The sequence below is a fragment of the Trifolium pratense genome, linkage group LG5, assembly GCF_020283565.1.
Source record: "Trifolium pratense cultivar HEN17-A07 linkage group LG5, ARS_RC_1.1, whole genome shotgun sequence".
Taxonomy (NCBI): domain Eukaryota; kingdom Viridiplantae; phylum Streptophyta; class Magnoliopsida; order Fabales; family Fabaceae; genus Trifolium; species Trifolium pratense.
The window spans coordinates 56,862,837-56,927,403 of NC_060063.1; the positions used below are offsets into that span (position 1 = coordinate 56,862,837).

Sequence of the window (64,567 nt, forward strand, 5' to 3'; positions counted from 1 at the left end):
GGCCACGATTTCAGGAATCTCAGTTATGACTGAGTTCAAATTAATAACGGTAATAATTCCGTTTGACTTGACATTAAGCACAAAAAACATGTGCTTTTTTGAACCGGTCACACTTAGTGAAATTTAATTATTAATTAATTTTTTCTTTCACTTCTGAGTATTAAAAATTAAGATATCACCAAGCCCGAACCGAGCCGGACGGACGGCGGTGGCGGCGCGCGTGTGATATTCGACATTGTGTGCGGTCTCCCTTTCATACAAAAGTGGGTACCCCAAGGGCACACCCTTGGTTGCCACTTTGTGGTATATAAACACTACTAAAGGTAGTGACCCATCCAATGTGGGACTTAAATGTGAACTTTTTCAAATTCACACATTTAGTTCTTTCACTTGTGTTTACATCTATGCCAAGTTCATCATACAAGTAGCTAAGTTGCTAACTTGTTCAACAATGTTCCAACAGGGGGTGTTTACCTTCCCAAGTTCAATTGTGTGAACATGGGTGTTTACCTTCCCAAGTTCAATTGTGTGAACATCATGTACAATGTCCAGTGTCGTGGCCCTGTGTTTAGATATTGAGGAATATGATTGGCATGTTTTCTTTGGCTATGATGAGAGTAGACAAGTGTGGAATGAAGTTTGTCTTGAGACTGCCATCAACCTGCGTATTCAGCATGCTAACATTGTGCGGGCTGTATTTTTTTACATTTGCAGAAATGATGTCGCGAGAACAACAACTATGGTTGTGTGGATCTTTTAAAACAATTGGATCTGGAATGGTGTTAAGGAGTTGGCAAAGGAGTTAGCTGCGCGTGCCTTGCATATGGTGGATTTTCTTTTTTTCTTTTTTTGGTTTACAATGAGCTGGGGATCGAACCTAGACCTATAACATATTACTCAAATCTCTCACCACTATGTCAAACTTAGTGGCTTAAGGTGGATTTTCTAACTTGACAAAAAAAAAAAAAAATACAAAGAGAGCCTAGCCCTCCTAGATTAATATTTGGATATTTGAAGAGACCAATATTAAAGAGATCTTATATTTAGATAGACACTCTTATAGATATCGATTTAAAGTTGACCATCTAACTACATTATTATGCTGATTTTTTTACTGTATATATTTTTTTTCAACTTGCCTTGTGGGAATACTCACACATGGATATTAAGTGTAGAGAAGATGTGATGAATTTTGTATTCAAACTTAAACCCATCATATCAATATCCCTTTAGGTATCAACTAAGTTATACTTACAACACAAAGTACAATTTTCTTTGTCCACAAATGCGTAGACATTTTGAACAATTAAGTTATTTGTCCACCTCTTATATTATGACAAAAGCATACATAAACAACGAGAAAAACATGTAATGTCTACAACACTAGCCTACCACATTGTTATATATTAATTTTCCCAATTAAATTTTCAAAAGTCAACATGGTGCAATTTGATCTGATTTCTACCACATTTCCCCTCAGTACACATTTCTCCGCACTTTTCTTTAGATAATTGTTTGGAAGAAATCGTATTAATGTAACTACTTCTGGACATTGTTGGACCTAGAATAAAAAATGGTAGTAAACCATAACATGTGCTCTAAAGATAATGACAAATAAGTTAATATAGAAATATTCATTTTAAAAGTTGTACATATTTTTCAAATTTCAAATTGTTTATCTTTTAATGAAACAATTCTATTTTTGGATATTTGTACCTATTTTTGAATATCTTAACATGCACCTTTAGAGCACACGCCACTCATAAAATATATTTTATATGGTTTATTAAGCATGCTGCTTCCATTCATCAATCATCATCATCTTGGTAACTTAGGTAGTGACATCAAATGACATGAAGCAGGCATTAATAATCATATTTATATGCGATTAATATACTTATTATGTACTGTATATGATATAACAAGTGAAATTACGCAAGGTGGAGAAATTAGGATCAAGATTTACCGCAGTTGTAAATCACAAAGTTACACGCTGTTTTAGATCTCATCCGTCCATTTCAGATCGGTCGGTTCATATTGAATCTATACAAAATCAGTCCAAATCAATCTGAACCATTCAGATTAGATCAAACGGTCCTTATTTAACACAGCGTGAAACTGTGTGAAAAGTTTACTGCATGAAATCCTGTTCCGAGAAATTGGATATGATTTGGTTTGTTGAGTATGACACATGCAATATTTGAATGAATTATCAAGAAATGCAATACATAGGATTGGGGATCTTGAAAGTACGATTGCCCAAACAGTCTCCTTGTAGATCAGTCCACTGGTCTCCTACATTTCCCCATATTCTATATCCTTCCTCTTCAATCTCCCTCCTAATAGATGACTTGTATTTCACTGCACTTTGTCCTTTGTATTTCAAATTCCTGCCAAAATCAACTTCATTAATTAGTACTAAGACTTTACGTATTTAATTAGCTGGTTTGGTTAAGTAAGACTTTTTCAATCGATTATGCATAATCCCAAACCAGGACAAAAACAAGTAAATTAAGAGGAAGCTTTCAAAATATTTGTATTACATATTTACACGGACATTAATAATACATTGACTTAGACATTACACTTACATACGCAAGCAAACCAAGCAGGCCAATTTTGGCTTTGTTATGTCATCAGCAGCGTGACATTCTAGACTTTTAGTTCAACCTCCATAAGTTAATTTAGTCTCACTATTTTTTATACAAAAAAATTTAAGGCGAAGGAATGATGCTTCAGTCCAAGGCAGAGAAAACTTTATGGCTCAAATAACGCTTACAAAGATAATACATTTACTTCCCTCTAAAGACATTAGCGGGGCTCGAAACTGGGACCGCTCAGATTCCAGACCGGTCTTTTTACTACTAGACCAAGTCTTTGGAATTCGATACTACCTCAATATACTAGTATTAATTAAATAAATATATACGAAAAAGTTAAGTAAATAAAATTATGTATTTAGTCCCAAAAATAACTAGGTGAAGATAATACTAAATCACTCATTATCAGATTAAGCAATGAGAAATGTATAGTACATCCGAAAAAAATATGAAGTAGTCCGTCCAATATAATAAGAATAATATATATCCTACTAGAAAATGTGTAAATCTACTGTAAAAAAAAAAAAAGAAAATGTGTAAATCTTTCTCCTCGTGACAAGACAACATTGCGTTGTTGGAGTTGGAGGAACTTTCCTGTATCCACTAGCCGTTTATTTTATAAAATAGAAAATGCAGACACGAGATACCAATGCTTTTGACAATGGTTTTTTTGTCCTGTTTGTAATTTAACTTAATCCTATCATATACTTCCAACCAACCGGCCAAGTCTTTGCTTGCGTGCTTTCGATAAAGACTTTAATTGTTGTGCATCGTTAGTATAAATTTTTTTTATACATACATCTAATGACGCGTTGTCACATCATTTAATAATTGTCACATATCATGTGTTTTTAATGACCATACATGATATGTCGGTATATTATTGGACGCATGTGTAATAATATGCCCTCTCTCCTGTCTTTAATTAATATAAGAAACAACTATTTTTTTTTTTTATAATGAGCTGGGGATCGAACCCAAGACCTATAACGTACTACCAAAATTCCTCATTAAATACATAGTTTTCGAATGAACCTAAAAAGTTATTTGTATCTGATAAGGATGTATCAATTTATATTTTAATGAAACAAAAAAACAAGTATATTATCACTCATTCATTTGTATAAGTAATAATTCAATGCTTATTTAATAATGTTAACTCCAAAATAAAAGTGTGTATAGTATAGATTAGCAATTGTGCTTCATCTCTGTTCTCAGTGTTATGTGTGATTCTCAATTTGGGCCAAAATAATAGTAGTATTGATATGATAAAATTTAGGAATTTAAGGTTATATGCATGTTGTCTGTCTAGTAGTTGAAAATGAATTTGACCCGTCGACATATTAGAAGATATTTGAGACATATACGATTGGAACAGTGGTGGCTTCTACGAAGTTACTTACGCAGCATAACATGTAAAGATAAACACTAATTGGTTTTCACACCAACGATTACGCAAGCTACCTGTTTTGTCCAATGTCTTCTTCAGTGACAGACAGATTATAACAACGTCTTATTATGACTGTAAAGGGGCAGGGTAGTTAGTTTATAACATACGACTAGCTATCCAAAATAGATTGCATATAGTTTTTTCGCACAGTTTTTAAGCTGTTTTATATAAAAACCATCCAATCTAAAATATACCGATGAGATTGTTTTAAGTCATTTTATGATAGAACTAATCTGCACCGTTCTTTCGACATGTGATTAACGGCTCAAATTTAAAACCGTGTGAAAACTGTGTCAAACCGACAAACACAACTATAGCAAATCTTAATTTGTCACTATCTGCCTGCCTAATGAGGCTAGCTTACGTCACAAAAATCCATAAAACTTTTCTTTCTAGCTTATGTCACAAGTACTATTTTTCTGTTAACATGTTCCTTGTTTAAATTTTTTTTATAAAGTTTTGTAAAAATGATGAAAGATAATTTAGTAAAAAAAAAAAAGCTAATTACCTCAAAATAAGGCGTTGGTAGCCGATGAATCCTTGGCTATGCAAGTTGTCCATAGTGATTTTGGCAAGTGTTTCTTCGTATCTACCCGTTAGTAAGAACACTTTAAAACCTTTCTTTATCAAAGTTTTAAATAATCTTAGTATCACAGGATTTGCAGGGCACATTCCCTTGTTGATCCATTCCTTGAACACAGGCGAATCAAATGGGTCGCATCTGTAAACATATATATATATATATAATATGTGAGTGAAAAGATCATGATGAATAAGATAGGCAGAGCAGAGCAGAACAGAACAGAGCATAAACATACATACATACCCAAATCGCTTATCTTTGTAATAAGGAATGTTAGAGATACAAGTATCATCCACGTCCAAAATCCACGCATCTTGATCATGATTATGAGTAGTAGCATCAAGTTGAATCTTAGATGCATACAACAGAATTTCATCCACAATCATATTCAGGTCATGCTCGTATTGTCCACCAGTCATGTATTTCTCAACATGCTTGTAGCAACGAAGTGGGACAGTTTTCCAACCCACATTGTTGTTTGTCTCCACCGCCAGCCTCCAGCTCAACCCGTACCTCTCATCGTCATTGTCATCATCATCATCATCATCAATCTCCGAAGATGAATCTAATTCCGATCTCATCTTCATCATCTGCAGCTTCTGAGGATGGAGCCTTTGTTTCTGCCCCTGCAGCCTCAACACCAGATTGCCCAATAATCCCAACAGAACCATTAATCCTGCTAGTACTCTTTGCACAATCTTTATCTTTAGCATCATCTTACACTTATTTATAAAATATATTATAAATTATATGCAAAGAGGAATATAAGGAACAGATTTAACCAAATAAAATAAAACAAAACAGAATATTATTATTATTATTATATGGAATTGGAAAAATGTGTGAGACAATGGCATTAGTAGCTATCTATCCGCACGACACGAGAGAAGAATAATATAAGAAGAAGAATAATCTGTCGAGAAGAAAAGGTTTGGTATTGCTTGCTTTTCTTACATCGAAGGATGGATGGATGGATGATGCAAGAGCACCCACTGCCTTTTAATCACATTTTTTTGGGAAACTTCTTCGAAATTTTAAGGAAACCCTCTTTTCATTTCCTCTCTTATCCAATATATTTGAATATTATTAAGAGCACACCTTTTTTTTTTTATTAAATACATTTCAAATTTTTTATATAGCCCCCATATTTTTTTCTTTTTAAATTTTAAGGAAACTGTATATTAGTTTCGTGACTCGATCTTATTCGTAGATAATAATATATTAACAACCTACAAAACTATTATAAAAGGGTTAATTATAATTAATTGGACAAAATTTGCGTTAACTTTAAAAATTTTTTTTTTGTCATGTAGCATAGTGCCATAGGGGCTAGAAATTTCACATTTTAAGGTAGATAAGTGACATGACCGAAGTTCGAATCTCGTTCCTCTGTATATATAATGCAATGTTCTATTAATTGAGCTGAGTTCACCGGACAATTCTTTTTATTATTAAACGCAATAAAAATTTGGTTAAATGAATATCGTAAAAATTAATTTTTTAATTATCAAAATCGTAACTAAAATAAAATGATTGAGACTGATGAAAAATTAGGTTAGAACAACAAATTTCCATTTCTGATCACAGATAACAGGATTTCGAAAAACAATTTTCAAAATCACTTTAGAAAATGTTTTTCAAAGTAATTTCAGATTTTGCATTCCGAAATATTTGAATTTTTTTAATATAGAATCCGAAATAATTAAATTTTTGGAAAACGTTTTTCAAAATGTGTTTTCTATTGTGAATGTTTTTATGTTTTTGAACCATTCAAGGCTCTGTTTGGCAAAAATAACGGTTAATTGATAAACTATCTTATAGCTTATAACTGATGGCTGATAGCCTATAGCTGATGACTGATAAGTAGAGGTGAGAATAAGCTAGACCGAGCTAGGCTTTGCCAAGCCTGAGCATGGCCTGTCAAAAATTTGAAGGCTTGAGCCTGACCTGTGGCCTATCATAGGTTTATCTTTTAGGCCTGAGTCTGACCTCTTGAAAGCCTAATATGGCATGTTAGCCTGTTTAAAAGCCTATTTCACATGAACATATTTAAATAAATAATTATATTTATTTTTAAATATACTTATGAACTAATAAATCAATGTCCTTTTGATATTTAACATGATATGTTAGAGACTTTGACTATATATGTCATCATATTTCAATTCCAATTTATAATAATACATTTATATATGTAAAAAACTAACGTCGATTAATAAACTTAAACCACTAAAAAAGTTAGTAAATTTATAATTTAATCAAAGTACAAATTTCAATATATAAATAATAATAAATAATAATAGTAGTAAAAATATTATTCATATTAATTTAAATAGGTCGGCCTAATATGCTAAAAGACTTTTTTAATGGTCCGCAACCTGGCCTATTTATCTAAATAGTCTTATAAAAAAGCCTTGATATGCTCTATTTAAAGAAATAGGCTGGTCTGACCTGAGTCTATGTAGACTAGGCCTTAAGGCTTAGTAGGCCGTCCTGACCTGTTCCCACCTCTACTGATAAGCTAATTGAATTGTTTGGTAAAATTACTTGTTCAACTGACTAATAAATGTAAAATGACATAAAAGAACAACTTTATAATTTATTAATTTAATAAATTATATCTTTCATATATTATTATTAAATTAATGTTCTATTTTCTTATAAAAAAAATAAAATTAATGTTCTATTTCTATATCAAAAATAATAACTAATGTTTTATTTTTCTTTGTTTATCAACATCTTCATGTTCTATTTTAAATCAAAAAAACAGTGTGGATAAATCAAAAAACATTAACATGTTGTGGCTATTTGCACGTATGTGGTCTCACCTTACGGTAACCAAGCATTATTCTTCGCTTCTCTCCCAATTCGAGTTCTGGATCCCTTCGTCCGTTTCTCTCACCGGTTCATGATTTGATCAAGTTTGAAACTTCCAATTCTTCATAAAGTGTGACAGTATTTAAGTATTGATATTAGTTTATTTTAAATAATAGTTTATTTTATGTAATTTTACATTTTTATCTTTAGGTTGTATTTAAAGGTCTTGTGTCTCATTTGAATTAATCAATCAATATTCAACAAATTATCTTAATGGCATGCCCTTGGAGTTCTATCTCTTAACCAGTATTCCCTCTGAAAGCACTGTGAACTTAGAATCATCAAATGATGCGAGCTTGTCAAGTAGTTCTTGTTCTATGTCATCAACTGAAAAGGATAATGATCTTGAGCTAAAGCTTGGACTTGATGCAATTGAGTCACAATATCAGCATTGGATTGAGGAACTCACTAGAATGAAATTGGAGGCATTGGAAGCCACCAGAAGGAAATGGATGGCCAAGAAGAAAGTAGCTATTCATTGATTTTGAGCTTGTTGATTAACTAACTATGTATAGCACCGACACTTCATATTGAATATGTGTCTAGTGTCCAATACTTGTCGTTGTGTCAGTGTCGTGTCTATGTCAGTGCTTCACAGCTAACTAACCTCTTTTTACTCTTGTCGAAGTTGTTTCATTGTAAATTTTAATTTATATATTGGATGTGATGGCTCATTTTTTTGCAGAAGCCGGCGTCATTATTCTCAACTCTCTACCATGTTTTTTATGCTTTAGAGATATGTTGTGGATCTCTCATTACATTATATACTATAATGTGTCTTACTCAATTCAATCCTCCCCCTCTTGTCAAACTTTTTGCAAAATACTTATGAAAAAAGAAATTAATGAACAATCTCACAACAACCGTAAACACACACCCAAGAAATATGTGATTTGCCTTCAATAGACTTTTTAAACTTAAAATCATCTTGATCATTCGATCTAAAATCGACGTTCGAGATTGTTTATATTGTTTATGAATAATCTGAATTGTCTTATTTCAAAATTAATGGCTAAGATTTAAAATATCGTAGAAATACTTGATTTGCCTACAATAGACAATCTACATACGTAGTTCTGCAACTTTATAATTAAAATCAAAAATAGAAAATTCTCTCTAAATAGTCAATCCAAACACACCTATTTATTTTCTGTAAACTCCCAACAAAAGTGCATATATATAAAGTTACAAGTTAGTTCTAAGGTACATACCAAAACTTAACCCTCTCTCCCTCCCTCCCTCTCACAATCATTTTACAAGACACATGGATACATAAATCTAAGCATATATACAACAAAATCCAAAAGGGCAAAGGTAAGTTAAACTTTGACTCTTGAACTAGAAAACATGATGAATAAAAACACCTTGTTTTTTTTAACTAGACAACATCATATACAATGTAGTTTATGGATTTTAAATAAATAGTCTCGCATCAAAGTGTATATGAAAAATGAATAATAAGGAAGCAACATACGACAATTGGTTGCATCCTAAAAGACTTACGAGAACAAAACTAATTTTAATCAAGTGTTGATATTTTAGTTTTATTTTTGACGAAAAAATCAAGATCAAACTTGGAAGGAACAACTCTTTCTTTTGAAAATACAAGATCAAACTCTTTCTCCTGAGAATAGAAGATCAAACTATTGAATTGATGGTTTTTTTAGGGAATATGAATACATTGTGTAGAACATTGAAAATTTGAAATAGAAAAAAATAAGAGTCAAATGGATCTAAGAAAATACAATATTAAACACAAGAAAAGTGTCATCCTTAAGAAAGCAATATTAGTATCTAATAAATAAATGTACCAGAATATTTCAAATAGGTAAAACATAATTTACTCACACATAGAAATCTATTAATGAGACTCAATGAAAAATAAATCCCATGATAAAAATTAAACTTTCCATGCTACTCGAACATTCTGAATTCATAATCATATGGGGATGAAAGAGGTGCAATTAGAGAAAAAGATGCAATTTTAGGAAGAGATGGAATTTTAGGAAGAGATGCAATTTTACGAAGATGATTAACCACGTCTAGATAGGAGTCGTGCCTGGACATGCCTGATGTCGGATTGCCACCATAAACATCTCTTGAGTCCTCTTCAGCAGCAGCCTCGATATCCATTTTGATTTCGTTACCCTCATTTGACTCAAGATCATCACCAAGTTCAATATTTTCTTCATGTCCTATGTCGGGTGGATTCAGCACTTCTACAACATCCAAATCTAGAACATTGCCAAAAGATTTGACCTTTGAAATTAGTGAACTGTCATTGGAAGCTATTGTAACAACAATGTCGTCACTAAGAAGATCATGTTCAACATCATCCAGCAATATTCGGACATCCATTTCAACATAAAAGGATGGATTCTCTGAGTCCATTATTTCTTCGGGCTGTTTTATTTGATCCAAGTTACTTGGGCCCCTCGAATCAGCTCCAGAACAATATATTCTTTCTGTTGAAGGTAACGTGGAAATAAAAGTCGACTTTAGATACCAAAACACGGATTAATAAATATGCCAAAGAAACTGATCAATTACTTCAAGTTCATTATGAAGCAATGTTTAGATGTTGCGCATAGACATAACTTGCATATTGAAATAATGACGAAATTGACATATTAAAACAGTGATGCAATTGTACCTGGACTGGAGGAAGGCGCTTTGCAGGGAACGCTATCTAAAGTAATGGCAGACGGATCGTTGTGCTCAATCGTAAATGAAGGTGACGGGGACGAATGAGGAGATCCCGTGTTCTGAAAACGAGTAGTTGCTGATCCTTTGCCATTGTCAGGTTTCTCAAAAGCAGCGAATCGTGTACCAAAATAAGGTGAATCCAATATTATCTCTGGCTGTCTGCTTAATAGTTTAAGATGTGAACTGCTCGAACAATTATCTGGTTTTATTAACTGGATGAGTTTTGCAAAATGTTTGGCCAACAGTCCTTGTTCACATTGCAAAAAATGCATCCTACAAATTAAAAAATTACAAGATGAAGTTCCCAAACATAACGTCCTAGTAAATTGAAAAGAGTGTGTTGCTAGCACTTCAAAAACGAGTCATCTAAAGACCACAAATTCTATATAACAAAATTAATTTGACTAGTGTTCATCAATGATTTCAATTTCGGTAAGTTATATTGCTCATATTTGACAGTATTGTCAACATCCCATTTGGAAATCGATCTATAATATTTTACAAAGGTTAAATGCCAATTCTCCTACTCCATTTATGATAAACCAACAAACATTGTACTTTTCAATCTCTATGAATGAATGAAAGTTGAGCACATATCATATGACATACCTGTGTATGCTATCCTGCTCACCGGTAAAATCTTTCATTTTTTTCCATCGTGTGCTCTTTCTAGATAGAGGATCAGCCTCCCTAAAGAAGCGAGGTTGTCCAACAACCTGTATTAGACAAAATATTATTCAAGTGTTTGTATGTAGAAAAACTATTCAAGTAGCTAACATATAGAAAAAGTAACTTACAACTAAAGTCAATGTGCTAGGTCCTTCCTCGGGACAATTTGCTTGAAGTGCGGTTATATTTGACCACGGAATTTCTATTTTCCTTTTCAAATTGCCTTCAAGAACTTCCCATACAAGCTTCTCCGTGGCATAGTAACACTTTGCCACTAAGTCACCCTCAAATTTTGATTTATACTGCAATAAAGACAACATCAACATGAGTTAAATTAATTGAAACAATACAAATTTCCCAAAACACAAACTACGTGTAGAATCTTGAATGTACCTCCCATGAACCGATTTTTAAAAGAATAGCCGGGAAATTTGAAGCCTTCATCTTTACCGCAGGAGCCCGGCTCTCTTTTTTTGATCTCGATCGAGAGTTTGAAGTATCGTCTTTTTCATATGCACTAACCGTATTCCTTTGAGGAATCATCATTTGCAGAATTTCTAAAAACGAATTGCTCTTCTTGAGACTTAAACCCAAAGGGCCAGGCTCGTTAAGTATACTACTGTCAGGCGAAAGAGATGAAGCACTCCATTGCTAAGCAATACAAGAAACCATAAACAATGAGAACAAAGAATGTCACAGAGGATCCAAACAAAAGGGAACATTATTAATAATATGTTTGGAACCACGGTTAGATTGACAAAATTATGATAAAGTCTAGAACTCAATTGTAAAAAAATAATAATAATAATTATAAAATTCAAATTCTTGTTTAAGGTCAAGATCAACTCTTACGGACAAAATTAATTCTACTAAAAAAACAACCGTCAAAATCAACTCTACATCTCTAAAATCAATTTTGCATGTGAAATCCAAATTCCAATACTAAACGAATCACATTAACACGGTAATTTTGTTTAAGTCTAAAACTCAAATGTACTCCCTCCATCATAAAATATAAGATCTAGTTGACCATTGCACGTACGATGATGCACAATTTTGATCGCTAATATATTTAATTGTCTATTTTTAAAAATTATAAAAACTTGATATTTTGAAAATATTCATCAAAACAAATCAAACAAGATGTCATATGTTAATATTTACGTCTATATCTTATTAAAATGAGTCATGATCCGTTGACACCAGGTTTCAAACTTTATTTTGACACCAAATATAAACTGTCAATTTCTTTTCATCTAAAGTTATAATATTTGTTCACTTATATTTCTCGGTAGGACTTCAATATAATATCCCGGATTTATTTAATCTCTCTCTCAAAATAAAATATGACGGGTATCCCAGTGCCATGTATTTTTTCTGCAATTGCAATGTCCCAAAATACCTGGGAGTGAAGAAAAAGGTTTATCTTGCAATCCTTAAAAAAATATATAATATTTTATATCAAAGTTTAGAAGATTTTATACGAGTCTCGATATATTGATGGTGTGGTTTAGTAAACAAAATCAATTCAGCAATCAAGTGGAAAAAAAAAATCATGAAGAATTGATGGTATGAAACTATGATTCTTTTTGGTATCCCCAATAAATTAATTTAATTTTCTTAATTCACTTAAATTTTATCAACGGAGATGAGAAACAGATATTGATGAAAATCAAGAGTTGGATGAAACTTATTTTGACGACGGCACAAAAAATACACAAGGTTGAAGATGTCGGTAACACGGATTGAGTAAAAAATAATGAGTATGTTTATTAGTTGGGAGAGATCGGTGAGCAATTTTAGAAAAGAAAAAGAAAAACTCATCTTAATCAAATCATATCTTTTTATTTTAAGAAGTAATTGTGTGTTTTTATGGAAAAAGTTGATTGTTAAGTGAAAAATACAAACGGTTGGATTAAACAGAATAATTTACATTCATAAAACTCATAGTTTACATTCATACAAAACAGAATAGTATTTGATAATGGCAGAAAACAAGATTACACGGAGCAGATTTTGTTGGCTTTGTAGTGGGGGTGGCAATGTGTTGATTAATTAGTTAAGAATTTATTTTAGAAATAAGAATTTTGTAGTGAGGCGGCAAAATTGTTATAGAAATTAATTAAATTTAGAAATAAGAATTCTGTAGTGAGCCGGCAAAATTGTTATAGAAATTAATTAAATATACTCTCTAAAAAACATTAGTCAAAATAAATTCTACACTTCTAGAATAAATTTTGCATTCTCTAAAAGTAAAATCAAACATAACAAAACCATAATACAACAAGTAACAACCAGTCAAAAATAAATAAATGTTTAGAAAGATATGAGGAAATTACTTTAAGACGCTTATGGAGAGGTTGATCAACATGATCATCAATGTTTTCTGAACGGACATTGCGTATCCTAGAAGCCATGAAGTTGTTATGGAAATCAGAAAATTTTGAGTGGCAAGGAGTGTGAGTAAACAAGAATGGGAGAAAAAACAAGTTGTGATGGAAGAACAAGGATTGAAAAATATAAGAAAATCAGACACAGAAAAGGAATTTAGGAGGAAGAGAAAGTCATGTGAGTAATTTAAGTGAGTATTTAAAAAAATTACAAATTTGTCAAAATTTAAGAATCTTTTACAGTGATTATCAAAAAAAAAAAAAAGAATCTTTTATAATGCCAACTATTGATTACGTGGATTAACTCTCTTTCCAAAAGTAAATATTTGTATGTCAAAAAAAAAAGTAAATATTTGGATTAAATAGATCTTGCTACTTTATTTTTTTTTTCCGGTCAATCTTTAATTTATGGATACTCTTAAGAATAAAAATGTAGAATTATGTTTTTTTATTTTATGTAAATGTAGAATCATGGTACTTAATCCAATCCCATATATACAAAAATTTACTCCTAACTATTATAAAGCGTAAGAAAAAACTATTATAAAATAAAAAATTACTCCTAACTCATTAAGGAAATATAAAATTTTATCAAAATAGAATAATTTTCATGATTAGCTTTTTATATTTTGCTGACTCATTAAAAATTGGATTGACTTTTCATTGCTGACTCATCAAATATATATTTTTCAATTATAATTATAAAATAAAATATAATCAGTTTCATGATTAACTTTTTATATTTTTTTGAGTTCCAACTCATTAAATATTGGACTGACTTTTCATATTTTGCTAACTCGTCAAATATATTTTAACCAATTATATTTACAAAATAAAAAAGTATCAGTATCAGTTAATATATATATATAACTTTTCTCGGCAAAACACAGCTTATTTCCATTACCCTCTTCGATTCCCATCAAACTTGAATTGCTATATAATATATTCATATCTCTTGAACACTATTGCGTCAACAATTATTTTTCACGTGTATTATTAATTTTCCCCACGTCACAATAAAGGTTAATGCTGTTACTTTATTAATTAATTAAAATAAAATGTAGTACTAATTTTTTTAATATAACAAAATGTATTATTCTGTGTAATGCTTTTCTTCTTAAAAATATAACGTTATTCATTTCTTGTACCAAAAAAAACGTTATTCATTTCACAGTAACTATATATATATAAATTATATCGGTGTAATATTGAGTAATATTATACCACTTAATAATATTTTAACGAATATAAATTTATAAAATTTATCATTAGATAAAAAATTTAGATCACTTAAATTATTAATGTAAAGTTTTAACATATTTAATATTATTCGGTATGTTATTAAAATCAATCGAGATTAAAATTTTATGCAGTGAAATCCAAAGAGCTTTTATTTGGGGAGATGACTATGGTGGTAGGAAATATCATGCAGTGAGTTGGGAAAATGTTACTCTACCAAAAGCTTAGTTCAAATGAACAAAGCTTGCCTTATGAAGATGGGATGGGCCATATGAAGTGGGGCGGATGCTTTGTGGATTGAGGTTATTAAAGGAAAATATGACAGAGAAAATACAAATTTTGAGCATGTAGTTGCCAAAGCACAAGACTCAAGTTTATGGAAAAGTTTAGTCCAGACATGGCATTATTTTGATCTTTATGGGTTTTGGAATATTGGAAAAGGTGATTTGGTGAGAGCATGGACAGATAAGTGGTTGTTTACAGGGACATCAATTAAAGACATGGGAATTACGGTACCAGACAACATGCAACATTTAATGGTTAAGGACTTGGTGGACGTCAATGGGTGTTGGAATTTTGATTTACTAATGACTTGGTTACCACATAATATCATTAGTAAATTGTATGCACTTCTACCACCTCAAAATGATGGAGAATCTGACAAGAGAGTCTGGAGCGGTACTGATAATGGCCAATTTTCAATTGCTTCAGCTTATAATCTGGTGTGCAATTTCAGCGGTGACAACAGAGAAATGGAGTGGCTACGTATATGGAAACTTAAAGTGCCGGAACGTATTAGAAGCTTCATTTGGCTTGTTCGACATGATCGGCTAATAACAAATTACCGGAAGAATAAAATGCACATTGGAGAACCATGGTGTACACATTGTGTAGATATTATTGAAGATACATTACATGTCTTAAGGGATTGCCCTTTAGCTAAAAGTGTATGGTGCAACTTATTGAATAATGCTGCTCGTGAAAAGTTTTTTACTGCAGAACTCAAGACCTGGATTCACATAAATTTGCAGCAAGATTTGGGAAGAAATATGCATATGGAATGGTCTAGTGTTTGGGCAACAAGTTGTCATTCTCTGTGGACTTGGCGGAATAGAGAAACACATGATGAAACAAGGTTGCGTCCCATTCATCCATTGCGATACATTCTTGACTGTCATTTACAGTATATGGCAGCAAATGTTAATAATATCGCCCTCCCAACTCGACATCAGCAGGAGGTGGACATTGCGTGGCAACAACCAGAGATGGGTTGGGTTGTTCTGAATACAGATGGCGCGAGTAGACGGGATGCGGTAGCTGGTTGTGGCGGGTTACTCCGTAATTCTAACGGGCAATGGTTAGGTGGATTCTCTCGTCATTTAGGAATGTGCAGTGCTTATCTTGCCGAGTTGTGGGGTGTGCTTGATGGTCTTAGGCTTGCGCGGGAATACGACATCACCAAGTTGAAGGTGCAAGTGGATTCTAGAGTTGTGGTCCAGACGCTAAACAGTGCTAATACTGGTAGTATTGCCGGATGGAGGCTTATTCAGGAAATCCGTCAGCTGTTAGCATTGGATTGAGAGATTAGAATTTGTCACACATACCGTGAAGCAAATGCTTGTGCGGATGCTCTTGCCAACATGGGATGCGACCATGGGCCTGGACTACGTATTTATGAACAATGTCCGGCTAGTTTGAGTAGTTTGTTGCTTATGGATGTAATGGGGGTTACTACCCCTAGAGTCATCTCTGTTTAATTTCTTTCCTTGGGCTTAGGCCCCTTTTGTATCCAAAAAAAAAAAAAAAATTTATGCACTTTTATTGAACATTTTTATTCGTTATGAATCTATAATATATAATCTATAATATATATAATATGTAATAAGCCAGACTTATTTCCCTTTCTCTCTCATCTCTTCATTCAACCTCATTCCTCACATTTAATGTTGATATAGATATATCTATAATATGCCTTATATTCTTTTTTTTAAAACAGGAATATTCTAATATGCCTTATTTCAAAAAGGAATAAAATATGTCTTTTATTAAATTACCTACTTAAAAAGGAAATAATGAAATAATTCATAATGAAATAATTCTAATTAATTAAAATATTCGATTATGTTGATATTAGGGCCTTTGAGATCTCGTACGAGAGATTCTTTCTCTCGCCCATTCAGGAAGAAGGGTACAATTGCTCTTGCTACTTACCTCAGAACTTATCACATCGGCGATTATGTTGATATTAGGGTTAACGGCGCCGTTCACAAAGGTATGCCTCACAAGTTCTACCACGGTCGTACCGGTCGTGTCTGGAATGTCACCAAACGTGCCATTGGTGTAGAGGTCAACAAGCAGGTACAAATCGGATCCAAACTTTATTCGGAATTTTCATTTTTTATTTTAGTGATATTTTGTTATTATCTCTGTATCATTTTATTGTTTTGTTCTTTGTTTCAATTTGTTGATTCTGTTTCCATAAGCTCATTGAAGATTTGAATGTTTTAAGTATATTTAGGACAAATATACTGTTTTTTGATTGATTGATTGTTGAGAATACTTTTGATTGTTTGTTGCAAAAGTATTTCACTCTGTATGTGAAAAAGTTTATTTATGGTTTATTTATGGTTGCAAAAGTATTTCACTCTGTAGACATAGAGTACTACATGCCAGTATTGGACTGAAGAGTGATTCGATTCTGGAAATGATGAGAAGAACAGTATTCTCCCTCTTTGGCAGTTCTCGGTCGTTCTCAACAAACTCTAAAGTGAACATCTTCGATCGGCAACTGAAACGCAATCAGCGTGACCGTGCCACATGGTTAATGCCCCAAAATGACCCTTTACTTCACACCGTTGCTGATAATCTATTAGATCGCTTACAGGTAGGTATCCATCCTAACTAACTCTTTTTCTAATTACTACTACTACTTCTACTTCTCAATTTCAATTTCAATTTCAATTTATGATCTATTTAGGATGTTAAGAAGACTTTTCCCTCTGCTTTATGTTTGGGAGGCTCATTACAAGCCATCACTCGCTCTCTTCGCACCCGAGGTACTAACTAAATAACTAACATTCATTTCAGTAGCGTCACATTATAATATCAAAATTGATTGGTTGATTGCAGATGCCATACAAAAGCTTATTGTCATGGATGCATCCTATGATATGGTACAGCGTTGTCAAAATGATTACCATGCATCTAACAACCCCGATAACACCGAGACAATGTTTGTAGTTGGTGACGAAGAATTCTTGCCTATCAAAGAAAAGTGTGGGAGTTAGCTTTCTATTTAATTATATAGTTTGCATTTCATATTTATTGATTTAATATTACTTACATGTATCATTCCCAGCTCTGTGGATTTGGTTATTAGTTGCTTGGGGCTACACTGGACAAATGATCTGCCAGGAGCAATGATACAAGTAAACTTACTTTCTTATACAGACAGATACATCATGTTGCTTATTATAAGGCTTCATTTCTATTTCACTTTCACTGTTTCTTCTTACTATCTCAAAAACACCACTAAATCATGCTACAAATATTTCACTTATTATAATGTCATTTTTTCATCTTTCACAGTCTATGTTGGCATTGAAGCCTGATGGCCTATTTTTAGCAGCTATTCTCGGAGGAGAAACGTTAAAGTGACTGTTCTAATATTTTTAGAGCTTTATTTCGAACACCAATATATGTCTGGACCATTTTTATGACATTTTGCTGCTATCAGGGAACTCAGAATAGCTTGTACTGTAGCACAAATGGAACGTGAAGGAGGGATCAGTCCTCGAATTTCACCTTTAGCACAGGTATGCATTATTGCAAAACTTATTTACTTGTTAGTTAAGGTCATTAGCATGTTGAATGAATATTAATTATGTAATGGTGTTTCATTCATATAGAATAATAAGGTTCTGTTAGACCCCTGATCCATAATAATACTAATCCCCGCACTTGAAGAGTTTACATGAGGAAATCTAGTATAAGTAGAAAAATAAACCGGCTAATGATGTATGAACAGGGGATGTTAACTAGTGAAGGTCGGTTACACAGTTATTTTGTTTATCATTTCCATAGGTTATATAATTCTGTTCTACCATTTTCTTAGCTGATTTTTCTGAGGTTGTTACCTGGTTGAGGGGAATTTTACGGGGATACCATAGTCATCTTTAGGGGGACTTTTTGGGTGTCTAGTAGAAACCGATGCGCTTAATTAGCTCTGGGGATTGATGTGTCAAGTTTCTGTCAAAATATCATTTCTCATAAGTTTGTTTGTCACATATACCTCTTTATGATCTTTTGGTTAATCTGGCTAGATTTAACTTCAAAGCTTTATAAACAAGAGTTTATTTCTTACAAGTAAAAAAATGAAGCTGGAACTGAAAACACCTTTTGCCCCATTAGGTTCGAGATGCTGGGAATCTTTTGACTAGGGCAGGATTCAACCTTCCAGGTGTGGATGTTGACGAGTATACAGTTAAATATGAAAGTGGTAAGGTTTTCCACTTTGTTCTGTAATTGAAATATTCTAAATGCTTGGCATAAATTAATCAAGTTTTGACTTCTCCTTAAACATTGGCTACTGAGATTCTTTCTTAGTTGATGACCAAATACAAAGTTAATAAAGGCAACGATTATTGCTAACTAAAATGGGTGTATAGTAAATAAAGGTGGCTTTATAATAAGTTATAATAACATTCATTCAAGTTGTTACATGTTTTTTATAATGTATGCGACTTCAATAACCTTCTTGCTCTTGTGATTCATTTTTGTAATGGTTGTTCTTATCTCTCTTTAGTACAGCCCTCGAGCTTATAGAACATCTTCGTGCAATGGGTGAAACAAATGCACTTTCCCAAATGAACACGGTAAAGTTTTTTTTGCTTTCTTTTTTCTATTGCAATGGGTGCAATAGATGTTAAATAGAATTTCATTTTATCAAATGGGGAACCTTGGATGTTGTTTCATCTCATCTTGAAAAAAAAGGTGTGCATAAATGAAATAGATGCTGAAGAGGGACACAGCCTTAGCAACAGCAGCTATTTATGATTCAATGTTTGCTTCAGAAGATGGCACTGTACCTGCAACCTTCCAGGTAATCAAAATAGAAGTACAAGGAAATAATTCTTGGTCCATGCTCAAACTTCACATGTTTATGTTCGTCAGTTTCGTGCATATTTTACTTCATAATATGGTTATATAGCTATGTCCTCTTTTACATGTGGTTACAATTTTCTTCTTGAACCCGTTGATATAATAATGTACTACTAATTATGAACAATATGGTCATTATTATGTTTAAATAGGTTATATACATGACGGGGTGGAAGGAACATTCTTCTCAACAGAAACCAAAACGAAGAGGATCTGCTACTGTTTCTTTCAAGGATATTCAGACTCAGTTTGGCAACCAGAGTTAACTTTTTTTTTTCCTTTCATTTTATTCTCACCTGTGGCATTTAAGTTTTAATTTATGTATCAAGGCCATTAACATCAAAAGCATATGACTTTTCACTTTGAGCCATTCAACACTAGGTTTCTGAGGTTCGAAATCATAATGTACTACTAATGATAAACGATACGACCATTATTGACGGGTTGGGAGGAACATTTGTCTCAATTAAAAGCGAAACGAAGAGGACCAGTTACTGTTTCATTCAAGGATATTCAAATGCAATTTGGAAACCAAAGTTGATTTCTTCCTTTCACTTAATTCTCATTAGTGCTATGTTTAATTTATGTATCAAGATCATTAAATCCATGAGTACTCTTCATTAGGATTGGTTAAATAGCTCAAGTAGCTGAGTTGGGACATCTGAACTGAATGAATTTGAGAAGGAGGTCTATGGTTCAAATCTTGTTAGAATATTTAATTTTGTTTTGGTACTCATCTAACTCTTTTTAGGCATAGAACATCTAATTGTAAAATGTTTCTTTTGATACACATAATTACTATTTTCTCTACATAAAATTTGTTTGGGATACACTACCATCCAATTTTTTAGACAAATAACAATTTAACTCATATTATTAATCAATAAGTACTCAATACAAGGAATAAAGTCAATAATAGGATGATTGGTCCAATAAATGACGGTCCTTGCAAGAGTATGGACAATTATATTTGTTTGACGCCTAATAAACTTCACCTCAAAATTACAATGTAAAGACAAATTAAAAATAATGCTAGAAACAATATTGCTAAACTCGGAAGGACCTCTAGAGTTGGAATAAATTGAGTCTACTAGAACTTGTGAATCACTTTCAAAAATCACATTCTCCCATTCCATGTTGTTGGCTAACCGGATTTCTTTAAGTAACGCGATAGGCTCGCCTTCAATAGTTGACGTATTCACTTGCTTCCAACTTGTTTGTACCATAAAAAAATTACCATTATTATTTCTAACACGACGCCCAAAGGAAGTGATACCCTCTTGTGCATGAAACCCGCATCCAAGTTACATTTGAGTCATCCATGATTAGGCTTCTCCTATCCTGAACTAATTTGATGCTAAACCGTTTCATTTCGCCTCTGCTGCACCTGGTTCAGACCGTGCCACTGCTGCCAGGAATTAAATGCTTGCAATCCGGCAATATTTGAGTTAATTCTATTACCATTCCATACTAGATCATTGGTTGCTAGCATGCTAAATCTGCTACACCTACAACACGACCTGCTACCTCTCTACACTCAATTCTGCATATATCCAGAAAAAATTCTGCTACATTATCAAACTTGTTCAGCCTTGGCATAACACACGCACCAGGCCTGCATTGGACCAACACCCGCGGACTGTTTCACAAGCAATAAACGCATGCCAATCATCTTCAACATCCGACTTGCACACATGGAAGCTCGTTGAACAAGTAACATGATGCTGTAACAACTTCACTATCTAAAAACATGCCACAACAGATTTTTCGCTAAACATAATTCCAATCTCCATCAACGTGAAATTTGTCACTAAGTATAATCTAACTCATAATCTCCATCAACGTGCAATGACTCACCATTCAGTTTAAATCATCGCAAAAGGTTATAGTGAGTTAAGAATGTTATTTCTTATTTGAGACTTGCACCATACATACAAATATACAATAACTATGCGCTCTCCTAATTATTTAAGTATGTAATCATTACTAATATTTTAGTACAAATGAGTTTATTAATTGAGTGAATGAAAATTTAAAAAGAGAAAATATTTTTGAATATAAAAAATGGGGACATCATATGGTGTCCTTTGTTTTTTTGGTGTATTGGCGAAATTTGAATAAGTTGTATGAGAAATAGAAATATACGGTGTGACATACAACATACAAATGAGTATATTATATTTTTTTATAATAATTTTATTATATTATTATTAATAGTTACTAGTAAATTTGGTAATAATATTGTTTAGTTTTTTTTTATAAAAAATATTGTTTATGTTTCTATTTCTATATTCCTAATTTTATGTACATCCATTTTATTTTTTTGTATATTTTTTCCATAATATTTTATTGATTAAATTTTTTATAATATTTTTATTGTTTTGTTCCTATTTTTATGCATGGATTTATATATACCAAAGTTTTGACGTTGACTTTTCATTTTTTAAGTTACAAAAATCTTTTATTGACAAAATAATACAAGACATTTTTTTAACATCAATAATATTTTATTAACTAACTCACTGTAACATAAGACTTTTTTTTACATAAATTTGACATAACTTTATTTTTTCTTTTTAACAATCTATTTATTATTGATTTTTTTTCCATTTTTCACCATTAATTTAATCTGGTCCAGGGGGGTCAGTTTTGTCAAGTGGTTCTAGCCTCCTCCCGATCGCAGTTGCAGGAGATCGAACTGCGGTATTTATTATTGATTATTAATAATGATTAAAATATAAATTAAATTATCACTTGAATGGTTAAGTTAAACTTATGTCTGCGTAAAAAAACAAAGAGTTAAACTTATGTCAAAAAATTTAGCTTTAAAAACGTCAACATAATTTCAATAGGAAGGTAAGAGAAATTACTTTTTTTTAATGGAGGTATGACAAGTGATTTGATGTCTTGGAAAGAGATTAAGAGAAAAAATCAAGTGTGAAAGGTGTATTATAATAGTATGTAACCTAATAAATCCAACCTTTAAAAAACCTGGTCCATGATGAACCATTTGCCAAACACGTCCATGTTAGCACTCGCTCTAGAAAATAAGCTATAAATCAGTAAAATAAGCTATAAGCTTCTGATAGAAAGATAGTTACCAAACAAGTTTTTTAGCTTATAAGCTATAAAACATAAGTTATAAGTCAGCTTTTTGGTCTTGCCAAACAGACACTAATTCTATTTCGGAAATAGATTCCGGAAAAATATGAATTTCGAAAACGTATTCTAAAAACTATTTATGAGGATAAAATTGGAATTTCAGGGGGTCGAAAGAAATATGGGGTGTAAAGAGAAAACTTCAAATACTCGTATATGTTATAATTTCCACAAGAATAAACATTTGGGCCAAATTAAGAAAAACCAGCCCAACGAAAAAACCCTAAGATATTTAATGATCCACATTTCCTTCCGTTGGACCGAGAGAGAGAGAGAGGTTCCTTCGACTGAACAGAGAAACCCTAAGAGGAGGAAAAAATGCCGGCTGGTCATGGTTTGAGATCTCGTACGAGAGATTCTTTCTCTCGCCCATTCAGGAAGAAGGGTACAATTGCTCTTGCTACTTACCTCAGAACTTATCACATCGGCGATTATGTTGATATTAGGGTTAACGGCGCCGTTCACAAAGGTATGCCTCACAAGTTCTACCACGGTCGTACCGGTCGTGTCTGGAATGTCACCAAACGTGCCATTGGTGTAGAGGTCAACAAGCAGGTACAAATCGGATCCAAACTTTATTCGGAATTTTCATTTTTTATTTTAGTGATATTTTGTTATTATCTCTGTATCATTTTATTGTTTTGTTCTTTGTCTCAATTTGTTGATTCTGTTTCCATAAGCACATTGAAGATTTGAATGTTTTAAGTATATTTAGGACAAATATACTGTTTTTTGATTGATTGATTGTTGAGAATACTTTTGATTGTTTGTTGCAAAAGTATTTCACTCTGTATGTGAAAAAGTTTATTTATGGTTTCTGCACTTCAACTGTTGCTGTGTATGTTGTCCAGGTTAGGAACAAGATTTTGAGGAAGAGGATACATGTCCGTGTGGAACATGTTATGCCTTCTAGGTGCACTGAGGAGTTCCGTTTGAGGAAGATTAAGAACGATCAACTGAAGGCTGAGGCTAAGGCCAAGGGTGAGGTCATTAGCACCAAGCGCAAGCCAGAGGGACCCAAACCTGGTTTCATGGTTGAAGGAGCTACATTGGAAACAGTTACTCCAATTCCATATGATGTTGTTAATGATCTCAAGGGAGGATACTAGTCATCTTATTTTGTTAATCTTTGTTAGACTGTCTGATTTTGTTTGGAATTTTATCATCTTTTCTTGTCATTCAAACTTCCTTAATATTGATGCAAAAATCAGACTCAAGTTTTGTGGTGTTTATTTATTTTCAATACATCTAGATTATCAATTATTCTCCCGATTTTATCTCTTTAATAATGTGATTTATGTATATTTCTTTGTGGTAAATTATACATGTGCTTTGCTGCGTTACTGCTAATGTGGTTGAAGGTGTTATAAAAGATATTGAGCAAGTGATTTTCTTCAAACTAATTATTTACTCCTATATGATTTTGAACAATAGTTTAGTACAATCACTCGGGTCAATAGCGATTATTGCAATTAGTTTAGTATAAATAATTTACATGATGTGGGGTTCCAACAGTAGCTGTCCAAGAGTTCTTCCCTTAGTTGCAGCTGGCCTGCGTAATATATTGTCAAGAGGTTCTAGAGACCTTGCCGAAACTGAGTCTGAAGTGGAGTATTACCCCGTGGCTGCTCTTGGTTCATTATAGCATGGTTTCTCATAGTTCCTTGGTACCATTGGTGCATGGTTGTTAACCTACATAATCACTAACTTATCTTGGCGTTCTTGAATTCGTTGGGGTTGATAATGGTATATCAGGTCTTGCCAGATATGTTGTGGCGCTAGTTTGTACTGGTGGGTAATAACCTCGTGATTGTTGAGTCGAATTATTCACATCTGGCATGTGTTCCTTAATACTAGGCTAAAGACTTTTCCTTCTACGTAAGACACATTCACATTCACCTACAACAAAGTATTGCAGTAAGGTGAAACTTGCGGCATATCAATTTTTCTACTGCCTAAAAGACCTAGTCATAAACCGCCATGTATTTAAAAGTATTAGGAGGAGATATGAATGTAGCCATTACCAATGCTGGTGGAGGATTGTTAGGTTTGTGGTGGTCTAACGTCCTGGATACATGATGATGGTTGATCCATACTATTGAAACTCTTTTTTGAACGCAAGTGCATACACTAAATTATTTTGAATTATATGTATATATACATGATGATGGTTGATCCATACTATTGAAACTCTTTCGAACACAAGTGCATACATTTATTTATGAACTCTATAATCCTAATATATTTCATTTTTCACTTTCCAACAAATCACAACTTGTTTCTGACTAAACATATCAATTTATATAGAAAAATCATATGTTCACAAATCCTTAATATCTTTTTATTATGACAATAAAACCGTACACTTACGATTTATCAAGTTTTTGACGCTAGTAATTGAATAATTGTTAAATGTTGGATTAAACAAAATGAGTGGATTGAATTTAGTATTGACACCTGATGCCATTTTTTTTTTTTGACAAACACCTGATTATGCATTCAATTCTACATGGCAATGTCATTTGGGTAGTTTTCTTTTCTACACGAAATTGTGCTTATATGGCTTTCAAACTAGTTATTATCACCACCCTAAAATGCTAGCTTATTTTTGCACTAATTGCCACATGATCAAGTCAAAGCATATATATAAAGTGACTACACTATTGGCATCAACACAATTACATAAACAGAATGTCACTGTGAATCCCCATATTAAAATGTTCACTCTTCACTTTAGTTGTTCCAATGGTTCCATAGTTTTCAAACTGAAGCTGACCCTCTTGCAAGGTCATCATCCTGATATAGTACTTTTTTTCTTCTTACAACTCCAGTGGCATCTCTGAGAGCAGAGGGAGTTGAATAGGGCAAGCCTTGTGGATTGAAGGGCAATCATGGTTGAAGTAGAAGGAGCTTTTGAGAGAACAATTGCATAACCGTCATCCATATAATCCGTTCCATCAGGAAACAGCTGCCACAAAAGGCTTCCAGCACCACTGCCTCCTTTCTTTGTAGAGTTTAGAATTGTCTTGTACACAGTATTTATAAGTGTATCTCTATACGTTGAATTATACCCAGGATCTTTTGCAGATACACCAAACTCACCAAAAACAACCGGCATTCCAAGATACTTTTCAGCATCCTCTATGTGGGCTTCCATCCAAGACTTCACAAATGGTATATGGCTATCACCAACTGATTGTGAAATCCTTCAACCAGGTAATTCATTCATTCATTAATTCTTAGTTAGTAAATAATGTCCTATTAATGTTAATATCAAATTAGCACAACTTCAGTTCTATCATATGATAAATATCTAAGTAAAAGTTATGATGGAAGAAGAAACTTACCAAGAGTCTGGATATATGTGAACAGAAGCGAAGTCGACACCTAGAACCTGGTGGTTTCTGATAAAATCAGTTCCAACCAGTTGAGCATATGAATTTGGGTTGAACTGAAATCTTTGAGGTGTTGAAGGTCCATAAAATCCTTCTAGGCCAATCTCCACTAGGTGTTTTGGATCAACGCTCTTAACATAGAACGCCATCTCTTTAATCCATTCCTAGAGAATATATATTCAATCGAGTGTAAGATTTGATATGAGAGAATGAACTGATTACTTCAATTCAATGCAATGTTTATTAGTGTGTTTGGGTTTCTTGTAAAAAAGAACACGAGAATCAGGCAAGGCGAAAATTGTTATTGATAAAATTGGCACTAGAGACCATTTTACAACCGTCTTTAAGGGGATTTGAACTCCGTCGTCTGAAATTACATTGTCAAACTCTTACAACTAAGCTGACATTCCACGGACAGTGTGTGTTTGGGTTTCAGTTTGAAAGAGTTCAAATTGGTTATGTTTGAGCTCTTCAAACTAAGATCCAAAATACTGAAAACTGTTTTAATATAGTTTCTTCTTAATATCACATATCCTTCTGTTTTTATGGAAAACATGTATACCTGTAACTTGTCACCTGAGGAGTCAGAGGTGCATCGAGGTTCATTCATTAGTTCCCAAGCAAATATTGTTGGATCTTCCTTATAAGTGATATTTGTGAATGTGTTAACTCTATTTAGCACCATCTACACAGTATATAGGAATCAAGTAAACCAGTTTAAAGGAATAGCAAGAAAAACAAGAGGCATTAACTTTTAGGTACTTAAACAATGCTGCAGCACATGAAAAGGAACTTACCTTTACATGGTCCTTGTAATATCCTCTGAGAGTTGGATGTGAAAAAAACTCATCATCAGAGGTCAAATTAAGGCCAGCAGCATTGCCCCACTTGACATACTGTGCTTTGCCACCATATGATTCCCAATTGTTAACCAAAGATAATATGAGCCTGATTCTGTATTTCTTTGCTTCACTCACAACAAAATCAAGGGCCTTGAATACTTGTTCATCATAAAGTGACGGAGCTTTCTGAAGAGCTCTCCACTGGCCATCATTGAAAGCCCATGTTCTACAAACTGTCATACCAACCGAGGATGCACGTTTGAACACATCAGTGACCTTTCCTCTTGTGGACTCATCCGCGGCAAATACCATCAACCAATAAGTGTTGAATCCGTTTACATAGAAAGGTTGCTCATTCACTATAAATTGGTTTCCTTTCTTTTGTACCATCTGCCATTCAGCTTCCTCCTCCATTTCACTCCTTAAACCAAATTTAAACCACATATATTTAATTAAGTTTCACTCTAAAGTCAACAAGAAAATCAGACAGAGAGAGAGAGGGGCCGGGGATTATCGAATACTAATAATATACATACGTACCCATAAGTTAAGATGGAATTTGGTATATGATCAGTATAGCTTTCCCAATCTTTATATTCACTGTCATCAAACTCAGTTGAGCTTAAGGTTTGAGTAATAAGAGTAGTGAGAAAAAGGAGAATGGAAATAAGACATAATCGAAATCCCTTGAGTGGTTCCATAATAAGAGTAGCTAGACCACATTGTCATAATATATATTAGTGATCATTGTTTGTTTGTAATTGACACATGAAAGACAAAAGAGTAGTGTGCAAGTTGAGATGAAGTTTAACTGCAGCTAGCTTTGAAGCTAAGAAAAGGATATAGACTAGAGATATATATGTATGTATTCTGTTGTACGTGTTGCATTAAGAAAACAAGGGTAGGAGTAAAGCAGCAAAAATGTGAGTGAGTCCAATCCTAAGTGGGTTCCACAAACAAGCATAAAGAAGTTTCGGGAATATACAGTACAAGAGGGAGGAAGGGAGAATTGTGATATTAACCTGTTTTATCTGCACACCCTCCCTAATTAGAGAGAGAGAACATATGGCAAACATGCCTAAGTAGAGTCGAGGATTATCTCAAGTGCTCATGATAAACTCAAATAAATTTAATTTTTTTTATGTAGATTAATTTATAAATGATATTTTTTTAAGGGTATGTTTGATTCAACGAAGGGGAGGGGAGCGGATAAATTTTAATAGATGGGGAGGGAAGGGGAGGGAATAAATTTTAATTATATACATGTTTGATGTTTGGTTCAAAAGAGGAGAGGGGGGGAGATGACTGATTTTAATTATATATATATGTTAGGTTCAAAAGGGAATGAAAAGTATTCTTTAATTAATTTACATTTTTATCCTTACAATCTTACAATGATCTCACACTATTCATAAACATTTTTTTTTACAATAAGACTTGCTAAATAGTTTTTTTGTTTTGTTGCTCAACTCTAGCTATAAAAAATGTTCGGTGCTTAAATTTTGTTTTTAATGAAAATATATAACAAAACAAAAACCTGAAAAATAAATAAATAAATAAATAAATAAATAGGAGTGCAAAGTAAAACAAAATACATATATGTCAAAGGAGTTCCAACGAAAATACATATATTGGTCATAGGTATCTCAAGACGTTGAAAAATATTATTGTTTAAAATGTAGGAAGAAAATGCAATATGATAAGATTGACAACATCTATATATGTTGAGTGTATTGCATTGTTGTTAAAGTGATTTATTTTCTCTGATTGATAGGTCTTGGTCCCATCCCGAAAAAGTGGAAGGGAGTTTGTGCATGTGGTGGTAACAATTTAGTTGCAACAACAAGATCATTGGAGCACGATTTTACAATGTTAAAGAAGAGAGTGCAAGAAAGAGACTACCGTGGTTTTATGGTTTTGCTAAAGGCACTGCAAGAGGTGGAGTTCATCTTCAAGGATTGCTGTATACAAAATATGCGACGCAGATGGTAATTGCAGTGGAAAGAATATTTTAGCTGCATTTGATGATGCAATTGCAGATGGAGTTGACATTATCATAATCTCAATTGGGAGCCAACATGCCATTGGTTTTTTGCAAGATCCTATTGTCATTGGTTCTTTTAATGCCATGGAGAAAGGGATACTCATAGTGCAGGCGGCGGGAAATTATATATGGTACTGACCCAAGTAGTATTTCTAGTATAGCACCTTGGTAAATATGAATCACCTGAAAGGTGTGATTACGCAGACAAAAATATGGTGAGTGGTAAGCTTGTGGTAACCTTGGTAAATATGAATCCATGGGGCGAAGAATTTGCTTATGAGAATGGCGCAATTGGTTCAATCATTAATGTTACACGTTCTCAAAATGATGTTTTTGATGTCACTCTAATGCCTTCACTTAACTTAGATACATAAGATTATGTTCAACTTCAATCTTTGAGATATAAATTTATATGGGAGAAAAAAAAAACAATTCCTTCTTTGAGATATAAATTTCCTTAGTCGTACTATGTACCTAAAAGTGTGTGCAAAATCTCCCCATGATTTAAACTTCCGGAGAAAAATCCTTATAGATAAAAAATTATGCAAAATCATATTCTTATCTTACACAAGATAGTGGACACTACCTTTTACATAAACTACGAGACACAAACACGAAAAACAACAATGACATGTCAATACTGATAATAATTTGTTGAATGTAATCACATGTGCTAGTGTTAAGTCGATGTGAGACAATGATACTTGTCAAACACTAAACAAGCCCTCAATCCAAATATTGATGCCACATAGTGCATGTATTTAGGTCTAATTAAGACTATAATATTTCTCTAATCTACATATCCCATACATTAAAAGTACCCACCCCAAATCATACATACGGGGATGCATTATAGACACATAAGGAGTATGAGCCTTTGTAGTGACAAAAAGGAGTATGAGTTGAAGTTCATGAATAAGCAAAATAATAGAAGCAAAAGGAATATGATTAGAATGTTACCTGCCTCTATATATGCACACTACATATTCCTCCTTGATTCCTTTTAATAGAAGCAAAAGTCTTAGCCATATCACTTATGTAAAAGAGAATGCATCTAGATTACTTGGTGAATGTATATGGCCTCCAAGATCTTACTCATCATAAAAACCACAGTATGTCTTCTATATATAAGCTAGATTGTTGTACGTCTTAACTCTTAATTATCATTACTCTAATTAACTTTAACTTTATTGGTGAAGTTACAACAACTACAGTTTCATCTTATTGGCCCTCAACTACATCAACACAAGAAAATTGTTTTCAACCTACCATGTCTCCATATTCTTCTTCAATTAGTTAATTACAATCTTCACTCTTTTTATAATGAAAACCATGAAGAGAATAATTCTAGTTTTTCATTTCTTTCATGAATGTTTAGCTTGATTACTACTAATAATTTGACTAAACCACAACAAGTGTCAAACCCATAATTTTAAATTGCAAGGAGTAAAAAGAAATTAGAGCTTTTACATTGAAACAGATCAAACTAACATTGAAATTTGAGATATTTTTAGGGACCAGACACATATTTAACCATTGGATTTTCTCAATCAACCAAAAGAGAAAAAATTGTTGAGAGTGATTTGGTGGTTGGAGTCTTATATAGCGGAATATGTCCGGAATCTAAAAGTTTCAATGATAAAGGTATTTTTTAGTCACCATCAAAATATCTTAACATTATTATTTCAAATGTAATTTTTATATTTTTTGTTACTATCATATTGAATTTTTTATAATTGTCACATGTAAGAAATATTCACCTAATTAAAATGAAACATTGCTAATTAATTAGAATAATTTGTGATTATATATAACCTCATTTACATATAAGACCCTTCTAAGATTTTTCTTTGTCTTTTTTATAAGACCCCTTTCAAATTTTCAAGGGCATTAAATATTCTTTTACCAACATATACTCCTAACTATAATACATCTTTTTCTACGATCTCTGATAAATACATTGAAAAACATTAACTCATTCTCTCTTTTAAAGGATAAAATTGTAAAAACAATACCAATTATCAACAAATTTAATACCACATATAACTTTCTTAATCTCCATGTTTTTCTCAAAAAAGTCTTATATTTAAGGACGGAGGTAGTATTTATTTATTTAATGATGTTTGGCAAGAGTATTTTAGAACATTGAGCAATATTAATGTTTATATTGTAGAAAAAAAATGCAATACAATACTCCCTCCGTTCCAAAATGTAAGTGGTTTTGACCATATTACACAAATTAAGAAATGTGATTAATGTTGTATGAAAAAAAGAAATTATGAGTTAATTTACAAAATTATGAGAAAAATAAATTGAAGAATTGGAAAAAGAAAATAAATAAATAGTTAAGAGTATAATAGGAAAAAAAGCATTAAATGCTTCAGTGGTAATGTAAAATCTATTATTTATATGTTTAGGAGTTTCTCGCTCTTGATCACTTTCATATGTGGCATCCTCTCATTTATCATAATCTATGTGGCAACTTGTGAGAGCATGTTTTCCTATGTGGCAACCTTTGAGACTTCAATAGAAATTATGTAATGTATGTACTCATATAAGGAATTTTTTTTTTGTGTCATTCTCAATCAAAATTTATTGTTAATTCAAAAATAATCATTCAAAAGGAAACAATTGAATACATTTCAATTTTTTTAATGACAATGTTAATTTTTACTTTTTTTTGGTGTCCTTCTCAATCAAAATTTAATGCTAATTCAAAAATAATCATTCAAAAGGAAACAATTGAATACATTTCAATTTTTTTAATGACAATGTCAATTTTTACTTCTAATTTGATTATTTGATATTTTATTCATTATTATTATTATTATTACATTATTATTATTATATTATATTTTAGAAACAAAGTCATTTTGTCCCATAATTTGTCAATTAGATAATTGCTATTAAATGATATTATAATTTCGATCTTCATTCTATTAATATAAATAGCTGTGATTTGCAACCGATTTCACATACTATTGCAATTCAAAATTATACTTTTTGCAATCTTTTATCTCTATTCTTTTTTTGGGTGATTTCACTCTCATTTCCTTCAACTTTTTCGTTGTTCTATTTTCTTCTTTCCATGTTTTTTTTTTCAAGTTTAATATTATATAGTATATTTTTGTATTTTGATGCTATCCTTTTTTGTGCCTACAAGGAGATAATCTTCTTTTCTTATTTTACAGCAGGTGCCCATCTTTTTTGTGCTTACAAGGAGATAATCTTCAACTTTTTCGTTGTTCTATTTTCTTATTTTCGAAGATGTTATATGCATTTTTTTTTATATATATAAGCTTTGTATTTAAATGATGTTTATGATTAATCATAATTATACTAATTTTGAGCTATAATGTTTTATTAGCAGGTCCATACGGAAGAACATATTGTTCGTTATTCAAATTAGGATTAGGTATTATCAACTGATGTTAGAGTTTTAAGTATTTATTTATATTTTTTTTATATTTTATTGTCATTTTTTTAATCATGTTTACTTATTAAAAAACACTTTTTGTTCATATTATTTTTTATTGGTGTAAATCATGCTTATAAATGTTTGTACTCTTTTTTTTACTCATTATTTTTTTGTTTGTCTAATTTTTCATGTGATATTTAACAAATATACTGATAAAATAATAGAAACTTCTCGAAGGACTATACTATAGAACGAATTGTTTATAAAAAAAAATTATATAGAACGAATTGGCCAAATGTGGAACTGAGAAATTGAAGGCTTAATATGTTTCAAAACAAAATTGAAGGCTTAAGAATCTCTGAACAAAAATACTCACCTTAAAAGGAATATAAAAAAAATAAAAATAGTAATTTAATTGTTCACAAAAAAAGTTATTTTTAAACTTCATACTTATCGAACAGAGAAAATGGTGTGATTGTCTGAAATATAAAAGGAATGAAGTAATTGACTTCATAGATTATTTTTCTATTTTATTTTATTAATTTTATTAATAAAAACAAGTTACATAGTGATTTATACCAAACATAATATTACAATAGGGGGTATTGATAAAAAAATAATCTAAAAAAATAATCTACATGGAATGGAGGTATTAAGCAAAAAATAACTTACACGGGGTGAGACATACATTTGTAGATTTTATTATATAAAAAATACGATAAATATCAATTGAAAGTAAGGAAAGTAACAATGATTTTATATATAAAAAAAGAAAGAATTAAAAGTAATAATATCATGTATTACTTTGTTTTTATTTTCCAAACATCACTGTAAGATAAACAAATAGATAAATTTTTTAAAATTTGCACCATTAACAAATGAGATATGCATAAAAAAAATGATATAAATTTTTTTTGTGTCAAGCAAATGACAAATAATTTTACTGTTCATTACACAAATGTGAAATTTTTTCACACGGGGTCATGGGCTAAAATACTCCAGAAGAAAACAAATGTCTAAAGGAGAGAGATGACGATTAAGAACTAATATATATTAACCGTTAGATTAGTTTTTGCTTAATGACCTTTTTTATGAAAATAAAAGAACAAATATACGAACATGTGGGTTTGGAACGAGGAGTGGAGTATCACTCTCCGTTCTACCATTTCTCCTTAAAATCTCCAAAATTTGGATCATTTATCATATTTAAATAAATTATTACATTAAATATAAAATTAATTTTACAAATAATTAAAAAAACCACAAAATATTGAAAATTTAATAATCCATATTTTTCATGTGTCAAAAAAATATCTATATTTTTCATTGAACATTAACCCGTGCATTTGCACGGGTAAGTTATACTAGTGACTTATAATTTGGTACTGTCACATTTTGGAACCGAGGGAGTATTAGACTGTAGTAAGTATATATGATGTGTTTATTAATTTGTTAAAATTGGTTTACTTTTTATGATGAAATTAGGTCTTGGTCCAGTTCCAAAAAAGTGGAGGGGAGTTTGTGCAGGCGGTGATAACTCCAGTTGCAAGAGACAATAAAATCATTGAGAGTGCAAGAGACAATAATGGTCATGGAACCAACCCACACAGCATCAACGGCAGGTGGAAGAGAAGTTAAGGATGTTAGCTTTTATGGTTTTGCAAAAGGCACCGCAAGTTAAGGTGGAGTGGAGTGGAGTCCCATCTTCAAGGATTGCTGCATACAAAATATATATGTGGCAAATATGTATGGATATTTTTTTGATGTTATTTTAGCTGCATTTTGACGGATCGGAGTTGATGTCATCACTATTTCTATTGGTCTCGGCAAAGCCAGTGATTTTGTAAGTGATCCTATTGCCATTGGTTCTTTTCATTCCATGGAGAAGGGAATACTCACAACACATGTTGTAGACTTGTAGGTAAGGTAATGATGGGTCCTAATCCAAGTAGTGTTGGTAGTGCAGCACCTTGGTTATTTATTTAGTGTTGCTGCAATTAATTAGCATAGATCGTCAATTTATTGACAAGCTCATTCTTGGAAATGGAAAGACTTTAATTGGTAAGTCAATTAATACCATCCCTTCAAATGGCACAAAATTTCCAATTTCAGCTTGCCCGGGAGAATGTGTGCATGTATAGACAAAAAATTTGTGAAGGGTAAACTTGTTTTGTGTGGAGCACCGGCGGTGGGTGTAAGAGATGCTTATGAAAATGGTGCAATTGGTTCAATCATTAATGTTACGCACTCACATAATGATGTGTCTTTCGTCACTTCGATGCCTTCACTTAAATTGGATACGGAGGACTATGTTCTTGTTCAATCTTACACAAACTCCACTAAATACCCTGTAGCTGAAATTTTGAAGAGTGATATATTCCATGACACCACTGCTCCTAGAATTGTCAGTTTCTTTTCTCGTGGCCCAAATCATTTGGTTCCGGAAATTATGAAACCAGATATAAGTGCCCCAGGTGTGGATATCTTGGCCTCATATTCACCTCTAGCTAGGGTCACCCTCAGGAGATATAAATGACAAAAGACGGGTTAAATAGATCCCTTGTGAAAGATATAAACTATCCTGCACTTGTGATTCCTATTGAGCCTAATAAACTTTTGAATGCCACTCCCAACTCAACCTACAGGGCAACTGTCATCCCAATACCAAAAATCAAGATTAGTGTGGAACCAAAAGTTCTCTCATTCAAGTCACTAAATGAGAAACAATCATTTGTTGTCACTGTTGTTGGGGATGAAAAATCATATCAAACTGTGTTTTCCTCCTCACTTGTTTGGTCAGATGGCATGGCACCCACAATGTGAAGAGTCCAATTATTGTGCAAAGACTATCCTAAACCATGTTATTTTTGTATTATAGCAACTAAATATGTAATTTTTCTAGTCTCCAATAAATAATGATATTATGTAGCTCTGTAGTTTATTGTTGTGGCAATTAAATATATAATTATTGAGTCTCCAATAAAAATAGAAATCTATATGGCAGCAAAAAAAAACATCCTCCTTTGAGATATAAATTTCCTCTATATGCCTGAAATTGTGCCCAAAATCTACCCCTAATTTAACCTTCGGGAGCAAATTCCAAATAGATATAAAATGAAACAAAATACTATAGGTGATGGTTATCAATTCATAAGTTAGGCGATCTTGTCGTAGAACAGCTCTATATTCCAAAACGTGCTTATCCTGATGGAAATAATTACTCCGCATTAAACGTGAACAATAATACACAAAAAGTAAATGGTTAACCATCTTGACACATTATCCATAAATATAATCCAATGTCAATTAGAACATATTCTTACACTTGAGGTGCTAGCTCAGTAGTAAGAGCATAGCCTTGTAACCTCAGCGTGCCAAGTTCAAAGCCCCTTGGGGATAGTTGTAAAAATTCTTGTGTTACACTGGACAGTGGACACTATGTTTTGCATCAACTATGAAACACGAATACAACATGTCCGTAATCAACATGCAGTTTTCAACTATAAATCTGAAAAAATAAAAGAATTAGAAAAAGGATAATATACTCACATTATCATGCTGGTCACTTTCTACTTGAGCTTAATTTTGAAAGAACAGCAGCTGCCTGATCACCTCCAAGAAGAAAATAAGGATGTCTCAAAGCTGAAGCAGCAGATAAACGTCCTCTTCTTAAGGGACCTCTCTCAGAGATAAGCTTTGTCGCCAAGTCCCAACCTCTACCAGATTCACTGTCAAGAATTTGGAAGTCGGGCCTGAGTCGAGTAAACTCCCTCCATTTTTTTAAATCATAACCACAGGTTTTTATTTCCAAATTGAAATTCTTCAAAGCAGCTGGAGACCTTAAGGTTGGTATTGCCATTTGTAGGAGTACAATCCCAGCAGAATACATATCAAAAAGATCTGGGCTGTTTAACTGCAACAATAGTTCAACTTTAGCACTTCTTTTAATTAATTGCATAACATGGTTAGGGTACAAGTAATTAAACCTGCCATAGTATTGGAGAAAAGAATGCAGCAATTGGTGCTGGTGGAGGACTCGGTGTTTCTTCTGGGAGTACATATAGTTCTGGGGGGCAATAGTCTGGATCCAAAAGGGTGCGGTCGGGAACATAATTCTTTCCGATCCGAAGGTCTGTTGCTGCACCGAAATCAATGAGTTTAATCTGCCCCTTTTTAGTAACAACTAAGTTGGCTGGCTTTATATCTCTATGAACAATGCCTGTATCATGAATTTTCTTAAGAGAAGTAATTATCTGGCGCATAATTTGCTTGATAATCAATGCATTTCGTCTGGAAGAATCGACACCTTGCAACACACGTCCAAACATGACAGATTCTAAGTTTGAAGGGAAGTTGCGGTCTTTGATGTAATCGTCAAGAGTAAGATCTCCCTGCAATATGGACAACAAGTCTCTAATTAATGTATGTTAAGGAAGGAACAAAGAAGACTAATTAAGATAACAATTAAAACCACCTAAATGAACTAGTTATAAAACTCTAAACAGTTAAGTAATTTACGCTAGGTAATCTAATTCTAAGTGTATTATTGTTACTGCAATAGATAAATGAGCAAGGGCACCTCAAATTTCCAAACAAGCCATTTTCCACCTTTTGTGAACTGTGAGTTTGTTTTATCAGCTACAAAACTTCCAAGGAACTCAGCACATGTTTCAGGTGCTGCTCTAGACAGTCTGTAATTGAACCACTCCTCAAATTCACCAAATTCTTCAGCCCCTTTAATTCCAATCTTAACCTGCATACTCAATTAGTCAGCTGCAAATAGGCTTTCTAATCTTTTTTTCCTTAATCAAGACAAGAGAATTTTATAATTAAGAGAGCAGAACAAATAAGGCTCATGGATGTAATAAGCCATTGGATTTGAAGCATTCACTTTACAAAATAAGAAGCAAGGACACCTCTAGAATTAGGTGTGTCCACGTTCTACGCGCACCTAACAACACACATCCAATGTCCCCAAAAGAATAAATTTTTATTTGCTTCGACACACTTTAGACACTCATTGCACACATCTTAGGCAACCCAATGAATCATAGTTGTATTTTATTGAATCATACAATATAAACTAAACAATATAAAAAACAAATACAATATAAACTAAAGGAGTAAAAGGTCCAGGTTCAAGGCCTGGCGAAGTTGAAAAATACTAACATTAACGATTAATTACTAATTTTGGCTGTTTAAAAAAAAAAAAACTATTGAATCATACAATATAAATTAAATACTGATATAGTAGTGTGACTAGTGTGTTAGGTGTTTGCTTATAGTTAGTTATACTGAAATTAATTTGAATTTAGACAACTAAGTAAGGATTAAGGATTAAAGATACTAACCTTTTTGAGAATGACTTTATCCTTAGATTTGGTATCCAACCTTGTTGTTGTTACCTTGGATCTTCCTCTCTTGGTGACCTCTTCATCTAACATGACACTTTTAGGGACTAAAACACCAGAATAAACAACACCAAAGGAGCCTTCACCGATTTTATTTCCAACAAGAAAATCAGCAGTCTTCAAGTTTCTCCTACCAGATAGATTATCAAAAGCAAGTTGAAGAGGAGCAAGAAGGTAAGCATCAATGGCACCAATAAGAACACCTGGTCTTGCAGTTAAGTAAATCCATATGAGACTGCCAAACACAAGTGACTCCCATCTCTGCATGTCTGACAAGTCTTCAAACTGAAGTAGTAATGATCGGAGGAAAGTAGGAAAGTTGTCCCCACCAACATCCAACAAACTGTTGACCACATTGTTGTTATCAAAGAATGCATTACACTTTGTGTTGAAACGGTTAGTGTTAGTTAAGAAAGAAACATTGTATGGTGGAATGATGGTGGGTTTTAAGGAGGGATAAAAGAAACAGATTGTTGATGTTCGGTGGTGATGGTGCTGTTTAAGTGTAGTGATAGAAGTTGGATGTAGCAAAGAAGCAGCAGCCATTATGCTCAATGCTCATTTCCAACTTCCTTCACTCATTCCAACTACAACTACCATAACAGAACAGAGGCACCACTTTTGCCACGTCTTCCACTTTTTATTTTATCTAACTCTTTTTTCTATTTTTGCTTGGTCCCAAATTAAGGCCTCAAACCTTAGCCAGAAAGATAGATACTACATGGTTCTCATAAGCTTTTTTATTCTTATAACAAATTTAGTTTATATTGTATGAATAACGATTTTCAAAAATTACCTAAAATAAATGGTTAAATTTTTTTATTTTTTTTTATTAATGAAATTGTCAAATTTATTCTTGTAAATGATATAAAAAAAAGTCATGTTTAATCGACAGGTAATCCCTCCGTTTCAAAATATATAAGTCACTTTAAAAAATAAATTTGTACCAAAATATAAGTCCTTTTACAATATCAATATATAATTACTGTTGATCTTCCAAAATTACAATTTTTATTTTCTTTTTTCATATTTTGTTTTAGTTTTCTCATGTTTTATTTTTACGTATATCAATTAGAGAGAAATGTGAAGTTACTATTAACTATTAAGTGTTTTTTTTTTTTTACAAAGCTTTAAATGTTATGTGAAAGGTAAAAAAGGAAAAACATTATAATTTTTTACAACATTCACAAAAGTTAGCAATTTCTTAATATGCAAAAAAATGTCAAAATAAGTTATATTTTGGAACATATGAATATTAAAGCCCTCTTTTGTAAAAAAAAAAAAACAGAAATACTCCCTTCAATCTTATATACTTTTTAAATTCTAAACTAATGCATCAACTACACATTGAATTAAAAAATCGTTTGATATATTATTAAGACCGATCAAGATTAACGCTTTATGTGTTTTTATTGAATACCATTAAGCTTGATCAATGTCAATAACATATCAAATGATTTTAGATTTTTATAGAATTGAACATGAATGATCTATATGATATAAACTTTCAATCCAACGATGAATTTTGTAAAATTTGTATTCGTTGAAGTGTTATTGAGTTGTGTAACATTACTCAAATGTTACACTAGTGTAATTTGAATTTTGTCTATACAAGAAAGAAAGGATAAATTATGTAGTACAACTACAAGAGTTGTTGTTTTGATACATCTTTAACTCTTGTAGATGTGTTTATTGTTTAATACTTATGTGTCTAAGAAGAGTATAAACAAAGAAAAAACAATTTTTTTTTTTTGGGACATTTGTGGACACGTGCCGTACGAGTGTCCTATGGATATCGGACACCGATTCAAAGAGCGTCAAAGAAAAGAAAAAATTTAGTTTTTTTCCTACACCGGTCTGAGCTATCTGACACGTGTCATACGAGTATCATAGTCGAACACCGCGACGCATGTAATTATAGAGGTGATGTGCTTCGTATAACATTATGAAAAATTAGGCTTCAAAATTTTGAGGTCTTCGGGCCATGCATGTATGTGAAGTGATTGCTGCGTCTCTAGTTGGATTAGGTTACTTTATTAATCTTCTCACCTATATTTCTCAAAGAAACAAATTACACTATCATAATTGAAAGAATTCTGAACAACAAATGAGGAGAAGCATACTTACCTAAAAATTTATTGGGAAGGGAAAAGAGCTTACGAAACTCAAAAAGTATTTATTACAATAATTTAATTACATTTATCTCTGGTAATTGGGAATTTGCGCGTGTTTAAGCACTTGACCAAAACTTTGGTCTTTGAATTCAACGGTAAAAATACCTCTCTTTGTTAAAATAAAAACCCCTTCCTTACTCTCATTCTCTCTACACTTCGATCGACCATGATCAACCAACAACAGCGAAGCGGCGATAGTAGACGGCGACAAAACCAGGGGACTGGTGTCGCGCATCGGCCTCACCACGGCTCAGGGTACAGTGATCCCTTGTCGATCCGCGGGATGCCTGTTGCAATGCCGCAGCCCATGCCAGGCAACCATTATCTTCACCCGGGTTGTGAAGCCTTAACCGACATTATCTCTGTCTGCTACTTCACCTTTAGGTCCAACTCTACTACCGGCTATTCCACCACATTGCCTGAATGTGCTTTCGCTTACTATTGTGCAGTGGCTTGTTACTGGAGGCTCTTGTATCTCCAACTTAACAACGGATTAGAGCTCACCGATTCTGAGGTATCTTTCGTTCACCAGCTCAAATCAATGCAGTTACATGTTCCACAACTCTTTGGACATTATCTATCTGGCTTTGGCAATACTACTATTCCATCTGGTCGTGATGTCAAGTTCAGGATGCGCAAGGTTCCTAAATATTACAATGCTGGTAATGCTACCGGTTGGTTTGGCCGTGTTTCAGCTGATACTCAGCCCTTTTACCAAAATTATCCCTGCCTTGCAGTTTATGTCGCCAGGATGTTTGCTAGCCTTGACGGTGCCAAAAGGAAAAACAATTGGTGGAATTTTCCTGCCGAAATCCAACCGCTCATTGCTGGTGGTTTAGGTCCTTCGCCTGCCTGTATAGGCTATGGCCCCCGTGAAAATCTCTCACGCGAGCAGCGCTACTTTCTTGAGGCTAATGGGGTGCTCGTTGGCGAGCAATTTCCTTCTTCTAACAACGATCTTCCAATCAACACCGATCTCCTCCTCGTTATCAACACAGAGCTTCGCGCTCAAAGTGGATTACAGCTACTCCCCCTTCCCGAAACACTCATTGGTACGGTAGGTCAGATTTGCTTTACTTCCATTGAAGGTGAGCATGACGAAAGAACAACTAGGGCCTCTCCTATGACCCTAAGGAGCTCATTCTTAATTCCTGCCGAGGTTTCTTTGTGTGCTTCTGCGTTCGCATATCGTGTGCACCATGCTGTTGATGAGGCAGCCAAGAAAGAACTTCCCCAACAACCATGGGTGGTTTGGAGGTTTGGCGAGGATGCACCAGCTGATTGGGCACAATTGACTGCTGCTGGTAACTCATTCCGAGAAGGTGATCCTAAGGTCTTGTCCTTCACAGAGTTTAGGACGACTCCATACCTAATCCGCTCCCAATTGGAATTACTTAAGACATCCCTTAGTGGGAACATCTATTGAATGTCATTTATCCAATCGATTTGTCAGTATAAAAAACTGGGGTGATGTAGTATGGTTTATGTAGTACTGGGTATGTATGATGTTGACACCGGATCAATATTCCAATGCAGGTCATTAAATATTAATTTGGAACATTACTCAAATAGAGTTGATGCCAATATAAGCACCATTTGAACATGATGTTTTAATTAACTGCCATTTTCTATTTAATGAAAACAAATGTAGTGATTGACCCATTGATTTTGTCGAGTTTAATGTTTATACCTAAAAACTTTGTTTTTATTGTATGTGGAAATTTCCTGTCTTCGTTTTTCAGTATCCTCTTAGAATTTCCTGACGATATTTCTATGCTCTTCAATAATTTTGCTATTACAAACCTTGTGATACTGCTATATATCACGATCCAAGTTATTGGCTACACGAGTACTGGTCATTGTCAAACTTATGATGTTTTGTCAATTTTGATGATGCATATGTATCACAGGGCATTTTTTTGTGATGTTTTGCAGCAGATGTTTGTGGTAAATGTAGGTGGAAGCTCAAATCTGAAATTGATGTTTATTCTGAATTCATAGCATTGTTGCATAAAGAACCAAATACAAATGAAATAATTGCTGCTGGTAAGTTTTTCCTTACATTAGCTGCTTGTAGTATTGTGATCCCTATGCTTATTGGCAGCAACATGTCAAATTGTAGACGAGTGAATCAAATGAACATATAGAATCAAATTGAGAAGGCCAGGTAAACAGTGACTTCCATTTAGAATTGGAGGGAGATCACATGTTGTACTATTATTTGTAATGAATGTTGGACTTTAATAGTTAATGAAATTGAATATATACAACAGATATTCCAATGCAGCCTTTACCTTTTACATTGCAAAGAGTTTTGTAGTATAATTTGGTGTTCTGACTGAGTACTAGCTAGTCCTAAGTAGTACATAAACAAGTTGAATTTTGTCTATTGAAAAAAAAAGATGATAAATTTTGTTTAAGATACGCTGTTCATTGACTTTGTAGTGTGTGAAATGAAATGGCACATATGAGACCATGAGCAATGGTTGTGTTGAACCATTCTCAACATGAAATAAGTAGTGCAATGGTTGTTTAAATTGGTGTTGAAGATGAGTTGGAAGAGAGAGATGTTGAAAACATTCAACTGTGTTGAAGCACTGAGCAAGGGGACACGTGGCCTGCGTTTTGTGGCTGAAATGAGGCGCGTGTAACACACGCGCGCAGGAGGAGAGTGCGCTTGCTTTCATGCGGAGAGAGAAAGTGGTGGTGATAAGATTCTGCCACGTGGCCGGCTGCGATTGGCTGGCCGGATTTTTATCCCTTTAATACTTTGAACTCAATTATTTCGTTTCAAATAAATTTTTTATTTTTTTATTTTTTCACCAAAATTCATGATTTTTTTTTGTCTATAAATAGAGACTTGGTTCATTTGATTTGGACACAGAAAAAAAAAAATTGATTTTTTCACTATATTACTCTTATTATTATCTTTCTATTAGTGTTAATCTTGAAGTATTAGTTTTTTTTTTTTGTGAAATGGATCTCAATAATCATTTCAACAGCCAAAATTCTTCTGATTATCCCAACAATTATCAAAATCTCAACAATTTTCAAAATCTCAACAATTATCAAAATCGCACTAATTACGTTACTTGTGTATTGTATTTTAAATTAAGTTACGATGATTTGTATCGTATAAATTATTTAAATAAATTAAGTTAAGTGTTAATTATTTTAATTTAATTTTAATCGATAATTGTAATTTTATTTAATCATAAAAACAAAAATATAAATTTAAATAAGAATATGAAATAGAAAGTGGTGGGGTAGAGAAAGTGGTGGGGTAGGGTGTTGAATAGAAAAACTATTGGAGAGGGTAAAAGTTGAATGTATGTTGAATGATTAGGTGGAAGAAAGAGAAAATGATGTGGAGTGAAAAAGTGAGTGTTGAATACTTGAATGTATTTTGGTGTTGAAACCATTGTACATTGTCTGATATGCGCATCAATTGTAGGCTCATCTCATCTCATTCTCAGTTGAGCTGAGCTGAGCTTAGGATGTATGACAACTACCCCTTTTTTGTCCTTACTAAATATATATCTCTACAAATATTAATATCATATAAGAGAGAAAATATATTTATGTTTTTCATGGTAAATTAAATAGGATCATTTTTGTAAAAGAATTGCTATAAATATTAATAAATTGTGTAGTACAACTACAAGATACGCGGTTGATTGACTTTAAAATTAACAACACAACACAACACAACACAACAGTGTGTGAAAATGATAATATGGTAGTACAACATCTATTATTTATATGTTTAAGAGTTTTTTCTCAAGGAAACAAATCTACGTGTCACTTTCTTATGAACTTTAATTTTTATTAATCCAATGTGGCATCCTCTCATTCATCATTCTCTTAGGTGGCGTCCTCTCATTTCTTTTACCGGTCAAAATCTCACGTGACAATCTCTCAATTCATTTTGCTGATATGTCATTCTTCTATGTTTTTTCCTTTAGTCATTAGTGCTCAATTATAAATATAGAAATTATTCAATCAGGTTTTATGAACAAATGTCTATATATTAATATTTTGATACAATTGAAATTTTACATATGGAAACTTTTGATTATTGACCAACTCATTTTTGGAATATATATTGATTAAATTAAATCAATGCTGAAATGTATGGAAATTTCAAAAATTAAGGACCAAAAATCTACTATAGTTTCTATATATACGGGTCAACATGTAAGAGTGAGGGTCATTTAGTGTCTCAGCGCCCCTTCTCTATTTTCTCTTCTCACCTTCACTGAACAAAAATACTTACCTTAAAAGGAATATAAAAAAAAATAAAAATAGTAATTTAATTGTTCACAAAAAAAAGTTATTCTTAAACTTCATACTTATCGAACAGAGAAAATGGTGTGATTGTCTGAAATATAAAAGGAATGAAGTAATTGACTTTATAGATTATTTTTCTATTTTATTTTATTATTTTATTAATTTTATTAATAAAAAAAAGTTACATAGTGATTTATACCAAACATAATATTACAATAGGGGGTATTGATAAAAAAATAATCTACTTGGAGGTATTAAGCAAAAAATAACTTACACGGGGTGGGACATACATTTGTAGATTTTATTATATAAAAATTACGATAAATATCAATTGAAAGTAAGGAAAGTAACAATGATTTTATATATAAAAAAAGAAAGAATTAAAAGTAATAATATCATGTATTACTTTGTTTTTATTTTCCAAACATCACTGTAAGATAAACAAATAGATAAATTTTTTAAAATTTGCACCATTAACAAATGAGATATGCATAAAAAAAATGATATAAATTTTTTTTGTGTCAAGCAAATGACAAATAATTTTACTGTTCATTACACAAATGTGAAATTTTTTCACACGGGGTCATGGGCTAAAATACTCCAGAAGAAAACAAATGTCTAAAGGAGAGAGATGACGATTAAGAACTAATATATATTAACCGTTAGATTAGTTTTTACTTAATGACCTTTTTTATGAAAATAAAAGAACAAATATACGAACATGTGGGTTTGGAACGAGGAGTGGAGTATCACTCTCCGTTCTACCATTTCTCCTTAAAATCTCCAAAATTTGGATCATTTATCATATTTAAATAAATTATTACATTAAATATAAAATTAATTTTACAAATAATTAAAAAAATCACAATATTAAAATTTTAATAATCCATATTTTTCATGTGTGAAAAAAAATGATCTATATTTTTCATAGAACATTAACCCGGGCGATAGCACGGGTAAGTTATACTAGTACTATTAACATATGAACGATACTAGATCCGGTATGTAGTTAAGCTTAGTTTAGGATGACAACTACCCATTTTTTGTCATTTCCTAATCTTCTTAATAGTAGTAATACTACTTCCAAGATCCGCATTACACGGGAGGACAACCATTTCACTGCCATTCATGACGTCCATCCTATGACACAACCACCATGACATCACCTTACCTTATCCATGTTCACACACGTGGCACTTTTATTGTCGTTGGATTAATTGGATGCCAACATCTCTCTACTTACTTTGCCAAAATGGTTAGACTTTCTTATTTAAATTGCAACTCGATCGACTCCTATTACTACTTAATTAGTTTTTAAACTTGCAAGTAGCTCCAACCAAAAATAAAAATAAACATACATACAATAAAGAGCTTAATTAGGAAGAAGGAAGGAAAGGGAATAATTAAAATAAATAATAATAATAATAATAATATGATAATACTAGTTGATATCTAGTATATCTATCTATCTAGCTCCCCCGGCTTAAAATGGAAATCAAGCTAGAAAAGGAAGAAGGATATTATATATTAGAGATGGATGAGGCGATGGAGGAGCTAGTGAGAGGGCGTGAGTATGCCAACAAGCTTGGACAAGTATTACTACTAGCAGTCAATCATGATGATGATGAGTTGGCAATGGCAGCAACCCCATTATTATTTGCCCAACATCTTCTAAACAACATTCTTAACTCATTTACCAATACCCTCATCCTTTTGAAAAAAAATCATCAGATGCAACTTAAAAGGGACTTTTCTTTCATCACTCCAACTAAATCTCATGAAGACAACTCTCAAGATACTTCCACCCTTGCTGGTAGAGGATCTTACAAAAGAAGGTAATTAATAATCATCATATTTAATTTATCGTTCAATATCTTTTTGCATTATTATATTTCAAATACTAGTCATTTTGGAAGGCTGGCTCTCTATTTCAATATTATATATTTGAGATTTTAAAAAAATTGAACAATACAATGATTTCAATCACAGTTGATTTATTTTTACAAATATTAATTATATGACTTGCGCACTTTAGGAAACAAATCCCTAATGAACGACCCCAAAAAAGCTAATAATGATTAGATCTCCCGCATCCTTTTTGTTTACTACTTTTACTTGTGATCTTGAGACTTTGTCCTTTAATTTGTTCAAGGGTCAAACATCATTACATATACTAGTACATACTTTTAGCTAGCTAGCTAGCTGCTAGTGAATTTAGGTTAATTTATATAGTATATTAGTTTAATATGAAATACTCATTATTGTGTGGTACTTGGTAAGTATAATAATATTGTTTGCAAGTTTGAACTTCTTTGATAGATCTCCTGACTGAATTGAGAGAGTTTATGCAAATTAATGAATGAAATTTCTTGTTAATTAATTTGCAGAAAAACTACAGAAACATGGGAGAAGATTTCAGAAAGTCCAATAGATGATGGGCATCAGTGGAGAAAGTATGGTCAAAAAACAATCCTCAATTCCAAATATTCAAGGTATGTGTGTGTATCAATCGGTCAATTATTAGATCCTCTACTTATTTATTTATTTATTTATTCCAAATTGACTTTATTCATAAATCTGTTTCCAATAAGTTGAATTGAATTGAATATGCAGGGACTACTATAGGTGCACTCACAAGTTAGATCAAAGATGCGAAGCAACGAAGCAAGTACAGAGAGTTGAAGAGAAGCCTGCCTCCTATAAAACGACCTATTACGGCCACCACACTTGCAAAAACACAGATGAAATTATATTTGAACCTACTACTCCTCCTTCTCACACTAATTCTTCCTCCGTGTTCCTTAGTTTTAACAACGCATACCCAACTCCAAACAAACAAGATTGTCCCTTTTTATCGTCACATCATTTAGTGTTGGATTGTAAGGAGGAGGAAGTAGTAATTCCCTCACCCTCCGAGGATGAATTACTGTCCTCCCCTTTAGATAGTACTAGTACCTTATCATCATCGACTAAACTTGAATCCGATGATGATGATCATAAGGATATGATGATGATGATGTATGGTCTCTTGTATGATTCTGTTGATCAGCTTGACCATCATGATCGTTCCTTTCATCCTTTTCTTGGCCTTTTATAGGATCAATCAATTGCATGCCTATGTTTTATAATTTATTAATTTAATTAGTCTCTCTAAGTTCATTTTTATATATTCTTGTGAAAGGATTATTACCTATCTAGCTAGTACGAAATGTTACCATCTTTTTGTTATAAACTTGGAAGATGTTGATGAGCTTTTGATATGTTGTACAATGACAAGAGAATAATAAAAGGATCGTTTTCTAATGTTGTTCCTTACTACTTAATTGATTTCGCAATATAGTGGTTTGTCTTATTGCACTTGTTTTGTGCGTCTTTATTTTATTTTTTATTTTTTTTACTTTTTTATTGGAGCTGATGATCGAATACTATCCAAATCTTCACTATTAGATTTTGGTTTTTATGCTTCTTTATTTTTTGTTGACTTCTTAGATTTTGGTTTCTTTTTGCTTTGATTCGACTATATATCTCTCTCACTCGTCTTTTATTCTAGGTCTTGTGGACACATGTTAAAAAACTTAAAGTAGAAATATTCTCTTAAATTTGTGGAATTAACTTTTAAAAATTTTAAAAAGTGAATTAGGGTAAATAGTGTTATACCCCCCTGCAAAATAGGCGAGTTTTGCGTTACCCCCCCTGCAAAATATTTTTTTGAGATTACCCCCCTGCAATGTCAAGATTCTTTGCGTTACCCCCCTAGCTTAGCAAGTGGGCATATGACATGGAAGAATCTTGACGTGGCATGACACGTGGAAATTAATTTATTTTTTATTTATTTTTAATTGCCAACTCATTAATTAATGTGGGTTTTTAATTAAAAAAATGAAAAAAAACTTAAAATTGTTATATTTTTATGAACTTACTTAAAAGAAAGTTTTTTTTTTTTTTTTTTGACTAAAAGTTGTTATTATATATATAAAAAAAATTCTTATATATATATATATAATAACTAATAATAGAGTAACCAAAAAAAAAACGAAGATGAAAAAAAACTAATAATAATACTAGTAACCAAAAAACTAATAATAATAATAATAATAATAATAATAATAATAATAACTAATATTATTATTAGTTAAAATATGTGATTGCAGTTTTTTTTTGGTTATATTAGTTAAAATATGTGATTGCAGTTTTTTTTTTTTTTGGTTACTCTATTATTATTATTATTATTATTATTATTATTATTATTATTATTAGTTTTTTGGTTACTATTATTATTATTATTATATATTATTATTATATATTATTATTTTTATTACTATTATTATATATTACTATTATTATTATTATATTATTATATATTACTATTATTATATATATTATTATGATTATATATTATTATATATTATTATTATTATTACTATTATTATATATTATTATTATTATTATTAGTTTTTTGGTTACTATTATTATTATTAGTTTTTTTTCATCTTCGTTTTTTTTTTTGTTACTCTATTATTAGTTATTATATATATATATAAGATTTTTTTTTATATATATAATAACAACTTTTAGTCAAAAAAAAAAACTTTCTTTTAAGTAAATTCATAAAAATATAACAACTTTTAAGCTTTTTTTTTCATTTTTTTAATTAAAAACTCACATTAATTAATGAGTTGGCAATTAAAAATAAATAAAAAATAAATTAATTTTCACGTGTCATGCCACGTCAAGATTCTTCCATGTCATATGCCCACTTGTTAAGCCAGGGGGGTAACGCAAAGAATCTTGACATTGCAGGGGGGTAATCTCAAAAAAATATTTTGCAGGGGGGTAACGCAAAACTCGTCTATTTTGCAGGGGGGTATAACACTATTTACCCAGTGAATTAAATACACACTTATTACTATAAAATAATATTTCTTTATTTGAATTCTTAATACGTGTCTGTCTTATTAGCTTTAAGAGCCGCTTATAGCGCAAAAGTTAAAATGGAGCTGTATTCACATATCCATTATTCTACTTGTTTTGGCTTTTGCTACCTGTTATGTTAATAATGGAGAGTAGAGTATATATATAGTTGAAGCGATGCATCACCAACCCAATATTATTTATTTTCTAGCTGAAAACTTTATTTGGATGGATATCTAATTCTAAAGAATCCATCTTGCAAATTGTATCCTGTATGTTTCCTTGATCAACAGTACCCCTAAGATTAATTAAAGTGAGGTCTTAACTTTAATTTTATCTTGTAACTTATGCTTGCAATATATTAATTAAAGATGTAAAAAGTCATATATTTATTATTAATTTTATCTTTTTATTTTCATTTTTGATATGTTTAATTAATATTTTCATATACTGTTTAGCATGATTCATATTTTAAAAAGGCAAATCTTAATTCCGTAATTAGTATTTAGTTGTTAGATTTTTCTTTAATATCTTGCTAGATAGTGCTCCCGTGACACTCTTTAAGCATTCTATTTAAGGAAATAATTTATCTAAAATGTTAAACATTTCACTTCCCAATGCATTAACTTCACTCATTTTCATAAAATTTTAACAAAAACTTACTATTTAAAATGCTTAAAAAGTGTTCGGGACACTATTTAACATTTTACTTTTTCCTTATTCCGATTTTAAAACAAAAACTCCCAACTCCTTTAACCCCCTTGGCACAAACTACTAAAACAATGATTCAAATTGAGCTAGATCGGGGAGTCTAGGATACAAGTGCTTTAAGTTTTGGCACATTTTTATTTTTGAATTACTATGTTATGTTTTATTTTTTGAAAAAATGTTATGTTTTATTTTTAAGATTACTATGTTATGTGTGACATTTCTACCGTTTGATACGTTTATTATTGGAACATATATTAAATTTTAAATTATTTACTTTCCCTGTCTCGTTTTATAAGAACTACTTTGACTAAATGACAAGATTCATTTATCTTGTTTTGATCATATTTTTAAATAATATATAGATATAAATATTAGCATATAAAATCTTGTTTAATTTGTTTTGATGAGTAATTTCAAAATATCAAGTTTTTATCATTTTTACTAATAGAGAATTAAATATATCAGTGATCAAAATTGTCCTCAGAAATATGTGCATTAGTCAAGCTATCTAAAATGCATGACACTCACCGGTCAATACTCAAAATGGAAACCTATGTGCTTTCACCCAAAAAAGTCATATGTGGATTACTTTACCATAGAAGCTCCCTTAAATTAAAGGGATTAAATTGAGTAAATTGTCAAATACCCCCCAGAAATTTTAAAATTCGTCAAATATCCCCTTGAAATTTGGAAATAGGCAAATATCTCCTGGAATTTTAAAAAGTCAATCAAATTGTCCCCTGACACTACCAGTCAGAGTCCACGCCAGAGGTTATTTTAGTCGTTTCAGAGGGCATGGAAGTGTTTCCAGAGAGTGCGAAAAGGAAATATCTAATAATAATAATAATAATAATGTAAATGGAAGAGATATAGATTTGGTTTTAAAACCACGAGGTTAAGAGTAGTTTGACGGGTGTGAAATGAAAAATAGGGGGGTAACTAGGAAAAATATAAGACGATTATTATTTTTGAAGCAAATAATAATACTGTAATAAGATTTTAACGTTGAAAAAAGAAGAAAGAAAAAAAAATTGAAGAGTAAAGTAAGTGGTGGGTGGGGTGGTTGCTAAGGTGGCACGAAGCTAGAGACTCATGAGAGAGTGAGTCACTTCACTACTACTCTACTCTACTCACTGCGAAGTGCTCAATTGTGAATGAATGAATCAATTGCAATTTCCAACATAAACATTAACTGAAGATGATGATGATGAACTTGACCTCCTCCTCCTCCGCAGTGTTTGTAATTGTGATTGTGATTGTGATTTTGATGATACAATCTGTAGTAAATGCTTCAATCCATCACTACTCCAATCAACCTTTCACTCATCGCTCTAACGCTTTCTTCTTCCATGCTGGCACCGAAGCTCTCTTCTCTTCTTCTTCTTCTTCTCATTCCTTCATCAGGTTAGTACGCACGCTCTCTATATTCATTCATTTCTTCTTTTACTAATTACTAACTAACTAACTAACTAGGGTTTCATTCTATTCTATTATTCAACTCCATTTAGGTTTGACACCGTCACCTTTACCAGACCCAAACAATCCGCCATCACCCACGGCCCAATGCAGCAAAACACCGGTCTAGTCGAAGCAATTATTCTTCAAGTTCAAGACAGAAACAGAATCGGTGGATTCCATTTCACTCCCAAATCCGATTTAATCTGCTGTGATCCTAATCTTGCCAAACAACATAACTGCAACCTCGGTGAAGTTATTATTCATAATAACCCTAACAACCCTCATTTCCCCAAACGGATCAAGACTTTCTTCCAAGGAACAAGTCAAATTGTTCACATGGATCCTCAAACTGTTAATATCAATACCACTGGCATGTACTATCTTTACTTCATGTTCTGTGATCCTAATCTTAAGGGCACTACTGTTACTGGTACAACTGTTTGGAGGAACCCTAATGGTTATCTTCCTGGTAAAATGGCACCTCTTATGACGCTTTACGCTTTCATGTCTTTGGCTTACCTTTTCCTTGGTCTTTTATGGTTTTTGAGGTTTGTGCAATTTTGGAAGGAGAAGAATATTGTTCATGTTCATTTACATTATCACATTACCGCCGTTATTGCTCTTGGAATGTGTGAGATGGCTCTTTGGTATTTTGAGTATGCCAATTTCAATGCTACTGGTACTAGGCCTATGGGAATTACCATATGGGCTGTCACTTTTACATCTGTTAAGAAGACGCTTTCCAGGTTGCTTCTGCTTGTTGTATCTATGGGATATGGTGTTGTTCGTCCTACCCTCGGTTCGCAGGGGGTTGCTTATAGAGTTATGCTTCTTGGGGGGCTATATTTTGTTGCCTGTCAAGTGTTTGAGCTTGTTGAGCATTTGGGGAACATCAATGACTTCTCTGGGAAATCTAAGTTGTTGTTGGTTCTCCCTGTTGTTTGCCTTGACTCCTGGTTCATTCTCTGGATCTTCTCTTCGTTATCTAAAACCTTGGAGAAACTACAGGCAATTATCTAACTTCTATGATTGTTAATAATAAAATAGTCATTGCAGGCATAACATTTCTATTTATTCTTATTTTCTATTTGTTTTTAATATGAATGTAGACAAGGAGAAACTTGGCTAAACTGGAGATCTACCGAAAATTTACAAACACCCTTGCAGTGTCTGTGCTACTGTCCATTGCATGGGTTGGCTTTGAGGTAGTTCTTATAAAAGATATTTGATGCATTAGAATAAACAATTTTAGAGATGCAATTATATGTGCTCCCTGTAGAAGTATCCAAGCATTTTCTGATTTTTCGTTTAATCATTTTTTCTCTCAAAAAAATCAAATAAATTTGAGATAATATTGCTAATGATCAATTGTTACTGTGTGCAACCAGCTGTACTTCAATGCAACTGATCCTTTAAGTGAGCTGTGGCAAATTGCTTGGATTATTCCCACTTTCTGGTCCCTGCTTTCATATACTCTCTTGCTGGTGATATGCATCCTTTGGGCTCCTTCTCGCAACCCTACTAGGTATGTCCTTTCTTGGGTCTTCATGAATGGTTTTATTAAGAGAGTTACATGGTTGTTTTATGCTAATATTATTTTAAACTTTATTTTGAATGTCTAGTTATGTTATTTGTAACATGCAGCAGAAAAAGTTATTTTGGATCTACCTTCTGCTAATTTTTATTTTTATTTCATTTCATTGTGAACTTGCAATTTATACCGCACACTTGGGTGGTTATATGATCTTGTGTGTTTTGATGAACTTTTTGATAAAAATTCTGGTTTCCATTTGATATCTTTATATACCTTTCTTTCCAAGACAATAACTGCTACTTCTCATGCACTGCTACATCATGTCATGATTGTTGAAAAGCAGGGAGTACTAGTAATGCATATCTCTTTTTGACCAAATGCCTTATTTCTAGTTAGATGAATCTGTCATGCCACTTTAGAGTCCAATTGTCAACTAATATCTTTTACAAAACTTCTCTGCCTATACATATCGTTTGTGACTGGACTTTAGGTAACTTGATCGATGAAACTGATGAAAAAGCTTTGACTGTTGTTATACTAGTCTCTAGTCTTATGGTCAATCTTGAGAAGATTTAGAATAGGTATTTGTTGCCAATTGAACTGAAAACTGGCATGGAAAAACTCAAGACGATCCTGAGAAGTTGCATTAGTAACTCCTTTGGAATAATATTTGTTTGTACCCCATCATTTGATTCATTTCACTATCTCTCCAATGTTCCTGATGCACTTGAACTGAATATTATATCTCAGTTTGTTTGTTTTTTGCTGGTGTCTACATGTAAAGACTGATAGCATTAATATATTTTATTTCTAGATATGCATACTTAGAGGGAACAGATGACTTTGATGAGGAGGGTATCTCTCTTACAAGCGGCGTGACAAAGATGAGTGGGGATGTGGCAGCCATGCTGGAGCGGAAGGAGAGGATAGGTTCTAGTGCCACAGATCTTACATTTGGAGATGATATTGAAGAAGATAAACGAGAATAATGTTACCTAGACTTGTATAGTAGTGTTTCATATGACTTCCATCTCTTAGAAGAGGTCTGTAAATTTTCATATATATACAAATGGTTTGGTATGCAAAGGGTTTTAGGTAGTAATGGAGAAACAGAGAGGCAGTGTCACCTACCACTTGGGAACCATTCTCCTAACATACTAACACATATGTTGTGATAAAATCATTACCCAGTTAGTTTTTAGATGATTATCATCCTTATTTATTTTTATACACGGCTTCCAATTTACATGCCCTTTTGTTTGGGGATTTCACTAGTATAATTTCTGGAGGCCTTATCTGCAGTTAGTAATGAGTTTTATTTTAAAATTTGCTAGAAATACTTGCTATTTTATAAGCACAAGAATGGATCATTACCATCCAGGTGGTGGAGACAGATCCCTACCCTGTCTTCAAGTGCTTTGGGAAGAATGGCCCTGCCTCTAGATGAATATCATCACATATATCTAACACATTGAATCATTCTTACTACCATGGCTAGCTAGTCATCCATCTCAAATATGTATTTCAGTTTTTCTTCGATTCTTCTTCCTCCTTAGAAAGAAAAGGTTCTGACTTGTCGCGTATATTATATATTATATTATACTATGAGCATGCTTGCTGAAATATTATTTTGCAATAATAGTTGTGTCTACTTGTCCATTTCGAATGAATCAAGTGTTTCGTTCCTTCAGATATGTAGTTTCATTGCATGCAACGACATGATTTCTTGCCAAGACAAGTATTTCTGCAACATAGTTGGTTCACTATCCAATTAATTCAACAAGTTAGTCCAATCTCTTTTTCCTTAATTCTTGTGTGTATAAAAAAACTATTATTTACTTGTATATATAATTAGAAAATGTTTAATAATAAAAATTATTATGATTATGCGTAAAATTTGAATAAGATGGCTAATTATTCAACAATAAAAATCATATAAATAAATGTAAAAAAAGAATGAGTGACTTTAAATTAAAAAAAAATTACAATAATTTTAGAGAAGAATTAATTAATTATTTTTTTATTTTATAGATAGGCGATATGACATTACATTAGTTATTGGAAACTTTCACCTTGGTCACAACGTTTGAACTAACAATTTTGACATTTTGGTCAATTGAACAAAGATTTGTGGACCATGAAAAAACATATAATTTAACAAATTAAAATATAGGACTATTTGCAACATTTATCTTTGTTTTTTTTTTCGAATCTACCTTTTCATAATTTTGGCATATTTACTCATCAACCAATAAGAACAAGTTATATGCATTAAAATAGAAGTTGGTTACAAGTTTTAGTTGACATATAAGTTGGTTACAAGTTAGAGTATGCCTCACCTTTTTTTTTTTAATTCTCATATCTATTGAAAAAGATAACATTGTTCAGATATAAAATAACATTGTTGAAAGTTGAAATGATAAAGTTAGTTTTCATGTTTTAAAAAAAAAAACAAAAAACAAAAATTGTTTATGACAATAATAAAGAATGATAAATTGGTAGGATTGCATCGAATTTGTTAAGTGTATTGGCAATTGGATGAAGTTTGTATTTTTGGACGGTGATGATTTGAATGTAACTAACTAACACATCCCATTGCCCATTTCTTTCGCCATTTGGTTTTGCTTTTCTTCTACCATCCATCATATGCATCAACCACAAAAAATCCATTCTTTTTCATTTTCCTGATCTGGGTTTTCTTCTTCTTCTTCTTCACCCTGCATTACATCACATTACACTAAGCTTATAATAACACCTTCATTTCATCACACACTGATTCAATCAATATTCAATGAGGACAAAGCTAAGTTTTTTATGGTGTGTTTGGATTTACCTTTGTGGGTCTTGTGTTGGAAGATTTGTGGTAGAAAAAAACAATTTAAAAATAACTTCTCCAAAATCATTGAGAGGTATATATGAATGTGCAATTGGGAATTTTGGGGTCCCAAAATATGGTGGAACCATGATTGGGACAGTTGTGTTTCCAAGGTATAATCAGAATGGATGTACCAAATTTAATGATGGAGATACATCCTTGAGTGCCAAGCCTGGAAGCTTCCCTACCTTTGTTCTTGTTGATCGCGGAGGTTAGCTACACTCTCAAATTCCTCACTCTTTTTAATCATTAAATGCCAACAAATGAAAAAGTTAAAGTTATGTTAAATATTTGGGATTTATTTAGAGGTTGTTTTAATTTGTTTTTAAAACATGGGTTTATTAAGTTGGTAAACTTGTACTGTGTTACTTTGTCAGCAAGGTATCATGGTGTGTGTGATTTGGCATACAGTTTCATGGTGTGTTTTTAGTTATGGATATTTTGAATATTTTCTTTTGTAGAAGTACTAACTAATAACACACTCCCACATTTTATACATTACTTCTATGGGAATATGTCCACTAAATAGGAGACCAGTCCCACATGATTGAGTGAAATTCACACAAATTTCATGTGAGTGTTGAAAAGACAATGTTAGATAATGTTTGATGCTTTTATTGCATTGGAGTTCTTTCTTTTGTTCTATTCACTAAGTAATTGTTACCTACTCATGTAATGGTGATGCTACATGTTTCCTCTCAATGTGATGGAATTATGGAATGTGATGTTATATTCTACCGAGGTCTAGCACAACTAGTTGTGGCGCAGTGTGTGAGTGTTGTAAACTCTAGAGTACGAGTTTGATTTCTACCGATTAAAAAATATATTATTGGTGAAAAAAATAGTATTAATGTAAACAGGATACATGCTTCGTCACCTAGTAGCTGTAAAACAAAATCCTCATCCTAGTACATATATATCCTCAGTTTCCTCACTGAACAAATAAATAAAGAATTATATATATATATATATATATATATATATATATATATATATATATATATATATATATATATATATATATATATATATAGGAGTTCAGTCTCTGGTACCTTTTATTCATCACTTTTTTTTTTGAGTGTGGTGATTGTTAACACAATGATGATATATTATATCATTTACTATATTTGAAACATTCCCATAGAAAAACTCAAGTGTTTAAAGCATCATTTTGCCATTTTGGTAGATTGTTATTTCACATTAAAGGCATGGAATGCTCAGATTGGTGGAGCAGCAGCTATTCTTGTGGCAGATGACAGGGTAGAACCATTGATCACCATGGACACTCCTGAAGAAGGGAATGGTGCTACAAACGATGATTATATTGAAAAGATTACAATTCCTTCGGCTCTTATCAGCAAATCACTCGGAGACAATATCAAGTCGGCTCTCAAAAGTGGAGCAATGGTGAACGTAAATCTTGATTGGAGAGAGGCACTTCCTCACCCTGATGAGAGAGTCGAGTATGAGTTATGGACAAGTAGCAATGATGAGTGTGGTCCAAAGTGTGAGAGTGAAATTAATTTTTTGAAGGGTTTTAAAGGTGCAGCTCAATTACTTGAGCAAAAAGGGTTCACTCGGTTTACCCCTCACTATATAACTTGGTATTGTCCAGAAGCATTCATCTTAAGCCAACAGTGTAAATCTCAGTGCATTAATAATGGGAGATACTGTGCACCTGATCCGGAGCAAGATTTCAGTGTAGGGTATGATGGGAAAGATGTTGTTATTCAAAATTTACGCCAAGCATGCTTCTTTAAAGTTGCAAATGAAAGTGGGAAGCCTTGGAAATGGTGGGACTATGTTACCGACTTTGCAATCCGCTGTCCAATGAGAGCGAAAAAATACACTGAAGAATGTTCAGATCAAGTTGCTAAATCTCTTGGTAGGTTGGATGTTTTCATGTTTCATTGCACATATTTGGCCTCTTTTTTTGGTGGTGTTTGATTATTTATGAGTGTCTTAACAAAACTTAACATAGCTATTCAATCTTTCATGATTTACATGACATAGGTGTTGATATGAATAAGATTAAAGACTGTATAGGGGATCTCCGTGCAGATGTTGAAAATCCTATTCTTAAGGCAGAACAGGATGCACAGGTTGGTCTTCCACAACGATTTTTTTAGGTTTGTTCTTTTATTAAACTTTTCTTTAGTTTTGTGATGGTTATTGTGTTTTGCTTCTACTTTGGTTTCAGATTGGCCAAGGGTCTCGTGGTGATGTTACTATACTTCCTACTCTTGTTATAAACAACAGACAGTATAGAGGTTTGTGACAACCTTCCAAGGTTTTCAATTGAAATTCCACATAAATGCTATTAATGTGCCATCAATTGCAGTTACATGATTGCGAAAATAAAAAACATTCATGTTGCATCTGCAGTTGCAATTAGAAAAGGATGGCTTTTTAGTTTTGTTTATATTGTAGCATAATTTATTTAGTTTTAACTGATTTTAGGCAAGCTCTCAAAAGCAGCGGTACTGAAGGCACTCTGTGCAAGTTTCCAAGAGACCACTGAGCCATCAATTTGTTTAACTCCAGGTCCCTTATATTCAATTCCTTTTTTTATTATTCTTTTTTCCATAACCTTATATTATCAAACATTCTAGAGGATGAAATCTTTTATGTCTTTATATTGGATAAAATAATTGATATCTTGTACGCGTACATTTGATTATTACTATATGCAGACATGGAAACAAATGAGTGTCTGGCAAACAATGGTGGTTGTTGGAAGGACAAAGCTGCCAACATTACTGCATGCAGGGTATTTGGTTAACTCAATCATGTCTGTGTGACACGTTTTGTTAAATATGTTCATATTTGCGTTTTAATTCATGCCGAGGTTGATGATAATATTCCTAATAATAGGACACTTTCCGAGGAAGAGTATGTGAATGCCCTATTGTACAAAATGTGAAGTTTGTTGGTGATGGATACACTCACTGTGAAGGTAAATTGCTTCATCTCCAAGCTACTGATTTCAAAATATGAAGTGTAACTAAAAATAACCTTTTGCATACAATTTGAAGCAGCTAGTGGACCTTTGAGGTGTGCAGTCAACAATGGCGGTTGTTGGCAGGGATCCCAAGGTGGAAGAGCTTATTCTGCTTGTATCGTAAGTATTCCTCTACTCTTTTGCATCCTTGAATTTGAATACAGTATAATATAAACACATGCTTTTGATTAGATGCTCTCTTTCTGAAAAAATAAACTAGAAATAAACAAAACAAAAAATGTTAAAAGATTAATTGTCTTTGTTTCTTAAATGATATTGCAGGATGACCATACAAAAGGATGCAAGTGTCCACCTGGATTTAAGGGTGATGGATTCCACTCCTGTGAAGGTACTTTGCCGCCCTAAATTTGTTTGAACCACTCTATTGTCTATAGTGCATGAAAAATATGCAATGCAAGTGATATTTACTTGTTGTTTTGATCATGTTCAAGATGTGGATGAGTGCAAAGACAAAGTGGCATGCCAGTGCCCAGAGTGCAGCTGCAAAAACACCTGGGGAAGTTATGAATGTAAATGTAGTAACGGTTTGTTCTACGTCCGAGAAAGTGACATGTGTATTGGTGAGTCAGGTTTTCTTTAATTTATTTCTAACTAAATTTTGTTTTTGCCTCTAATTATATATGTTCATCCTCCTTGCTTCTAATCATTTGCAGTATAATTATAACTTTGTGATATATGTGTTACAAAATGCAGGCAAGTACAGTGCTTCGGTGTCTAGCGGGGGATTTGTTTGGATGCTTATACTGATATTAGGTATTGGTGGAGCTGGGGGATATGCATTCTACAAGTACAGAATCCAGGTATCAGTTTTTCTTAGCTTAATGTTTTGTTCTTGATCAAACGAGCTTATATATATATATATATATATATATATATATATATATATATATATATATATATATATATATATATATATATATATATATATATATATATATATATATATTTCAAAATGAGAATTATGCACAGGTACATTTCCTACCTAATATTGTCGAAATTAAAAACAAAAATGATTTTGTGCAGAGATATATGGATTATGAGATAAGGGCAATAATGGCTCAATACATGCCATTGGATAATCAACCGGAGAACTCAAATCAAGTTCAGCATTCTGTCTAGAAAGTAGAAGAAGATGCAGGAGATTATTATAGTCATATTTCTAAGCTACACTATCTGTCTGTTATATAGCTAGCTGTTTAGTTATTCATATATTAATTAATACAGAGACAAGCTATTTTATCAACAAGGCTCAGTTAGTATCATCCTTAAATCAATTTAGTGTGGCAGAGACTAGTTTGTGAATTTTGTCGATGACATATCACAATAAATATTTTTGTTTAGGTACCATAACGAGAACCAAAGAAAGCAACATATTCAGCAAGATTAGCTTCAGAGAAAGATATGCTACTTTTCTAACATACTTTATGTGTCTACACTCTGTATAATGACATACAGAATTCTTGCAACATAAGTACATAACCAGATATAAAACAGAACTCAGTGCTAATGAATTTCACTTGCATTTGCTTAACGATAAAAGTCAGGGTTTATTAGTTGCATTGACGTGTGTTTCATGGATTAATCTCTATTTGCAAATGGATGAGACAGCACTCGGTGTCTATGGATGACATAACAAAATCATACAGTTCTGTGTTAGGTGGAAAGTGAAAATGAATCCTCTACCTTAAGATAACTTTAGGCCTACTCATAATAGCTTTTCGGACTTAAAATGATCCTAATGGTATCTTGTGTGTGTTTTATAGTTTTCAATACTCGGTAGAGTCGATTAGTCAGCTATAAACTATAAGCTAACTACTATTTTTGCCAAAACCTTAATAGTTGATTAGGGTTGGTTGACCTGGCAGGTGGGTATCTTGCTGGTCGTGTTTGTTATTGGCTTTCTCTTTCCCATCTATTCTTTCGTTTTAATATATGGTTTTAGAATACTCCTTCTACTCTTGATTGATTCTGATATTTATTTATCTTTGTCATTAAATTACAAAAAAAAAAAAAAAAAAACTACTTTAGGTCGAGAATAGGTGTGGTATACTTTAATGCTTGAGATTTATTTAATATATAGTTGATATTCTTGAAATTGTTAGTCTTTTTCGTGATAAATCTTTTTTTTTTTGAAGAAACTAAAATGAGATATATTAACAAACAACCTTCTCAGCACAAGGTGCGCTAAGATAGACTACAAAAGTTTACAACAAGTCACAGAAAGAAAAAGCCAATCAAATCATACAAGGCCCAAACATAGTAAAGAACTAGACCACCATTTATGGTAGTTTGAGACTAAAGTTAAACTCTTCGTCTTCAACCACCTATAGGAAAAAAACTTGATCTTGTCCAATGTCTGATGCAAGGTACTAGATGAGCCTCTAAACACTCTATGGTTTCTTTCTGTCCACACTATCCAAATACTAACCAACCAAATAAGCTGCAAAAAAGACCGGCGTGCTCTAGATCCACCACCTGAAGAAGTAAACTGAACAAAGTGATCCCGAATAGAAGTGGAAATTGTCGGTGAAATGTCAATCCAAGTGCAAACTAGAGTCCAAAGAGAGCCAAATGTACTGCAGGAATTGAATAAGTGTTGTGTCGATTCGGCCTCCCCACATCCAGATACACAAAAGTGAGCTGCAGGAGATAAGATGCCTCGAGTAACCAGATTTGTCTTCGTGGGCAACCTATCACGCAAAAGACGCCAAGCCAAGACGGAGACCTTTAAAGGAACCTGGTGATGCTAAATGTGGTGCTCCGCATCATCCATAGAAACCAAATATTAGTCAAAAACTGATATGCTCCCCGGACAGTGTAACCTGTATCGGGGTCTAACCGCCACTGCCACCTATCTGAAGACTGTGCCTGAGGGAGCTTTGAAGAAGGATAGAGCATAGACATGTAGAGAGGTCAAGACAGATTTCAGAAGAACCAGACGACCACCAAAAGAAAGAAAACGACTCTTCCACCTAGATAATCGATTCTTTAAACGAGCCAACACCGGTTCCCATAAAACTAGACGCCTCGAATCGCCCCCAATAGAAAGACCTAGATAAAGGAAATGAATCTTTCCCACCCTACAACATAGAGCCGATGCAACTTTGCCTAACCAAGAATCAGAAATATTTACCCCAACAAGCATACTTTTGTGAAAATTAACCTTTAGGCCATACAAAGACTCAAACAACACCAATACAGCCCTAAAAGCCCTAACATTAGCCCAACTCTTTTCCCCCAGTAGAAGAGTATCATCAGCAAACTGAAGATGCGACACCGAAAGAGAATCTGTCACCTCAACTCTAAACCCCGTAAACAAATTGTGCCTTATCATTGCCTCCATCAACACATTCAGACCTTCGGTAGCCAACAGAAAAAGAAAAGGAGATAACAGATCACCTTGTCTAAGACCCCGTTCCAAAGGGAATTCATCAGTTGGACTGCCATTGACAAGGACAGATGTTGTAGTTGTACCCACACACTCCTTAATCCACTTCCGCCACAGGGTTGGAAACGACATTTTCTCCATAACCTTGTCCAGATACCCCCAATCCACCGAATCATAAACTTTCTCAAAATCCACCTTAAAAAGCATAAGTTTTTTTTTAGACTTTCGAGCCTCATCCACGACCTCATTAGCAATATGAATTCCATCTAAAATTTGCCTATCTTTAACAAACGCCGTTTGAGACTCCGAAATCACACTACCAATAACAATACGCAGCCTATTCGCTAAAACTTTCGCCAGAATTTTATAAAGAATCCCAACAAGCGAAATTGGCCGAAAATCATTCAGCCGTTGGGGACTATCTATCTTGGGAATTAGAGAGATGAAAGTAGAATTAATACCTTTCGCCAACTTACCATTTTGATGGAAATCGGAGATAAAACGCATGATATCACCGCGAAGCTCAGCCCAAAAATCTTTTATGGAGCCAAAATTGATTTCTCGCGATAAATCTAACTATAGGTCACTCTTTTTAGTGATGATGAAGAGGGAAATAATTGATTTTTTTTGAGCTAATTGCTTTTTAATTTCATATTTTGATGTTTCGAACAATTTAAATTATTTTAAAGTGTGGTGTGATAGTTTTTATGTTTAATTATTTGTTTTAAGTTTAACAATATAATTCTATTATTTGATATATATATATATAATTATATTAAAAAACAATTATAGGGATGTACCCGTATATTAGTTTTTCTAAAAATGACGTACCCCGTACCGGATACCGGTACCGTACCCGCACCCGGGCAACATAGGATCAGATCAAATCTTTATCAAACGCACTCCTATGTGGATTTGCATATATAGCATATGCTAGTATTAAATGCGCGAGATTCTTAGCAATCATCCTGTCGTACCTTCATGTTGAAACATTTGGTCCAGCATCTTCCTTGTATATTTGTTTTAGCAAAATGAGACCAATTCACAAATATCCAACAGTATTAACATTAATAATATAAATACAAGATTTTATAAAAATAAATAAATAGAAATAAAAGCTTTTGATTTTTGTTGCATATATTAACTATCTTGATGTAACATTCAAAAAAAAAAAAAAAAAAAAAACTATCTTGATGTACTTGTGTTGTGTCCCGGTGAAATATTTAGTTATAATGTAAGAGATAGTGGTAGTTTTACAATATTCGGTCCAACATGTTCAATATTCGGTCCTCCAAAAAATCAGATTCTTCTTCTTCTTCTTCTTCTTCTTCTTCTCTTTCTCCTTCTCCATCATCATCTTTTCCTTCTTGTTATTTAGCAAGAACCTTGAACACAAAGCGTGGCAAGAATCTCCATCCAGCAACATGGAGTATGAGTTCTGTTTTGACCACTTTGCCAGAATCTCCTCTTCCTCCTCCTCCCTCACATGCAACTGCCTATATTGTAGACAATGCCACTGACTTCTCCACTCCAAGAAACCAGGTACTACTAGTTCATATTCGACACTCTTTTTTGCTGACAATTAGTTTTTCAAGAAGTTACTAGTACTTTCTTTTCTTGGTTCTTGAAAATGTATGAAGAATGTTTGTGATATCACTAAGGTTTATGATTCTTGCAATTAGTATTACAAATATTGCATTAATACTAATAAAATTTCCCACTAATTGATTGTTTGGTTTGTGATATCATTAAATTTAACATTAACATGATAAATGAATGTTGAAATATCAGAGATTTAGCATAGCCTATAATGAAAACAACAACTGCTCCAATTGCTTCTCTGAAATTGATGAATGGTTGGAACATGCCAATAAGTTCTGCAAATCCTTCAATCATCACACTGACGATCGTTTTACAGGTTAGTTAGTTAGTTTGTTTACATGACTTAATATATAACATGATCCATGTCAATGTGCATATTGTATGGTGGTAACCGATGATTTTGTGTTTGATCAGAAACAAGGGGTAATGGAAGTCCAGATCATGAACAAGACACGAGAATGTCAGCAGTATCCAAAAACTACCTAGCAGCTCAAGAGCATCAACTTTACAACATAATATTACCCTCTGTCAGAGAACAAAGTCCTGTTCCGCAAAATATTACTTCCTGCATAAACAGATATGGAGGAGGAGAAGGAAGCGGCTACCAACAGACAAAACTCATAGGCAGGCCAAAACCTTATGATGAATTCTTAAATGAA

At 32.7% G+C, this 64,567-nt stretch overlaps 9 protein-coding genes and 2 pseudogenes across 14 annotated transcripts; 7 read left to right on the forward strand and 4 right to left on the reverse strand.

Annotated features, from left to right (window-relative positions):
* Positions 1-1,854: 1,854 nt before the first annotated feature.
* On the reverse strand, positions 1,855-5,721 carry LOC123885441 (acid phosphatase 1-like). 2 transcript variants are annotated; one of them, XR_006801159.1, is made up of 4 exons: positions 4,877-5,674; positions 4,559-4,771; positions 2,162-2,390; positions 1,855-1,951 (listed from the first exon to the last, which is right to left on the reverse strand). XR_006801159.1 is itself a non-coding variant. In XM_045934726.1 (3 exons), the coding sequence occupies exons 1-3, from the start codon at positions 5,347-5,349 to the stop codon at positions 2,213-2,215; spliced, it is 864 nt and encodes a 287-aa protein (XP_045790682.1). In that variant the 5' UTR covers positions 5,350-5,721; the 3' UTR covers positions 1,855-2,212. The 2 variants fall into 2 exon arrangements, 1 of the variants encoding a protein (XP_045790682.1); XM_045934726.1 differs by having other exon boundaries at positions 1,855-2,390; positions 4,877-5,721.
* A 3,646-nt stretch (positions 5,722-9,367) lies between these two features.
* On the reverse strand, positions 9,368-11,329 carry LOC123886958. Its single transcript, XM_045936222.1, has 5 exons — positions 11,279-11,329; positions 11,014-11,187; positions 10,826-10,932; positions 10,164-10,489; positions 9,368-9,975 (listed from the first exon to the last, which is right to left on the reverse strand). The coding sequence occupies exons 1-5, from the start codon at positions 11,327-11,329 to the stop codon at positions 9,425-9,427; spliced, it is 1,209 nt and encodes a 402-aa protein (XP_045792178.1). The 3' UTR covers positions 9,368-9,424.
* A 5,301-nt stretch (positions 11,330-16,630) lies between these two features.
* Positions 16,631-20,388, forward strand: LOC123885444 (putative methyltransferase At1g22800, mitochondrial). 2 transcript variants are annotated; one of them, XM_045934732.1, is made up of 11 exons: positions 16,631-16,872; positions 17,152-17,398; positions 17,492-17,570; positions 17,644-17,788; positions 17,873-17,942; positions 18,103-18,167; positions 18,251-18,329; positions 18,925-19,012; positions 19,324-19,388; positions 19,526-19,615; positions 19,827-20,388. In XM_045934732.1, exons 2-11 carry the CDS (start codon positions 17,219-17,221, stop codon positions 19,938-19,940), a joined length of 975 nt encoding a protein of 324 aa, XP_045790688.1. In that variant the 5' UTR covers positions 16,631-16,872; positions 17,152-17,218; the 3' UTR covers positions 19,941-20,388. The 2 variants fall into 2 exon arrangements, with proteins under 2 accessions (XP_045790688.1, XP_045790687.1); XM_045934731.1 differs by having other exon boundaries at positions 16,632-16,872; positions 17,167-17,398.
* Positions 20,389-23,083: 2,695 nt separating this feature from the next.
* Positions 23,084-24,105, forward strand: LOC123885446 (60S ribosomal protein L21-1-like). Its single transcript, XM_045934734.1, has 2 exons — positions 23,084-23,388; positions 23,685-24,105. The coding sequence occupies exons 1-2, from the start codon at positions 23,152-23,154 to the stop codon at positions 23,940-23,942; spliced, it is 495 nt and encodes a 164-aa protein (XP_045790690.1). The 5' UTR covers positions 23,084-23,151; the 3' UTR covers positions 23,943-24,105.
* Positions 24,106-25,253: 1,148 nt separating this feature from the next.
* Positions 25,254-27,896, reverse strand: LOC123885445 (mannan endo-1,4-beta-mannosidase 6-like). Its single transcript, XM_045934733.1, has 5 exons — positions 27,611-27,896; positions 27,026-27,491; positions 26,791-26,913; positions 26,181-26,392; positions 25,254-26,039 (listed from the first exon to the last, which is right to left on the reverse strand). Exons 1-5 carry the CDS (start codon positions 27,769-27,771, stop codon positions 25,625-25,627), a joined length of 1,377 nt encoding a protein of 458 aa, XP_045790689.1. The 5' UTR covers positions 27,772-27,896; the 3' UTR covers positions 25,254-25,624.
* Positions 27,897-28,766: 870 nt separating this feature from the next.
* LOC123886959 lies at positions 28,767-29,527 on the forward strand (annotated as a pseudogene).
* A 4,937-nt stretch (positions 29,528-34,464) lies between these two features.
* Positions 34,465-35,159, forward strand: LOC123886960 (annotated as a pseudogene).
* Positions 35,160-35,431: 272 nt separating this feature from the next.
* Positions 35,432-38,716, reverse strand: LOC123885447 (serine/threonine-protein kinase STN8, chloroplastic-like). 4 transcript variants are annotated; one of them, XR_006801160.1, is made up of 6 exons: positions 37,884-38,595; positions 37,112-37,285; positions 36,519-36,923; positions 36,082-36,445; positions 35,856-35,984; positions 35,432-35,736 (listed from the first exon to the last, which is right to left on the reverse strand). XR_006801160.1 is itself a non-coding variant. In XM_045934736.1 (5 exons), exons 1-4 carry the CDS (start codon positions 38,487-38,489, stop codon positions 36,095-36,097), a joined length of 1,536 nt encoding a protein of 511 aa, XP_045790692.1. In that variant the 5' UTR covers positions 38,490-38,716; the 3' UTR covers positions 35,432-35,736; positions 36,082-36,094. The 4 variants fall into 4 exon arrangements, 2 of the variants coding, with proteins under 2 accessions (XP_045790692.1, XP_045790691.1); XR_006801161.1 differs by having other exon boundaries at positions 35,856-36,445; XM_045934736.1 differs by lacking the exon at positions 35,856-35,984 and having other exon boundaries at positions 37,884-38,716.
* Positions 38,717-45,722: 7,006 nt separating this feature from the next.
* LOC123884205 (WRKY DNA-binding transcription factor 70-like) lies at positions 45,723-47,710 on the forward strand. The gene is made up of 3 exons (XM_045933253.1): positions 45,723-46,242; positions 46,795-46,899; positions 47,021-47,710. Exons 1-3 carry the CDS (start codon positions 45,896-45,898, stop codon positions 47,502-47,504), a joined length of 936 nt encoding a protein of 311 aa, XP_045789209.1. The 5' UTR covers positions 45,723-45,895; the 3' UTR covers positions 47,505-47,710.
* Positions 47,711-51,017: 3,307 nt separating this feature from the next.
* Positions 51,018-54,249, forward strand: LOC123884206 (transmembrane protein 87B-like). Its single transcript, XM_045933254.1, has 5 exons — positions 51,018-51,433; positions 51,538-52,495; positions 52,597-52,692; positions 52,876-53,012; positions 53,836-54,249. Exons 1-5 carry the CDS (start codon positions 51,228-51,230, stop codon positions 54,008-54,010), a joined length of 1,572 nt encoding a protein of 523 aa, XP_045789210.1. The 5' UTR covers positions 51,018-51,227; the 3' UTR covers positions 54,011-54,249.
* Positions 54,250-55,758: 1,509 nt separating this feature from the next.
* Positions 55,759-60,273, forward strand: LOC123884207 (vacuolar-sorting receptor 1-like). Its single transcript, XM_045933255.1, has 12 exons — positions 55,759-56,107; positions 57,083-57,781; positions 57,910-57,998; positions 58,097-58,166; positions 58,357-58,440; positions 58,590-58,666; positions 58,771-58,852; positions 58,935-59,017; positions 59,180-59,246; positions 59,350-59,478; positions 59,612-59,718; positions 59,942-60,273. The coding sequence occupies exons 1-12, from the start codon at positions 55,813-55,815 to the stop codon at positions 60,035-60,037; spliced, it is 1,878 nt and encodes a 625-aa protein (XP_045789211.1). The 5' UTR covers positions 55,759-55,812; the 3' UTR covers positions 60,038-60,273.
* The last annotated feature ends 4,294 nt before the right edge of the window (positions 60,274-64,567 follow it).

What these genes read in the sequence shown, in the direction of transcription:
- LOC123885446 (XM_045934734.1), top strand. Translation starts at nt 23,152, where the DNA reads ATGCCGGCTGGTCATGGTTTGAGATCTCGTACGAGAGATTCTTTCTCT. An exon ending in GTGTAGAGGTCAACAAGCAG is followed by an intron (nt 23,389 to 23,684) that starts GTACAAATCGGA and finishes TATGTTGTCCAG; the next exon opens with GTTAGGAACAAGATTTTGAG.
- LOC123886958 (XM_045936222.1), bottom strand. Translation starts at nt 11,329, where the DNA reads ATGAAGGCTTCAAATTTCCCGGCTATTCTTTTAAAAATCGGTTCATGG. An exon ending in CTAGCACATTGACTTTAGTT is followed by an intron (nt 10,933 to 11,013) that starts GTAAGTTACTTT and finishes TGTCTAATACAG; the next exon opens with GTTGTTGGACAACCTCGCTT. An exon ending in GAGCAGGATAGCATACACAG is followed by an intron (nt 10,490 to 10,825) that starts GTATGTCATATG and finishes TTTAATTTGTAG; the next exon opens with GATGCATTTTTTGCAATGTG.
- LOC123885444 (XM_045934732.1), top strand. Translation starts at nt 17,219, where the DNA reads ATGATGAGAAGAACAGTATTCTCCCTCTTTGGCAGTTCTCGGTCGTTC. An exon ending in GAATTTCACCTTTAGCACAG is followed by an intron (nt 18,330 to 18,924) that starts GTATGCATTATT and finishes TTGCCCCATTAG; the next exon opens with GTTCGAGATGCTGGGAATCT. An exon ending in CTGTACCTGCAACCTTCCAG is followed by an intron (nt 19,616 to 19,826) that starts GTAATCAAAATA and finishes ATGTTTAAATAG; the next exon opens with GTTATATACATGACGGGGTG.
- LOC123884205 (XM_045933253.1), top strand. Translation starts at nt 45,896, where the DNA reads ATGGAAATCAAGCTAGAAAAGGAAGAAGGATATTATATATTAGAGATG. An exon ending in AGAGGATCTTACAAAAGAAG is followed by an intron (nt 46,243 to 46,794) that starts GTAATTAATAAT and finishes ATTAATTTGCAG; the next exon opens with AAAAACTACAGAAACATGGG. An exon ending in CTCAATTCCAAATATTCAAG is followed by an intron (nt 46,900 to 47,020) that starts GTATGTGTGTGT and finishes TTGAATATGCAG; the next exon opens with GGACTACTATAGGTGCACTC.
- LOC123885447 (XM_045934736.1), bottom strand. Translation starts at nt 38,489, where the DNA reads ATGGCTGCTGCTTCTTTGCTACATCCAACTTCTATCACTACACTTAAA. An exon ending in GGCTTGTTTGGAAATTTGAG is followed by an intron (nt 36,924 to 37,111) that starts GTGCCCTTGCTC and finishes TCCATATTGCAG; the next exon opens with GGAGATCTTACTCTTGACGA. An exon ending in TTTCTCCAATACTATGGCAG is followed by an intron (nt 36,446 to 36,518) that starts GTTTAATTACTT and finishes CTATTGTTGCAG; the next exon opens with TTAAACAGCCCAGATCTTTT.
- LOC123884207 (XM_045933255.1), top strand. Translation starts at nt 55,813, where the DNA reads ATGAGGACAAAGCTAAGTTTTTTATGGTGTGTTTGGATTTACCTTTGT. An exon ending in CCAACATTACTGCATGCAGG is followed by an intron (nt 58,667 to 58,770) that starts GTATTTGGTTAA and finishes TCCTAATAATAG; the next exon opens with GACACTTTCCGAGGAAGAGT. An exon ending in TGGATTCCACTCCTGTGAAG is followed by an intron (nt 59,247 to 59,349) that starts GTACTTTGCCGC and finishes ATCATGTTCAAG; the next exon opens with ATGTGGATGAGTGCAAAGAC.
- LOC123884206 (XM_045933254.1), top strand. Translation starts at nt 51,228, where the DNA reads ATGATGATGATGAACTTGACCTCCTCCTCCTCCGCAGTGTTTGTAATT. An exon ending in TCTTCTCATTCCTTCATCAG is followed by an intron (nt 51,434 to 51,537) that starts GTTAGTACGCAC and finishes AACTCCATTTAG; the next exon opens with GTTTGACACCGTCACCTTTA. An exon ending in CCTTCTCGCAACCCTACTAG is followed by an intron (nt 53,013 to 53,835) that starts GTATGTCCTTTC and finishes TTTTATTTCTAG; the next exon opens with ATATGCATACTTAGAGGGAA.
- LOC123885445 (XM_045934733.1), bottom strand. Translation starts at nt 27,771, where the DNA reads ATGGAACCACTCAAGGGATTTCGATTATGTCTTATTTCCATTCTCCTT. An exon ending in ATTACAAGGACCATGTAAAG is followed by an intron (nt 26,914 to 27,025) that starts GTAAGTTCCTTT and finishes TATACTGTGTAG; the next exon opens with ATGGTGCTAAATAGAGTTAA. An exon ending in CCTCAGGTGACAAGTTACAG is followed by an intron (nt 26,393 to 26,790) that starts GTATACATGTTT and finishes TATATTCTCTAG; the next exon opens with GAATGGATTAAAGAGATGGC.
- LOC123885441 (XM_045934726.1), bottom strand. Translation starts at nt 5,349, where the DNA reads ATGATGCTAAAGATAAAGATTGTGCAAAGAGTACTAGCAGGATTAATG. An exon ending in TACAAAGATAAGCGATTTGG is followed by an intron (nt 4,772 to 4,876) that starts GTATGTATGTAT and finishes ATATGTTTACAG; the next exon opens with ATGCGACCCATTTGATTCGC. An exon ending in TACCAACGCCTTATTTTGAG is followed by an intron (nt 2,391 to 4,558) that starts GTAATTAGCTTT and finishes TGATTTTGGCAG; the next exon opens with GAATTTGAAATACAAAGGAC.